Here is a 72,089-nt window from a genome sequence, read left to right as displayed (position 1 = left end):
AGGGTAGTCTGTGCATTATTAACCAAGACAATGCGACAACACCGTGATGGAGCCAAGGGGATCATGTACAGAAGGATGAGAGACACAATGCTGAATCAGGCAGTGACCAGGGTGATAGAGATATACGTCTTCCCTCACAGTCTGCTGATTAGGATTCAGTGCCGTCACTGCCATGGCGTGTTCATGGTTAAAATTTACAATAATAACTCTGAAATATTGACTGACCATTAGAAGTAGAATTTTGTCACAGGCCAGGCAGTATCGCTTCAATCTATATCCCAGTTCTACATCAGCAATGTCAGCTGCATTTGCCTGACGTTCAATTTGTTTCAGACAAGAACAAGGGGGAGGTTGGGAAAAGTGAAGGGCAACGGTGGTTTGTGAGAGGTGACTGTGGGCCTAATGGAGCCAGGCTCAGTGTGGGTGCTGAAGACTGGCTTTTCCTGTTTACTCTGGTATACAGATCACTCTGGAGCAGCAAAGGTGTGTCAGGATGGCCGAGTGGTCGAAGGCGCCAGACTCAAGGAATAGATTCCTTCCACTGTAAAGCTGGGTGTTCTGGTCTCCACCTGGAGGCGTGGGTTCGAATCCCACTTCTGACCATGACTACCCCTTTGTTTGCCGACCTTTGCAAACATCACTGAGCTTCACTGTCTCGATGGGTTCTATCTGTTCTTAAGCAAAATTTGCTCTGGTCAGTTTTGCAGCTTTGTATTAACATGATGCAGTTTTGGAGGAGAAGGAGACAGCTCAGCCCATGAAATCTGCTCTGCTATTAAATGAGCGGATAATCCTGAACTGCACTTTCTTGGATTTCCCGATAAACATTGATACACTTGCAGCTCAAAATCTTTCGAGCTGAGCCTTAAATGTACTTTGTGGCCCAGCTCTGACAATCCTCTTCTGTAAATGAATCCATTAATTCACAACCATCTGAGAGAATAAACTTCACCTCGACCCTGCCTTAAATGTGTGACCTCCATTCTGATATTAAACACCCCCTTCCCACACGGCCCCAGAAGGGAACGAACCTTTCTTCATCCAATCCGTTACATCGCCAATAACACCTGTATGTTTCAATAAAGAGCATTTTTGTAGTACTGTTTCTGAGCTAATGAAAGTGATGTATTTCAATGTTTCTTCCCATTTAATTCACCTCTGATGTGAAACTCTCACTAATTGAGATAGAGATTATCATTATCACTAAGGAGGCAGTGCTGGGCAAGGTAACGCGGCTAACAGTGGACATGGGGGTCTCTTGGCCCTGATTAACTGCATCCCAGGATACTAAAAGGGGTGATGGGGGACATAGCAAATGCACTATTAATTATTTACCAAAATTCACTGGACTCTGGGATGGATCCCGCAGATTGATAACAGCCAATGTGACGTCACTGTTTAAAAAAGGAAATAGGCAAAAAGCCGGTAACTTTGGTCCAGTTAGCTTAACTTCGGCACTGGGGAAAATGATTGAATCTATGCTCAAGGAAGAGATAGCATGACATCTGGATATAAATTTTCCCACTGGTGTTCATGAGTTCATGAAGGGCAGGTCTTGCTGAATTAATTTGGTGAAATTCTTTGAGGACATTACCTGCAATGTGGACAATGGGGGACCTGTGGATGTGGTGTATCTTGATTTCCAGAAGGCAAGTGACAAGGTGTCACATCAAAGGCTGCTACATCAGATAAAGTTGCACCATATTACAGGTAATGTATTGGCTTGGATAGAGGATTGGTTGACCAGTAGAAAACAAAGAGTAGGGGTAAATGGTGTTTTTCTCATTGGTGTTCAGTGGCTCGTGGCGTGCCTCAGGGATGAGTGCTGGGACCACAATTGTTTACAATTTACACAGATGATTTGGAATTGGGGACTAAGCGCGGTGTGTCGAAATTTGCAGATGGCACTAAGACGAGTAACGGGCAATGTGTGCAGAAGACACGAAACGTCTGCAGAGGAATAAAGATAGTCTAAGTGAGTGAGCGAAGGCATGGCGGATGGAGTTCAATGTTGATAAGTGTGAGGTCATCTACTTTCGTAGGAATAACGCAAAATGGACTATGTTTTAAATGATAAAAAATGCAGCACGCTGCTGTGCAGAGGGACTTTGGTGCCCTTGGGCATGAATCGCTAAAAGTAGGATTGCAGGTGCAGCAGGGAATTAAAAAGGCAAAGGGAATTTTGGTGAAAGGGAGAAACTGATCTGCAGCCAAAATGGTACAAAAGAAAAAGTCAGAAGCAGTGTCAGTGAGAAAAGATACAAGAGTCTGAAGTGCCCTTCCTGGTGGTGCAGTGGTTAGGATTTGGTGCTTTCACCGCCGCAGGCTGGGTTCCGTTTTCGGTCAGGGAATGGGAGTTCTATTCTGCTCGTTTATTGTGATGACTGATTTTCAGGAGCAGGAAAGAAGCTCTGGAGCTGGTAGATGGGCTGATTTGTCCAAGAAATTTTTCAAGTGAACAGAAGTCAATGAACTGCAGATGCTGAAAGTCTGAAAGAGAAACAGGAATTGACCGAGACGTTCAGCAGGCCTGGCAGCATCTGTGGAGCAGAAGAGAGGTAACCTTTCAGGTCCACAGATCGTTAATTGGAACTAGATTAGTTATGCATTTCAATCATGTCATCTTCGGCAAAGTTATCAGGTTTATCTGTCAAATCGGGGTATTTATCAAAATTTCTCTCTCTGAGTGGCTGACAATTGTTAATTGTTACAGTTCACAAAACAGCAACAAACAAAACCGCCAGTTGGGTTAGGCTCAGGTAACTGGAGTGGGAGCAGAGGAATAATAATGCATTGAGTTTAAACACAAGAAGCAAGCCATTTCAGCTTTCAGGAACAAGCAACTGGCACTATTTACAAGACGTTTGGACAAGATACTGTCAGTCTAAGCCATAGGCACCTGTAGGACTCAAACCACAGCTATGCTGATTGTCAGAAAGGCACATTAGCCAACTGAGCCACAGCACCACACAAGCTGCTTCAGCACCACACAAGCTGCTTCAGCTCCAATCCATATGTTCATGAACTTAAACACCCAAACACAGAAATGTTTTTTTCTATCTCACTGTTAATCAGTGAGAATTTAAGTCAAACACCATTTTTTTTTAAAGACAGATAGTTCAAAGCTGAACATTTCCAGTGAAAATGCACAGAAAGATACAGTCTCGTCTTACACTGCTTTAAAACCGATATTTTCACAATTTAAACTGGCGGGATAAAGCGGATGTGTTCATCCTCTCTGCACACATTAACCACGTTAATACACACAGACGAAACCCCGCAAGCTGCATTCAATCCTCTTCTCCCTGCTCAAAGAAAGATGAAAGTGTTTACAGAGAAGTTGCCAGGGTTGGAGCAGATGATCCGGAAGGAGAGGCTGAATAAAATCGGGCTCTTTCAACTGGAGTGTTGGAGGCTGAGGGGTGACCTTATCGAAGTTAATAAAATCATGAGGGGTAGTGATCAGGTCTTTTTCCCAGGGTAAGGGAGTCCAAACTTCAGGTTATAGGTTTACGGTTTGAGGGTAAAGATTTTAAAGGGACATAGGGTGTCATGTTTTGACACGCAGGATGGTGTGTGTATGGAATGAACTCACGCAGGAAATGGTGTAGGCTGGTATAAATACAACATATAAAAGACATCTGCATGGATACATGTACAGGAAGGGTCTAGTGGGATGTGGGCCAAATGTTGGCAATAAGGACGAGATAAATTTTGGAAATCTAGTCGGCATGGACGAGAATGACCAAAGATACTGTTTCTGTGCTGAATATCTCTTGGACTCAATAATTGCTTTAAGTTTAGAAATCGTTCACTCAAACATCCTCGAAAGATCACATTTTAAGTTGCTGTAGAGATTAATCTCGAGTTCTGACTTCTATCTTTCCCAGCAGCTCTCCTTCTTTCTGTCTGCCTCTGATAAATGTCATTTGATGAAAGTTCCAAATCACCTTTACAATTTGCTGGAGATGTCTGATTCCACCCCTTCTGCTCCTTCCTTCTTCCAGTGTTTGAGAGACAGCGACAAAGTGTATACCACCCCCTAGCACTGCCTGCCTGTGGCCAAATGGTTGAATGCATCTCCTGATGGCGAGAGCTCTGTCCCAGCAGAATGGTGACAGAATGAGAAGATGTTCATTGAAGCAATGAGGAAGAGATTTTTTTTTCAGCAACTTGTTCAGATATGTTATTACATACCTCTGGAGCAGATAAAACTTGAACTCTGTCTCCTACATCCGAGGTAGGGACACTGTCACTGCATGACTGACACCTCATTTATTGTTAAGTTGCCCGGCAATGGACAGCATCGTTGGTCTTCTGGTCTGCTTCTCACATCAGCTGGCTGTTAGAAATGAGAGAAGCTGCTGGCTTGAATCCTGCATCAGCCATTATTGCCTCTGATTTTTTTTAATGTTCGGGAGAGCCAGGGGGTGGTTCTTTATGAAATTGATTTCAGTCTATGTTCCCAAAATGTGTTTCCTGCAAATATATCATATGCATCCACTTCACTGATGAAGGTTTAGAATTAGTAATCATCGGAAATTACGTTTCATTGGATTGATTCATAAACTAGCGCAGTAACTGAATAAAATGATGGCAAGCCTTAATGGATAAATAGGTGACAGTGAAGCAGGCATCTGAGGATAAATTTGTTTCTTTTGCAAGTGAAATTTACCGTTTCCCAAAGTGGGGCCCATTGAAGTGAAGCAGTGACAGAGATTGCCTTTGCTGGTGCTCAACTCGTGTATCACATTTCCACCTTGGTCCCTGTAAACATCTCAACTCCACAAGAAGTCAGGTGCCCACTGTGGACCAGTGGCGTAATGGATAACACATCTGAAATCGGATCAGGTTGTAGGTTTGACTCCTGCCTGGCTCGAGCACAGTTGTTCTATTTTCAATACGAGTAAGGTGACACCTTCACCTGAAGTTGGAACGTACAGCAGGTGGTTTTGCAATCAGATTCCCAGAAGCTAAAGCATGAAATTGGAAGTTGCGCATGAGCAGTGTTGGCAACCTTTTTCAGCTCTCTGTTAGTTTCAATTCCGAGCTCACAACAACAGGTTTCATTGCCTGGAGAACTTGCTTGTGTTCCATGTAAATCTGCCTGTTGTCGGTGAAACATGTGTGGGGACAGAGAGTGAACGTGAAGCACCTGCAGTCAATGTCATCCTGAGGGGTGTGTCTGTGTATCTCCCTCTGTGGCTAAACACGAGGATGAGTTCCATAAGTCAGCTGTAACACAGTTTTACTGTCACAAAGCCTCAGTCCCGTTTGTAGATCACAGCATTAATCTCATTGATATTTGTCCCTGATACGTCAGAGGTACATGGGCCAAGTGCTGGAAACTGAGATTAGAATAGATAGATGCCTGATGACACGCACGGATACAATGGCCAGATAATCTCTTTCCACGTGATAAAAACTCGAAGACAGGGAGAAACTGACCTGTCACCAAAAGGATCAAAAATTGAAAGGGAAAAACTGTCGTTGAGAAATGATGCAAGCACCTTCAATGTATTCTCTGGTTGTCTAGTGGTTCGGATTTGGTGCTTTTGGAACCACAGCCCTGGTTTGAAATGTTGAGTAGAAGATCTTCCCTCCTAGCTTTTATTGATGACAGCTTTGCTGATTAATTGTACTTTTATTCATTAACTGACACCACTGCCTCGGCAGCATTAATTCAATCAACCACATTGCTGTGGGCCTGGAGTCACATGTAAGCCAGACCAGGTAAGGGTGGCAGTTTCCTTCCCAAAAGGACATTAGTGAACCAGATGAGTTCTTCCGACAATTGATTTTATGGATTGTATCGCCTCCCCAGTGAGGAGAAGGAAAGGGGCTGTGAGGTAACTAACTGTGTCCCAAACGATATTCAAGCTAACATGAAACAAAGAACTGCAGATGCTGGGAATTGACAGAAACAGGAATTGACAGAGAAACCCAGCAGGCCTGGCAGCATCTGTGGAGAGACACAGGGTTAACGTTTCAGATCCATTGAATGTACGTCAGAACCAAGTCAGTTATGCCCTTCTATATTATAATGCAGGGAAGTTACCACTTTTATTTGTCGAATCAGTATATTTATCAGAATATCGCATTAGTTTCCCGTCGTCAACTTTACAACTTTAACCGGTTGTAATGCTGCTTCCTTCACCCTCAGGTGGTAAAAGGCTCTGCTTAAATGGTTCTTTTTGCCTTTTCCTTTCAGTTAGTTAGCAGCGGTGTCGAATGGAGAATTGGCCCTTTCAGGCTCTACCTCAATATGTGTCTCTGTTTGTCTCTCTGTGTTTCTGGGTATTCACCTCACCCCCTTTTATTTTCTCCTACTCTCTGTCCGTCCGTATCCCTCATTTCCCATTGCTGCTCTTTGAAAAGTCTGAAAATCGGGGAGTGTTTGAGAGTGGAGCTGCTGAGAGGCTTCCTCACCACAAGCACCACTCCCACCCCGAGTGGAAAGCCTGGAACTGGGCTCACGTTCTCCAAATAGTGTTTCTGTCACTTAGGGACTGAGGCAAGGAGACATTTATTCCCTCAAAACATGATGAGTGTTTCGACTTTGAAATCGAATTCCTAATCCACCATAAAGAAACAAAATGCCACAATTATAAAATGACAGTGATGTTTTTACTGTTGGTGTAAAATGAATGAATGGTGACAGCAGAGAATGAGGGTGATCATTTCGTGGTGTCCGTCTCACTACCACAATATTCCGCAGTAAGTCTGTAGATTATTCTGCCTTACCTTGTTATTCCTACCAAACATCAGGATGAATTATTTGTTAGCAGGAAACCATTCCCTGGTGGGGAGAAAATAGGCGACAGGAATACCAGCACCGAATGTCAACTGTCTGCATTCAAGCAGAGGAACCATGCTCAGTTCTCTCCACCAACATGGGAACTAACGGCCCAGTGGTATTATCGCTGGACTGTTTATTCAGAAAGCCAGGTAGTGTCTGGAGACCTAGGTACAAATATCACCCTCAGAAGAGGATGGCATTTGAATTCAACAAATATCTGGAATTAAGAATGTAATGATGACCATAAATCCATCATCAGGGAAACCAAAACCCATTTGGTTCCCTTATGTCCTTTTCACATCTTTTATCCTTCCCTGATCGTGCCTACATCTGACTCCAGACCCACAGAAGTCATGGTGGGTAATTAGCAATGGCTGATTGGCTAATTGCCTGAGCCAGTGCCACCCTTATTCAATGAACGAATAAAGGGGCAAAAATAACTTTACGGTTTAGATGAACAGTATGGCATTTCAGAGAAGTTGAAATGAGGAATCTTCAGTGTAAAGCTCAGGCACCGCTGGGATTTTAACTCAAGTTCGCCTGTTTACTACACACTGTTTTTTACCCATCCATTCAGGCATTTCCTTAACCACGCAATCACAGTAACTTGGGGAACTTTCCTGTATCAGTGTTACTCAGTGAGAATTTCAATCTAGCTCACTTTTCAAACATGGAACATTCACAGCTGAATATTCTCCTGTGCAAATACACGGAAAGAGGCAATCTCCTCCTGCTTTGGTTTAAAACCGACATTTTCACCTGTTTAAGATGACTGGATAAAGAGCATGGGCTCATCCTCCCGGGGCCCATTAACAACGGTAACACATGCTGAGGGAAACTAACAAGAGGAATAAGTTCATTTTGGTTAATTGACCAGTTGGCAAGCCTGACCCATTGGAAGCAACATTGAGCCTTGCATCAATAGCTCCACACTCACTTCCTGCCTCATGCCCCCGCACCCCCAGCCATCACTGCCTTTCACTTTTGCATTACTCCCACACTTTGCTTCTGAGCGTGTTGCTGACCGAATACAGGTGCTCAGTTAGAAGCTGCAATTGGAACACGGATGCCTGGGATAGGACTTCATTCAATGGGATTGGATTTATTGCCCATCCCTAATTACCCCACAGATGGAGGTGACGAGTTACTTTCTTGAACACTCAAACTCCTTGGCATGTAGGTATAGCTTTGATTCCATGAAGAAGGGAGTTCCAGGGTTTAGAAGCAGTGACAGTAAGGGAACAGCGGCATATTTCAAACTCCGAACGGTGAGAAACTTGGAGGGGAGTTTGTGGTGGCCGTATTCCCATGCAACTGCTGCCATTATCCTTCAACGTGAGGGCAAACTCTCATTGCACTGACTCTGGTAGAGTCAGGGTGTGTGTTCTCTGCATAGCCAGGAATTCATTTTTATTCCGAGAGTTAACAGGAAGAGATATAAATCTTCATTTCCTGACTGGGAATTGCACCCACGCCTGAGTGATGCAAACCCTGAAAGCCAACCAGTTTACTGACACTAATCCGTGCGACCTGACTTGTACACACTCCGGCGCCTGTTCTTACACCAGTAGCACCTTCACCAGCGAAGTGTCTCTCTCCAAGTTTCGAAATGATTAATATTATCACCCTGGGTTTCAAAGTGGAGAACGCAGGGCTATGACAATCTGATGTTGTTCAGGAGATGTATTGCAGAAAAGTTGCTGTTGACAGGAGATAGCATGAACTGCAGATCCTTTATTCGTACACAGGATGAGGGCAATGTTTGGCGAGACCAGCAATTTTCACCCATTGCAAATTGCCAGAGAGGGCAGTAAAGAGTCAACCACATTGCTGTGGGTCCGGAGTCACATATAAGCCATGGATGGCTGTTTCCTTCTCTCAAAAATATTAGTGAACCAGGTAGGTTTTTCCCCACAGTCGACTTGACTCCTGAAATGACTAATGGCCTGTCTGTCTCAGCCTTGAATATCCCTCGCATTGACAGCCTCTGTTTTCATGAAATCCACAGATTTGCTTCTCCCTGAACATGAGAACATCCACTTTATCTCTGATTTAAATGGGCAACTCGTTTCCCTGAGATAACACACCCGGTATAAATCAGAGCAAAACAAGCCTCCAAAGTTTGGTGCAAGCTCACCGATGTCTCCAGTGTCAGCTGTAAGTGCTGAAAACATTTTGTTTTGAGACCTCGAGTTAAACCAACTGTCCGGATTTGCACGTTAGATTTGCCAAAGAGGAATCTTATCCAAATATAGGGCATTGGCTATGATTTAGGTGGTGAAAGGCGCGAGAAAAATTCAAGTACATAATTCTTTCTCGACGCGCTGCTCTGATAATTAAACTTTCTGCTCATGGAAGTTAATCATTTCCATTCACACTATCTTACAATGCGTTTAGTTCAATTCACTCCCCCAACAGCCCGTTCTGTTCTGATCAAGTGCAGGGTGATGTTAAATATTCGGGTAGTAGCACAGACATCTCAAATCGAGTACTCGCCTTTCCTGCCAGAACATTCCATAAGGCATGTAAAAGGTTGGGGTGTTGCCTGCAGTTGTGGTTGATTTGTTAAAGCAATAGATTTGAAATTCACTGGGGTTTCCCCGTGTAGTTTTGAATCCTGCCAAGTGCATTTCTGCAACTCATTTTAAATGACTTCTTGATGCCAACAATCTCACGTTTTCTCAGGTCTGCCAGTGTGTTGACATTCAGGAAAGACGTATTCTGAACAAGAATCTAACTGTACTCAAAACCTTAGCTCTGTTTCTCTTCCCACCGATACAGCTGGGCTTGTTGAGTTTCTGCAGTATTCTGTGCAATTATTCTGAATAACTGCTATTTTCATGAAATATCTTCAATCCCAGTCATCTGGCAAATAAATCTTGTCATTGACACAGTTTCTCCCGATGATCAACCGGCCCATCCCCACACCCACCCAAACACCTCATTACATACAGCCCCAGGAAATCTCCTGTTTTGCTCCAAAGGGAACATTCTCGGTCTTGGGATTCTGTCCCCCGAACGGGAATTCCTCATCTCTGAACATGGTGCAAGAGATTTTGGGAAAATATTGTCAGCTGGCGGGTTAAGCTATTCAGGAAGCAAAACCTGGTTACAGCGGCAGCAGCGTGAGCCAGAGCACCGACGGGAAGGTAAGGCCATTTTTTTGGTGGCCGTGCTATAAAAACGCACCTCATGCAGCAGCCACCCTCTTGTTTTCAGCAGCAGCAGCACGAACCAGAGCGCCAACAGGAAGCTAAGTGAGATAATATATTTGGGTGGTTGCTTTACCCAAAACACTACTTCAGTAGTGTCTCCCACCCATCCTCCGCCTCACATCAAAAAAAGGACCTGAGCACTGATTTGGTAGGATTGCTTCTTTTTTTAACTTTTTCAATCATCTGTGTGTGAATTTGGAACCGAGGAATGGGTGCCAGGGCAGTTGCATGCTCCTCCAGTAAGATGGGAGAGGTAAGAGTCACGACTAGTGACCCCACTGACTTCATCTGCAGGCAGTGCATCCAACTCCCGTCCTCAGGAACTGCATTAGGGAACTGGAGCTGGAGCTGGATGAACTTCGAAGCGTTTGGGAGGCTGAAGGGGTAATTGAGAGTTACAGGGAGGTAGTTACACCGCAGGTACAGGACAAAGGTAGATGGGTTACAGTCAGGGGACAGAAAGGGAACAGGCAGACAGTGCAGGGATCCCCCTTGGCCATCCCCCTCAATAACAAGTATACTGTTTTGGATACTGTTGGGGGGGATGACTGACCAGGAGTAAGCCATAGGGTACAGGTCTCTGGTGCAGAGTCTGCCCCTGGTGCTCAGAATGGAAGAAGGGAGAAGAGGAAAGCAATAGTCATTGGGGACTCCGTAGTTAGGGGAGAAGACAGGAGATGCTGTGGGGACGAGAGGTACTCGCGTTTGGTGTGTTGCCTCCCAGGTGCCAGGGTCCATGATGACTCGGATTCTATTTTCGGGATCCTTAAGGGGTGGTGGGGGGGAGAATCCCCAAGTCGTGGTCCACAGAGGTACCTATGTCATGGGTAGGAAAGGGGATGGGGATGTGAGGCAGAAATTCAGGGAGTTAGAGTGGAAACTTAGAGCTAAAACAAACAGAGCACTTATCTCTGATTTGATATCCATGCCACGTGGTAGCGAGGTGAGGAATAGGGAGCAAGAGCAGTTAGAACATAGAACATAGAACATAGAACAGTACAGCACAGAACAGGCCCTTCAGCCCACAATGTTGTGCCGAACATTGATCCTCATGTATGCACCCTCAAATTTCTGTGACCATATACATGTCCAGCAGTCTCTTAAATGACCCCAATGACCTTGCTTCCACAACTGCTGCTGGCAACGCATTCCATGCTCTCACAACTCTCTGCGTAAAGAACCTGCCTCTGACATCCCCTCTATACTTTCCACCAACCAGCTTAAAACTATAACCCCTCGTGCTAGCCATTTCTGCCCTGGGAAATAGTCTCTGGCTATCAACTCTATCTATGCCTCTCATTATCTTGTATACCTCAATTAGGTCCCCTCTCCTCCTCCTTTTCTCCAATGAAAAGAGACCGAGCTCAGTCAACCTCTCTTCATAAGATAAGCCCTCCAGTCCAGGCAGCATCCTGGTAAACCTCCTCTGAACCCTCTCCAAAGCATCCACATCTTTCCTATAATAGGGCGCCCAGAACTGGACGCAGTATTCCAAGTGCGGTCTAACCAAAGTTTTATAGAGCTGCAACAAGATCTCACGACTCTTAAACTCAATCCCCCTGTTAATGAAAGCCAAAACACCATATGCTTTCTTAACAACCCTGTCCACTTGGGTGGCCATTTTAAGGGATCTATGTATCTGCACACCAAGATCCCTCTGTTCCTCCACGCTGCCAAGAATCCTACCCTTAATCCTGTACTCAGCTTTCAAATTCGACCTTCCAAAATGCATCACCTCGCATTTATCCAGGTTGAACTCCATCTGCCACCTCTCAACCCATCTCTGCATCCTGTCAATGTCCCGCTGCAGCCTACCCGTGGCTGCAGGAATGGTGCAGGAGGGAGGGATTAAGATACCTGGATAATTGGGACTCATTCTGGAGTAGACAGGACCGCTACAAACAGGATGGTCTACACCTGAACCAGAGGGGTACCAATGCCCTGGGGAGGAAATTTACTGTTGCTCTTCGGGAGGGTTTAAACTAATCCAACAGCGGGGTGGGAACCTGAATTATAGACCCAGTGTACAGGAGGTTGGGAGCAGCGAAGTCATAAGTAAGGTTTCAAGGTCACTGGAGTGTGCTGGCAGGCAGGAAGCTGGCTTGAAGTGTGTCTACTTCGACGCCAGGACCACCCGGAATAAGGTGGGTGAACTTGCAACATGGCTTGGTACCTGGGACTTTGATATTGTGGCCAATTCAGTGACTTGGATCGAGCAAGGACGGGAATGGTTGTCGCAAGTCTGTGGTTTAGATGTTTCAGTAAGATCAGGGAAGGTGGGAAATGAGGGGGAGGTGTGGCATTGTTAGTCAAGGGCAGTATTAGGGTGGCAGGAAGGATGTTTGGTGAGGACTCATCTACTGAGGTAGTATGGGCTGAGGTTAGAAACAGGGAAGGAGCGGTCACCCTGTTGGGAGTTTTCTATAGGCTTCAGAAGTTGCAGAGGTGTAGAGGAAAGGATTGCCAAGGTAATTCTGGATAGGAGCAATGGTAACAGGTTTGTTGATAGGGGGACTTTAACTTTCCAAATATTTACTGGAAACACAACAGGTAAAATACTTTAGATGGGTCAGTTTTTGTCCAACCTGTGCAGGATGGATACACCAACAAGAGGTGAGGCCACTTCGGATTTGGTTCTGGTTAATGAACCAGGCCAGGTGGTAGATTTGGAGGTAGATGAGCACTTTGGTGATAGTGACCAGTTTGGTTACGTTTACTTCAGCAATGGAAAGAAATAGGTATATACCGCAGGGCAAGAGTTATCGCTGGGGAAAGGGAATAATGAGGTGATGGGGCAAGATTTTGGATGCATGGGATGGAGAAGGCAACTGAAGAGGTTGGGCACAATTGAAATGTGGAGCTTTTTCAAAGAACAGCTACTGCGTGTCCTTGATCAGCATGTACCTTTCAGGCAGAGAAGTTGAATCTCTTGTCAAGTGGAAGAGGGAGGTTTACGTAAAGGTGAGGCATGAAGGCTCAGTTCGGGCACTTGAGAATTACAAGTTAGCCAGGAAGGGCCTGAAGAGAGAGCTAAGAAGAGCCAGGAGGGGACATGTGAAGTCTTTGGCAGGTAGGATCAAGGAAAACCCTAAAGCTTTCTATCGGTGTTTCAGGAATAAAAGAATGACTGGAGTAAGATTAGGGCCAGTCAAGGACAGCAGTGGGATGTTGTGCGTGGAGTGCGAAGAGAAAGGAGAGGGGCTAAGTAAATATTTTTCATCAGTATTCACACAGGAAAAGGACAATGTTGTCGGGAGAATACTGAGATACAGGCTAATAGACGAGACAGCATTGAGGTTCACAAGGAGATGTTAGCAACTCTGGAAGGTGTGAAAATAGATAAGTCCCCTGGGACAGATGGGATGTATCCTAGGATTCTCTGGGAAGCTAGGGAGGAGATTGCAGAACCTTTGGCTTTGATTTTCATGTCGTAATTATCTTCAGAAATAGTGCCAGAAGACTGGAGGATAGCAAATGTTGTTCAAGAAGGGGAGTAGAGACAACCCTGGTAATTATAGACCAGTGAGCCTTACTTTGGTTGTGGGTAAAGTGTTGGAAAGGATTGTCAGAGATAGGGTTTATAATCATCCAGAAAGGAATAATTTGATTAGGGGTAGTCAAAATCGTTGTGTGAAGGGTCGGTCGTGCCTCAAAACCTTATTGAGTTCCTTGAGAAGGTGACCAAACAGGTGGATGAGGATAAAGCAGTTGATACGGCGTATATGGGTTTCGGTGAAGCGTTTGATCAGGTTACCCATGGTAGGCTGTTGCAGAAAATACTGAGGCACGGGATTGAGGGTGATTTATTGGTTTAGATCAGAAATTGGATAGCTTTAAGAAGACAGAGGGTGGTGGTTGATGGGAAATGTACATCCTGGAGTTCAGCTACTAGTGGAGTGCTGCGAGCATCTGTTTTAGGGCCAATGATGTTTGTCATTTTTATAAATGAGCTGGATGAGGGCATAGACAGATGGGGTAAATTTGCGGTTAACACTAAAGTCAGTGGAGTTGTGGATAGTGCAGAAAGATGTTGCAGGTTACAGAGGGACATAGACAAGCTGCAAAGATGGGCTGAGAGGTGGCAAATCTAGTTCAATGCAGAGAAGTGTGACATGATTCACTTTGGAAGGAGTAACAGGAATACAGAGTACTGGGCTAATGGTAAGATTCTTGGCAGTGTGAATGAGCAGAGAGATCTCGGTGTCCATGTACATAGATCGCAGGAAGTTGCCACCCAGCTTGATAGGGTTGTGAAGTACCGGGTGTTAGGTTTTATTGGTAGTAGTTTGAGTTTTGGAGCCATGAGGTCATGCCGCAGCTGTACAAAGCTCTGGTGTGGCCGCTCTTGGAGTATTGTACACAATTCTGGTTGCCACATTATAGGAAGGATGTGGAAGCATTGGAAAGTGTGCAGAGGAGATTTACCGGGGTGTTGCCTGGTATGGAGGGAAGGCCTTACGACAAAAGGCTGAGGGACTTGAGGCTGTTTGCATGAGAGAAAAGAAGGTTAAGAGGTGACCTAATAGAGACATACAAGATAATCAGGGTATTAGATAGGGTGGACAGTGAGAGCCTTTTTCCTCGCATGGAGATGGTTAGCATGAGGGGACATAGTTTTAAACTGAGGGGTGATAGATAGACGACAGATGTCAGAGGTAGGTTCTTTACTCAGAGAGTAATAAGGAGGTGGAATTTTCGGCCTGCAACAGCAGTAGACTCGCCAAGTTTAAGGACATTGAAATCGTAATTGGATAAACATATGGATGATAATGCAATAGTACAGGTTAGATGGGCTTCAGTTTGGTTTTACAGGTCGGCACAACATCGAGGGCCAAAGGACCTGTGCTGCACTATAGTGTTGTATGATCTATGTTCTAGAGCACCAGGATAAATGGGATCTTCTCTGCATGGTGCTCTGAAGCGAGCAAGATGCTGCAATTTTCAGTTCTTGGGAACCAGAAACAGAATGTAATATAGCAAAATTCCCAAATGACATTTAAACAGTTGGTAATGCAGGCTGTGATGGGGAGCTACAGAGTGTCCAGATGAATATTAAGTAAAAAGAAGCAAAAGAACTGTGGATGCTGTAAATCAGGAGACAAAACAAAGTTGCTGGAAAAACTCAGGGGGCCTGGCAGCACCTATGGAGGAGAAAACAGAGTTCACCTTTCGGTTCCGGTGACTCTTCCTCAGAATGGCTCCGAGGAAGGGTCAGCAGACACAAAATGTTAACTGTGTTTTCTCCTCCCTTGATGCTGCCAGACCTGCTTAGCTTTTCCAGCAGCTTTGTTTTTGTTACAGATGGATATTGAGAGTTTAGGAGAATGGGCCAGAATTTGGCAGATGGAGTTTAATGTGGATAAGTGCAAGGTGTTCTATTTTGGACAGAAAATTAAAGGATAAATTCCTCTTTATTTGGAAGCAGATTCAAAGTGTGTGAATGATGAAGAATTTAGGTGTCTCTGTGTATGAAAATCAAAGGAGGTGTGCAGGTGCAGGATACAGTAAGAAAGGCAAATGAATCCCTTGCATTTATTGCAAAAGAACTGCATTATAAAACAAAAAAAAGGTTGTTACAATCAGGCTTTGTCGAGGCCACGCCTGGAGTATTGTGTCCTGTTTTGGTCTCCTTACTTATGAAGGATGTGGTTGGCACTGGGGTCTGTTCAGAAGAGGTTTAGCACTTTGATTCCAGGGATGAAAGGATTGTCATATGATGAGAGGTTGAATAGCTTGGGCTTCTACATCGCTGGAGTACAAAAGAATAAGGGAGGATCTGATTAAGGTGTATGAAATGCTGAAGGATGTTGATAATGTGGAGATTGGCAACATGTCCTCTTATGGGACCAACTCGCCTTGAACAATTTGTCAGAGATACAGAATTAGAAGAGGCAGGTTCAAAATTGACATAAGATGAAACTACTTCTCTCAGAGTGTTGTGAATGTGGAACTTACTGCCCCAGAGTGCAGTGGAGGCAAAGTCAATCAACAGTTTCAACAAATAAAGAAATGGGTTTCTAACGAAAAGTGGGACAAAGGGCTGTGGGGAACAGGCAGGAAAGTTAAATTGAGGCAGGATAAGATTAGCTATGATCATATTAAGAATCACAGTGGATTCCAAGGGTTGAATTGCTACTTCTGCTCTTAACTCCTGTGTTCCAATGTTGTTCCATCTGAAGTTCTTTGGCATTCAGACTTCAGTGAAGGTTGGGGTGGCGGGAGTCGAGGGGTTCAGTTAATGCAGGCTTGTTGGTGTGTGTGGAGCAAGACAGTAATGTGAATACAAAAACGGAATCAGGTCTTGCTGATTGCCAGAGCAGGTCTGTGAACCAGGCGGCCTATTCTCGTTCCTCATTCCTGATGTCTAATTGCCTTGAGTAAACAAAATCGAAATGCCACAGTCAGACAGAAAAGTCCTTAATTAATATGCCAATTTCATAATAAAAAGGCAAATAACCATTTACATCAGAAGTAAAGAGAGGGGACCATTGTTTTGAGTTTTAAAAATTATTTTCTGCACTGTAGAGGGGGAATTGGGTGATGGGACTGCACAACACGTCAACATTGTCACAAATTGGCAGTGTGGATATGGAGTAATAGTATTATATTGTCAATTCCAAAGGAGCTTTGTTTTATTTTTGTTCATTCAAAGGATGACAGTGTTACTTGTTAGGCCGTGATTTATTGCACATTCCTAATTGCCCAGAGGGCAGTTGAGAGTTGGTCTGGAGTCACACGTAGGCAGAACAAGTAAGAATGGCAGTTTCTTACCCAAAAGGGGATTAGTAAAAAAAATGGGCTTTCCCAGCAATCGGTAATGGGTTTGTGGTCATCATTAGACTCTTAATTCCAGATATTTGTTGTATTCAAATTCAACTACCTGCCATAGTGGGATTCTTACACAGGTCTCTAGAACATTACCTGGATCCCTGCACTAACAATCCAGTGATAATACCAAGAGGCCATTGTCACCCCCGAAAGCAGGCAATTTATATATTCTGATTGTATTATGGAAGAAGGTAAACATTGAAAATCTTAGAAGGGGGAAATACGAAGAACACATGAGTTGAGAAAGAGATGTTGCTGTGTCAAGTGAACATTAAAAAATTGGTGTATGAAGCACAGTAGGAAAAATGTGTCTGTGTTCGAACATGTTGAAGGTTTGAATGGAAAATCTGTGTATTATTTCAAATGAGAGATTGCAAACATGAGGTAGAGAGGAACCAGAAACCTGTGTGAGAAAATAAAACTTTGCATGTACATCAGGTTTTTAGGGAGGCAATGCAAATGCTGAAACATTCCAAAACAGAATGCTTTCAGAAATAGGGCAGTTTTTGGACAGTTTTCCGGAGTAATGGTGAAACTGCATTGAGAGAGCTGTGGGTATGATGAAATCGGAAGCCACACAGAGATGATTGATTGAATTGATTCCTGTGAGAAGTATTTGTCTTCGGAGGAAATCATGACCAGACTGGCTCTGGATTTATTGGACTTTAGACAAATGACACAAGGTCTTGTTTAATCCCAAAATATTCCGAGCAGTCTTTTCAAGTTGAATGCTGAAACAATATTTCAATTTGTGCAAGACATTACTACCAGTGGATGGAATGTAAAACTGGAGAATATCTCAGACATTGGTGATTTATTTTCTTGACTGTTTCAAAGGATTGTGTGTTTACAGAAGTCTTTCCAGAGGGAGATGGAAAACGTTGAATATTCTTAAGGGAGAGGCAGACAGATTCTTGACTAAGAATGGCACACTAATGTTATAAGGGGTGGAGAGGAATGTTTATTTGAGGCCATAACCAGATCATTCAAGAGCACATCACACGGAGGATTTGGTTTGACTTTTTTAATCACTTACTCCTGTTCGAAGTTTCTACATTTCTCTTGTCTTTAGATACCGGAAAATAGTGAGAAAATTCACATGGCCACGAAGGCTCTCTCTTTCAGAATGATGGGGACAACTTCCAAATACAATTTTTAAATGGCACTATGAAAATACTCAGGAAAGTTTCATGGTTTTGCAGAAAGGTCAGAGATATAGAACAAAGTTAAAATCTCATTAAAACTACTTTATTAACCAGATTGGGCTGAATATATGTCTTTAATAGCACACATTACTTTTATTTGTTCTGGTGAGATGAGTTTCATTGGCAAAACCAGCATTTATTGCTTCTGTCTAATTTCCATTCAGAATATGATGATGAAACCCAGGAACACTAACAGATACGTTTTGTGGAGTGGTTCAGGATTTTGAGCAAGTGATAGCGAAAGGAAAATGATATATATCCAAGTCAGGATGCTGTGTGGTCTTGGAGATTGTAATGCTCAACACTTGATGCTCACATTCTGTGAAAATTGTGCGACTGCATTTTCTGTTTTCAAAACTTAAGGTCAGAGAGTCATTCAGCATGAAAACGGGACCTTCAGCTCAACATGTGTATTCCGGTCAAAAAACAAAACTACATTAATCACACTTACCTTGAAGTCCACAGCCACTAGGCCCTGGCATTTTGAGTGCTCTTCCAGATGCTTCTTAAATGCTGCGTTATCTTTTATTATCTGTGACCTATGCTGTGATTTGGCTTTTTCTTTCAATTTATGCATGAACAGGTTCGCAAATATATCCCACAATATCAAAGACAGTGATTAGTTTAATCGATCAATAGAAAATCAGACGTACATTTTCATTCATATGGGATTTTAACGTTGCTAGACCGGCATTAATTGACCTTGAAAACTTCCAGCTAGAAGTTCACCAAATTGGAAATGTAGGGGACACTACTTCAGAGTACAATGGGATCTTGATCAGATGGGCCAGTGGGCCAAGGAGTGGCAGACAGAGTTTAATTTGAATAAATGTGGGGTGCTGCATTTTGGAAATCAAATTAGGGCAGGGCTTATACTCTAAATGTTAAGGCCCTGGGGATTATTGCTGAACAATTGGTCCTAGCATGGAGTTGCATTGTTCCTTGAAAGTGGAGTCAGAGATAGACAGGACAGTAAAGAAAGCGTTTGGTAAACTTGTTTTTATTGGTCAGTGCATTGTATGTAGTAGTTGGGAGGTCATGTTGCGGCTGTACACTGGTTAAGCCACTTTAGGAATATTGTAGGCAATTCTCATCTCCCTGTTATTGAGAGGGTTCAGTAAAGATTTATAAGAATGCTGCCAGGGTTGGAAGGTTTGAGCTTTAGGGAGAAACTGATTAGGCTTTTGCCTGGAGATTTGAAGGCTGAGGGATGACCTTACTGAGGTTTATAAAGCCAGGAGGGAAATAGATGGGGTAACTAGAAAAGGTGTTTTCATCAGGGTGGGGGAGCCCAAAATTAGATGGTGTGGGTTTAAGGTGAGCTAGAAAAGATTTAGAAGGGACGTCAGGGTAAACCTTTTCACCCAGATGGTGGTGTGTGTGTGTGGAATGAGCTGCATGGGTAAGTGATAGAGTTTGGTACAATTACAATATATGAAAGGATGGGTCTGTGATTAGGAAGAGTTTAGAGGGATATGGGTCAGATATTGGCAAATGGTGCTAGATTTATTTGAGATATGTAGTTGGCATGGGCGAGGTGAAATGAAGGGTCTGTTTCCATTCTTCACAACTTTATGACTCAATGATTTGGTGAATTTCTGATGAATAGTTACATACAGGATATTTGTCACTGGAAGTTGATTATCCCATTGAATATCAAGGTGGGCCTTTTGGATTGCCTCCTGTTGGAGATAATTCCTGCCCCCGCAATATTGAAGGACTGTTATTGTTTGCCATTCATCGGTTAAACCTGAGTGGTGCCCACATATTTCGAAATAAAAACACAGATGACTGCAGTAACTGAGGACTGTGAAACTCTGCTGAGGAATCAGTTTCAGTACAGTTGGGTCACTGATGTTTTCATTCCCTGTCAATATGGCCTGTTTTTGAGCATTGCAATCTTGGGTCAAACAGAAACATTCTTTTCGGAAATGCACATTCGAGTGGCACGAACATGGAACCAGATCAAGGAAACAGCAGTGGAGGGGAGTGGGGATTAAGAACTGGCAGGAAACAAATGCATTCTCAAAATGTGTACATGGGAAGGAGTTGATTCTTCTTTTGAGGAATGACACTGTCACAGCGAAAATACTTTATTCTAATGAAGGAAAAACTGTATTCAGGTTATTGGTTTCATTAAAATAATGGCGACAAACTGCTGGAATAATCTGGCACTGACCATTGAAAAATCCTGGATGTTTTCAGAGATGGCTGGACTTTCCTCGGCTGAGAAAGTGCTGATACTTTGAGAGACGTGGTTTTGAAAAGAACTTTCTGAGCACAGTTGATCAAACAGATAAACAAGAGCCATTGGCTACTACTTCGGAATATATCAGACCTTTCATGGTTGCTACCACATGGAATCATACAACTGATGAAAGGCCCATTGAGGCTGCACCACCAGGTGCTGATACAAGTGCTTTCTAAAGTTTGGGATGTTGCCTGCCTCAGCCTCCCTCCTGAGCAGAGCATTCCAGACACCAAATAGTCTCATCATAAATAGGACAAACGTCTCCTGACAGAATCCGAAGCCCATACCGAAAATTTCTTTGGGATATTATGTGTTCTGTACTTTCACTCTTTATTGTTTCAGCCAATGTTCCAACATCATTTGAAGTGAGATCAGAGTAACTTCCCATGCCACCCGTGTTGCTTCTGTCATTGCGGCATCAAGGACTCTGAACAAAAATGTGCCCGATGCGAATTGGGGAGAATCCTGCACGAGTAATGTCCTCGATTGAACAAAGGGAAAATCAATCTCTGAAAGTTGTCATTCAAGACACATGTCATCCTGGATAGGCATTAAATTGCTGCTCCTTGACTATGAGGTATTGAAAAAAAAAATCACTGAACCCCTTATAAACAACTTTGTGTCTACTTCTGCAGCACTTGGATTAGAAGTGTTTCACGAAGGCAGCTCTATGTTACTTTCTCCAGAGATATTGGTGATGTCAAATAAACTTAGCCTTTGCTCATGCCCACTAAAACCCATGGAGAAGTGTGTCCTATTAGAAAGATCAAGATATTTGATATTTTCACAGTTTAGTCTAAAGTCTCAGAAAGGTAACACTTTGCTAGATGAGTGTAACCCCAACAACATCATAAGTGCATCATGACATTGAGGTAAGGGGCTGCATCGTTTTCAATGAGAGGACTGGTCGTGCAATATCAGTGCCACTGAGTTCAAACTTTTCATGGCTATTTATCTCAATGCAACACGCCATCAATTTTACGGGTGTTTATGAAAAAAATGCCTCAATTAATGGCCATTCACAAATACTTGAGGGTCAACTCAAATGGCAGTTTCACTGTTCTGGTTCAGATCAGACAGTCCAATTGTGGCAGTGCAAAAGAAAGAAAAGAAATGCTGGAATAAAAAAAAATCAAGTCTAGCAGCATCTGCAATGTGATTTTTTCAGAACAGGTTCATAACAGACTAGAAATGTTAACTCAAAACCTGTCTCCAGATGTTGCCTCATCTATTGCATTTCTCCACCAATTTCTGTTCCCATTTCAGATTTCCGTAATCTCCAGTATTTTGCATTTCTTGATGCGCCCAGATGCTTGACATGGTTATATTTGGACATATCATCCATTCCTGTTTCCGTTAGAGCTATTGTGCGGATTACACTTGTATTACATCAGGGTCTGTCTCTTATTTAAGTTCCAAAACAAAATTGCGAATACCCTCCTAAATGCATGAATTTCAGGAAATCGATTTTGATTAAAAATAAATTTTAGAGGCAGCTGCACTCCATGAGACAACAGAAATGGGTTACTCATGGTGGCACAACTTGTGCCTTTCCTGAAAGTGTTTCCCCTCAGGCTCTGAAAACTTTTCATACATATCTCAGAATAATTACAGTGGTCACTCAGCCCATCATCTCTGCACCAGCTGGGGGTGAATGATATCCTGACTATTATGATCCTGTAATCTCCCTATACACCTCACATTCTGAAATCTTTGTCTGCTTCTAATTCTGAATATACTGTGCACATATGAACAATTTTATCATTCTGCACACCGCACGATTAAACAGTGTTTACCTGATATTTCATCTCCTGCATCACATTTAAAATTATCATGGTGTGTTCACATCATTCATTGGCATTCCATCTCCCAAATATAACCTGTTTTCTTACTCTGCATGACATTTCATTCTGTCTGTTAGCATAAGTGTGAGTCATATACTGGCGACATTGGGATCTCACTGTCCTCTTCAGTCTCTACTGCCACTGCCCCCATTCCTCTCTGTCTCCGAACCAATGTCACATTCATTCTGTCCCTGGCTGTCAGTTTAGATTGTGCTCTGAGCTGCTGCCCTCCCACTCTCCCTCACAGACTGAAAGAATCCCTTTTCACCTTCAGTTGCCCTTGGCGCATTTTGGTGTCGAGGCCAGCATAGGGAAACATTGCGTCACATTACACACCGCAGAGTCTGCCAGCCCCACCGCCCCCACAGACACACTCACTCACACACACACACACACGGAAATACACGCACAGCCAAAGACACACAGGCACTAAAAGAGAAACACAGATATACAAACTAATGCACTGACATTTATACGGATAAGGGGTGTCTGCTACCATTTATTTTGTTCTGTGATGATTTTCTCAATATTTCACTCAATCTGTCCGGTGTGTGTCAATATGTCTGTTGCTCTGAGGGGACTGTGTTACAAATTCAATGCCTGAAGACACCAAACCTAGAAGGATTGTAAAGTGTGTGAAGGACAGTGCGGAAAACCAACAGGACAGAGACAAGTTGCTATCGTGTTCAAGTGTGTGGTAGATGAGGACCAATATAGAACAGAGTGATGTGATGCAGTTGGTGGAAAGACAATATAAAATAGGCTGTACTGTTACAAAGTGGGTTCAGGAGCAGAGGGTCCTCGATGTATATGAGCGCAGGTTGTTGAAAAGTTGAAAACAAGTCACCTTGAAGAGGGCAGCAGAGTGATGACGCTGATTGGCCGATGTGGGAAGATCTGCATCAGCGCATTCACTTCTTCCAGAAGATGGTTTGTGGAGGGGCTGTCGTAAAGTGATAGCAAAGGCAAAGAGGGGGATGGGGTTTGCAGCCTGGGAAGGTGAGTGAGGGAAGACCTACCTTGGATGTTTGCAGCAATGAGTAAGGTTAAGTGTTAAATAAACTTTCTGGTTTGGGAATAGAAGTATCATTCAGTGGGGTTAAGTACTGCACTTTTGAGATGTGGGAGATTGGTGATGCTTACATCTGCAGGAAGTGCACCCAATTGCAGCTCCATGCGGACTGTATTGAAAGGTTGGAGCATTAATCGGATGCACTTAGGAGCACAAGGATGGCAGAAAGTGCCATAGACCATAGTTTGAGAGATGTGTTGACCCAAGGTGCAGGCAGAGGGATGGGTGTCTGCCAGAAGGAGGTGGCAGCCAGTACAGGAATCCCCTTTGTAACAAGCACACTGTTTTGGATACTGTTGGGGGGAATGACCTATCAGAGGGTAACAGCAGCAGCAGGCACACATGGCTGGCTCTGTTCTCAAGAAGGGAAGGACAAAGAGCACTAGAGCAGTAGTTATAGGGGAATTTATACTAAGGGGTACAGATAGGCCCTTCTGTGGATGTAAAAGAGACTCCAGGATGGTATGTTGCCCACCTGGTGCCAGGGTCCAGGATGTCTTTGAAAGGTCAGAAAGTATTCTGAAGGGAGAGGGTGAACAGGCAGAGATTGTGATACATATTGGTACTAACAGCACAGGTAGGCTGAGTGACGAGGTCCTGCAGCAGCAGTTCAGGGAGTTAGGTAGACAGTTAAAAAAGCAGCACCTCCAAGGTTGTAATCTCGGGATTACTCCCTGTGCCACGTGCCAGTGAGGCTGGAAATAGGAAGATAGTACAGCTCAACATGTCTCTAATCAGATGGTGTGGGAGGGAGTGTTTCAGATATCTGGACCATTAGGATCTCTTCCAGGGCAGGTGGACCTGTACAAGGAGGACGGGTTACATCTAAACTGGAAGGGCACACATATTCTGGCTGGGAGGTTTGCTGGTGTCACTCGGGAGGATTTAAATTAGCTTAGCAGGGGTGTGGAAATCAATGCAAAGTGAATGGACTGAAAGGGAACTGGAGAATAGGGCCAGTAAGGCTCAGAGAAAGAACAGACTGGGTGTAGTTGCTGTTCCAAGCAGATCTAGTAGACTGAAGTTCACCCATTTCAATGCAAGAAGTGTAACAGGTAGGGCAAAAAAAACTTGGAGCTTGGATTAGTACATAGAACTATGATGTTGTTGCTATTACAGAGATGTGGTTAATGGAGGGACAGGATTGATAGCTTAATGTTCCAGGAAACAAATGTTTCAGGCGGGATTGAGGGAGTAGAGAAGTTGTGGGGACGTTGAACTAATTGCAAAAGGGAATATCACAGCTGTACTGCGGGGGAGCACCTCGGATGGCTCATACAGTGACGGAATATGGGTAAAGCTCAGGAACAGGAAGGGTGCAATCACAATGTTTGGGGTTTACTATAACCCTCCCAACAGCCAGCAGGAGATAGAAGAACAGACATGTAGCCAGAACTTGGCAAGCTCTGAAAGTAACAGGGTTGTTGTTGTGGATGACTTTAACTTCCCGTATATTGACTGGGATTCACTTAGGGCTTGGGGCTCAGATGGGGTGGAGTTTGTAAGGAGCATCCAGGACGGCTTCTTCAAAAACAATGTAGATAGTCCAACTAGGAAAGGGGCCGTACTGGACCTAGTATTGGGGAATGAACTTGGCCAAGTGGTCGATGTCTCGCGAGGGGAATAGCTCAGAAACAGAAATAACAACTCAGTAAGCTAAAGGGTACTGATGGATACTGACAGTTGTATTTATCAAGTAAAAGTGTTAAATTGGGGAAAGGCTAATTATAACAATATTAGGCAGGAACTGAAGAATGTAGATTGGGACAGATGTTTGAGGGAAAATTAACATTTGGTATTGAGAGGCTTTCAATTGTAAGCTGCTGGGAATTCCAGGCAAGCACATTACTGAAAGGATGAAGGAAAAGTACGGCAAGTTTAGGGAACCTTGGATAACGAGAGATATTGTCAGCCTAATCAAAAAGAAAAAGGAAGCATTTATTAATGCCAGGAGGTTGGGAAGTTATGAAGCGAGTGTGGAATACAAGGAAAGATTAACGAAATTTAAGCGATGAGTCAGGAAGGCTAAAAAGGGGTCATGAAAAGTCATTGACCAACAAGATGAAGGAAAATCCCATATATGCATATAAAGAGCAAGAGGGTAGCAAGGGAGGGGGTTGGCCCAAACAAGGACAGGGAAGGGAGTTTATGTGTGGAGCCAGAGGAATATGGCGAGGTATTAACTGAGTACTTTGCATCAGTATGCTCCAAAGAGAAGGACTTGGCAGATGATGAGTCTGGGGAAGGGTGTACAGATCGTTTGGCTCATTTTGAGATCAAAAAGGAGGAGGGATTGGGGACCTTGAGAAACATTAATGTAGACAAGTCCCCAAGGCCTGATGGGATAGACCCCAGAATACTGAGAGAGGCAAGGGAGGAAATTTCTCTGGCCTTGAGACAAATCTTCATATCCTCCCTGGCTACAGGGGAGGTCCCAGAGGAATGGACAATAGCCAATGTTGCTCCTTTGTCTAAGCAGGGTGGCAAGGATAATCCAGCTATTTACAGGCTGATGAACCTTATGTCAGTGGGAGGGAAATTCTTGGAGAGGATTCTTTGAGACAGGATTTACTTCCACCTGGAAATCAATGGGCGTATTAGCGAGAGGCAACATGGTTTTGTGAAGGGGAGGTTGTGTCTCACTAACTTCGTTGAGTTTTTTGAGGAAGCGACTAAGATAATCGATGAGGGTAGAGCAGTGGATGTTGTTTACATGGACTTCAGTAAAGCCATTAACACGGTCCCTGATGGCAGACTGATAGAGATGGTAAAGTTGCACCGGGTTAGATGTGAGCTTGAAAAATGGATAGAAAAAGAAAACAAACTGGATCAGTCATAGAAGACAGAGGGTAGCAGTGGAAGGCTGTGTTTCTGAGTGGAGGGCAGTGACTCGTGGTGTTTCTCAAGAATCAGTGTTGGGACCATTGCTATTTGTAATGTATGTAAATGATTTGGAGGAGAATATGACTGGTCTGATCAGTAAGTTTGCCGATGACACAAGGGTTGGTGGAATTGCGGACAGCGATGAGGGCCGTCAAAGGATACAGCTGAATATAGATTAGATGGTGACTTGGACAGAGAGATGGCAGATGGAGTTCATTCCAGAAACATGTGAGGTAATGCATTTTGGAAGTTCTAATCCGGATGGAAAATACACAGTAAATGGCAGAACCCTAAAGATTTCTGATAGGCAGTGGGATCTGTGTGTCCAGGTACACAGGTCACTGCAAGTGGCTACACAGATGGAAAAGGTAGTCAGCAAGGTAGATGGCATGCTTGCCTATCTCAGCCTAGGCATTGAGGGTGAAAATTGGCAGGGAATGCCGCAGCTTCATAGAACCTTAGTTAGGCCGCATTTGGAATATTGTGTTCAGTTCTGGTTGCCACACTACCAGAAGGGTGTGGTGGCTTTGGAAAGAGTAGAGAAAAAGATTTACCAGGATGTTTCCTGGTATAGAGGGCATTATCTACGAGGAGAGGTTGGAGAAACTTGGGTTTATCTCACAGGCAGATCACAGAAAGCAAAGGATGGACAGATCAAATAGACTTAGACAGAGGCAGACAGGTTGCAATGCACCGGTGTGTATTTGGCAAGACCAACATTTGCAAGAACAGCATCATTTGAGATGAAAAAATACATTCATCAGTCCAACGATGGTCAGGATAAAGCTGCTCCTGAGCCTACACGTGCGTGCGCGTGTTCAGGCTTCATTATCTACTGCCTGATGGAAGAGGTTGTTGAAGATCATCACCGGGGTGCAATTGGTCTTTGATGATATTGGCAGCCTTTCCACGGCAGCGAGCTTTCCATTGCATTTTTTTTTCCATTGCCCCTGCCCAGCCAGGCTGCAGCAAACTGAGTATGGCAGCACTGAAATGAGAAAGCTCAACCATGTACCCATTGGCATTTTAAAGATGGCACCTGTGCCAGGGATAATTGAATATCCAGCAGCACCCGGCAATAGGAAGTAGCTTCAGCCGTGATGGGTGGGAGAATGGGGCTGGCATTGACTGAAATGGATGTCATGGTGTGAGGTAGGTATATCATGAAGGGAGGTCAATAAGATAGCACCAGAAAACCAGCCTGGCCTCGCAGAGAGAAACCCTCCGTCAAACACAATGAAAATGACACCACCATATTAATGTAAGATTTAGCCAAAAGGAGTCAAATGCTCTGATTCCACTCCCAGTTACAACGCCACAGAAGAAAACCTCATTCAATAATTTCTATCATCCGAACACAGACTAAATCTTAGATAACACGGTGTGAGGCGAGATGAACACAGCAGGCTCCTCTGATGCTGCTTGGCCTGCTGTGTTCATCCAGCTCGACACCTTATCTCAGATCTCCACCATCGGCAGCTCCTGCTATCTCTGTAACACACTAAATCTTGTTCATCAATCATCCTTGGATTCGAGAGGCTGAATGGCCACCTCAGGTTCACCTGTAAAAGGCTCAAGATGCTCAATGGCCTATTACACTGTGACAGGTTTGGGAGGTCTAACGAACTCTTCCTGTTCATGTGTAACAGGCTCAAGAGGCTGAGTGGCTTCTTGTTGCTCTGTAAGAGTCTCGAAAGGCTGAATGGCCTCCTCTTATTTCTGTGTCACATGTCAATTTTGTTTTCGGAGACCCTCACAGACTTGCTGCAATAACAAGACAGTGACCTGTTTAGAAAAAAACACAAATCCCTTTGTTACCAAGCAAGTACAAGCTGTGGAGAATCACTGTAGTTACCCAGCACAGAGTGCAGAGTCTCGCAAGCAATTCTCCCCGAGCAGCGGACAGTCCCCGCTTTTTATACTTTACAAAAGACATGATACAGAAAACGATTTCACAATTTACCATGACACGATACATAAAACAATTACTACAAACAGACAAAAACAGGATACCAAGCAATTATTACATCAACAACATAAAAGACCAGGATACAGTAGCGATTGCTTGTGAAGTAGCTGCTAATGGCAAGAGGCGATTTCAAGTTGCTGTCCGGGACAGATTCTGATTTCAAGTTGCCAGTGTGTCTGGCTAGAACCAAATCAGTGCCCTGGCCCCGTTGCCAGCGACAGGAGTTACATGCTTCAGAGGTTTCATACCTTTACAAATTTTCCCCACCTAACCCTATTTGAAACAGTTTGGTTCTAATTTTAATTCAGTCAGGAAGCTTAAGACAGTGTCTGCATACCGATGTGTGAGAAGAAAAGGAGTTACAAAAGCTTTACACTGAATTCCTAGCTGGGCAGGAAGCTTCAGGGCAGTGCATGCATACCTATGTTTCGGTAGATAAGAGTTTACTTCTATAGATTAAAGTTTCTTATCTGCATTTGATTCCTATACAAAGACTTTAATTTATAGAAGTATAGAAATCAATGAGATGTTATCACATTAACAGCTCATTCCCTCCTTCTATCATTTCATGATAACTTATAACAGGGCCGAGAGGAGAGCTGCTAACCTGTCAAACACAAATCTGCAGCAAGGGCTCATGCATGCCATAAATGTACAGCAGGCAGCTATGTCAACCACTAGAACAACTGACCCATGCAGCAAATATGAACCCCAAGAACCACCCAGAAGCCATCCCAACAAACCCTGTCCAGGCTGGACTCCCTCACTGTACTGTTCCAACTGCCCCTGTATGGCTTGGATAGCCTGGGTAATGTTATAGGACTCGTTGGTGACGTGGGTAATGCACTTGTCCCCATTAATAGTGCATACACCTCCTTGCTGAGCCAGCTGATAGTCCACTGCATATTGGGTTTGCTGATCATAGAGCCAAAGTTCGGCTAATTCTTGGTTGACTGCCTCCAATGCCGTCATTGTGCTGTTTCCCAGGGCGGTGAGTCAACATACAAGGTAATTTCGAATTTTCCTTTGTGGCCACCACCCCAGGAGAGCATCCCAAGCCGACAGTCCCAGGAAACCATATCCTAAGGAAGAGCCCAACACAACTGGATTCTGCCATGCAGCGCAAAACCCCCAGCTCAGGAATCGTGTGACAATTCGCCATTGAATTTGTACTTGTTGGGGACAAGGGACAGTGAGGGGCTCAATGGTCCCAACAGCAAACAGCACTGGCAGAGTTGGAGTGGTAGCAGTGAAGGTCTCGTTAAGAAGGCAAACAGACTCACGTATTTCTTGATAGCTGTGCCAGGAGGACTGATCCTTACGTGGATGGAAACTTGCGGAGTTAAATGGAAATGACCCATAGTCTGTTTCTACATGAGTGCCATTGCAATCCCCACAACTCTACTGTATGCCCGGGGTCACAGATATGGGCTTAGATTCTAAGCAGGGGCAATTCAACAATTCTCCTATAGTGGTGCAATTTCTCTTTATGCACCGATGGGGCCAGGAAGTATTTTGGGGGTGATGAGTAACGAGAGCAGGCACGCAACAAGTTCCAGTTCCATTAAAGCAAAACAGATAGCTGTTGGGATTTGTACAGCTAGCCCCTTCCTTCCCATGCCCAGGTCGAGTGTCCACACAACCAGAGAGACCACTAACTACCAGTTTCACACATGTACCCTGCACACCTGTGTCCAAGATCCCCTCTCCCTTCAGCAAGGCTTACCGGAATACTCTATTTCATAAAGCTGACTAGGGTTCCAGGCAGATGTTGCCACAAATAATGCTTCTACAGATCGTGCCAACGGGTAACATGCTGTCCGATTCCCGTGCAGCCGTATGTGTGTTTTATAAAACAAAATTGTCCTGCTGGCCATGCATGGTCAGACTAATACTCAGTCCAATGGTTAACTGCATGCCGATGAGGAAATCCATCATTTAGAGTCACTTAAGTGGATCCAGCGATTCTGTCCTTTAACTTTAAGAGCTGTCGGAGTCTGAAGAAACACTTGGTACGGTCCTTTCCACCTTGGGGCGACCCCAGTCCCGGACAAGTACAAAATCTCCAATCTGCGGCCATGATGATCGATCCTGAATCTCGAGGCCTTGTTCCGGTGTCTGCGGAGGTGGTCCGAAGGCGCACTTCACCGGCAAATGGAGAAACTTTCAAGATGATGTTAGTTGTCAGAAGTGTCTTCGCATTTCTTCTCCCATCACATTTAGGTCTGTTTTGCTGGGTGGGCTGGTATTGGCATCCCATGTTGTTCTGCTGGGTCAGTCATAGACTATTCCCGCTGCTGAGAGCCCAGTAGTAGAGTGGGGTGTTATTCGCATGTGATACAAGGCTCGTGGCAAAACCTTTAACCAATTAAGGCCGGTTTCGGGTGTCAACTTGGTGAGTTTGGTTTTAAGTGTTGCATTAGCTCTCTCTACTATCCCTGCTGCCCGAGGGTGGTAGGCACAGTGGAATCGTTGTTGGATGTGTAATGTACCACACAGTTCCTTATTAATTTTCCCCACAATGTGAGAGCCGTCTTCCGAACTAATTTGTCGCGGTACTCCAAACCTTGGTACTATTTCAGTTAATAACAGTTTTACTAGTGTTGAGGCTTTGTTGTTTGTCTTTGGGAAAGCCTCTATCCACCTACTGAATACATCTACGATGACAAGACAATATTCGTCACAGTTTACGCGTGGCAGTTCAATAAAATCTAGCTGAATGCATTCAAACGGCCCACCTGGCAAGGGTGCTTTTCCTGGTGAGCGTCTCACCCCCTGACCCACATTGTTTTGCTGGCATGTGGGACAAGATGCTATACGAGACTGGGCTGCCTCAGTCATTCAGGGTTGCCACCAGGTACGTAGCATAATACCACTCATTCCCTCCTTGTCAATGTGGGTGTCAGAAGCACACAGTCACCAAGCATAGGTAATAAAGTATCAGGTACGCACACTTGGCCGATTGGTGTAACCCAAAGGCCTGAGGACGCAGAATGAAAACATCCATGCGTCTTCCAAATATTCTTTTCAGAAGCAGGGGCGTCCCCCTGTAAGTGCCGAACAGTGACCATGTCTGGCATGCCCGTCTTGTCTGAAGGCGTGCGATTTACCGCCTGCTTGTTCATAGAGGGTATCATAAAAATTTGGTCTGCAGCAGCCTGTTTAGCAGCCAGAGCAGCCCAAGCGCTGCCCCGAGTAACTACTGAATCAACAGAGGCATGGGCAGCGCATTTGAGAATAGCCAATTGTTTAGATTTAAGTGTGAAATTGTTTAGGGAGGAGGAATGCCTGGAGGTTTTCAACAGACAGGGAATCCTGGGTGGGTGTACCTGAGGACGTTAAAAATCCACACCGGATCCGGAGAAGGAAGTGGGGCATCAGTAAGGGCCAGGCAGGGAGAGGTTAGAAATTGGTTCCTCAGCAGGCAGTCATGCGGGGGTTCGCTCAGAAATGTGGCTGGGTCAATACTGGAGCAGGAAGAGATAAGGAACAAATCGCAGGGAGAACCTGGGAACAAGGGGGTAATCCCTGAGATACAGTGTCCAGATGAGTGGAGTAGGAGGCAACTGGTCGTTATAATTCAAGTTTAAAGGGCCTATTGTAAACCTGTCAGTTTCGGTATGATGTCTGTGCGTGTGTAAGTGATGTAGTACCACACGGGGTAGGGCAGTTTCAATACCCACTCCGCATGACGATTGCTATCAGTCAGGAGGAAGGGCAACAGGGTGAGCACACAGGAGGAATCTCTGCCCCGTGTCATGTCTCATTTGCACAGTGTCACCATATCCCATTTACCAAACTGAACCAGGGAGGCAGTGTGGGCACTAACATTACAATGGTGTCCTGAACTTAGAGAGTGGCAGGAGGGGAAGGAAACTAAAGTTCGTTCAAAAATTTTCAAGCTAGAGTTGGATTTATACAGGCTAAAAAAAACCCCAAAAATTTACCAGACACAAAAATCAGAAATTCTTGGGAAAAAAAGAATTAATGTTGCAGGTGGGCCCTCAGACCCAGCGGAGCCACAGCTATGGGAGAAACTGCAAGTTTCAAGAGGTATCCATTACCTGGAGAAATGGGCGTGAGTTTCAAAACAGTGGCGTGTGCCATTGATGGAAAGGCGCTCTCCTGCCTTAAAGCGACGGGGTGGGGTGGAATTTCACAGTGCTGGATATCTCGAATGGTTTCTGGTCTATCCCGGTTCAGCAGGACCAGTGCAAATTTGCATTTACTTTTACAGGACAACAGTACACGTGGAGCTGTCTGCCACAGGGTTTCCATTATAGCCCCAGCATTCTCCACCAGTGTATGGCAGACTGTTTAAAAGATTTCAGTGAGCCACACAGGCTTGTACAGTACGTGGATGACATCCTGTTGTTCACAGACAAGAGTGAGGAACATGGCCCCCTACTGAGGGAGTTGCTACATTTCCTGCGCAACAGCGAGTTGAAGGTAAACCCGAAGGCGGCACAGATAGGGTTGAGGGAGGTCAAGTTCCTGGGACTGACCCCTCGGGCTGGAGAGCGCAGCATAGATGCAGCACAGGCTCGATCAGGAGCCCTTGACATAATTAAACACATCTTTTGTGGCTTCCAAGGCGCATCGATTTGCATTGCATTTTGACCCCCTTGTTCTGGGCTCGGGTGAGAGTCTGAGATTAGGGAATTGCCGGGTTTATTTTCTGACAGGGGTCCTTCTTTAGGCGAGGGCTATTCGAGGATCTCTTCCAAACTCTGTCCTCACATTCACTATCCTCTGCATGTGAGTTGGGACGATCATATTCTTCGCTACTTGTGGAATCCCCAGGAAACAGTAAACAGTCGTTAGAGGGTCAAGGAGGCTGCACCCAGGACTTATGTCTTCCTGGGCTTCTCATGGGTTTTAAAAGGATCCTGTCGTCCCTCCTTTTGCTCACTGACCGTCTGGCCTGCGCCCTGTTTCCTGTTTCCCTGTTTTGTTTTAGATCTGGTATGACAGGAGGTTTGGGTCTGTACAAGCCGTGGGCTTGCCAGGGGATTCATGTGGGCTGCCTACTGAAGCGCTTGGAGATTCTATGGGAGGTTTAGTTTGGGCAGCGTACGGTGGCGGTTGCTGGGACTGATGGCGGTGTTGGGCTGCCTGCAGATGTAGATTGGCCAAGGACGGGTAGGGTTCTGGAGGGGGAAGCAGTCCCGATGAGGCACAGGGATGCCTTCCCCAGTCCTCCTCGGTCTTGCTCATCCATGTCATTAATTTGGAACATCGGCATGCCAGATACGTTAGGAGGTACCTTCGATTTTTTTTTGTTTTCTGTCAATGCGGCCTGCCGCTCTAGCCCCCATTCCTTGTCTCGTTGTTCTCTCTCCTGTCTTTCTTGGTTAACTCTTTCCCTTTCATCGTCTCATGATCCTCACACTGCAGTTTTAAAACTTCCCAAGTTTTTGGTTTCCCCTCGTTATCACAGGCACTGATCCCTCTGCTACGTGCATTATCCACCCAACTGGCCAGTTTTGATTTTTCAGTCAGCTCCTCAGCTCTCTTTCTCTAGAATGACATTAACCCTTTCCAGTGCCTCTCCTGCTTTAGTGCATAGATCGATATCCCGCGTTCTCCCCAATGGCCAATTCTCATTTCCCAATCTTTTGTTTAAGCATGCTGACAGGCGTCTGTACTGTACTTCATTTTCGGGATTATCCCAGCATAATCGATGTAAAGGAGTGCCAACACCTCATTTATCCAGTGTTTGTCCCATTTTTTCCTTTGCTTTTTTTTTATTAGCGCTTTCACTTTTTACTATCCCTGTATACTACCGCAGTGCACTTAGTCTCAACACCCACTTCAGGGTCCTGACCTTCGCGTGGGGGATTTCCCCTCTTAACAACCGGTCGAACGCAGGGTGGTGGAAACAGACAGACACGGTAACTACACTGTACCTAGGTCTTACAAGAAACGCCCTACCTTTTCCCTATTGCCCGACACAGGATTTCACCCCCCGGTCACCGGGTGAAATCTATCCTCCTGGATTTATAAAATTACCCGTTATCTGACCTGGGGACTCCAACCCCGGCCACCAGGGGACTCGAACCTCCAGGCATCAGGATTTAGCAGTGTTCAAGGCCGTGAGTTATCCTGGGTTCCGTCAGTACAGAGACACGCAGGGATGAGGGGGTCGCACAGATGGCAGGTTAGTAAGAGAGACCAAGGTGAATCGTACCTTGCGGGCCCATCTGTCTGACTCCACTGACACTCGAACGATCACTTATTCAGCTCTACACGTGAGACTGCTGTACATGTTGGAACCCTGCTCTTGCGCCAAATGTCAAGTTCGTTTTTGGAGACCCTCACGGACTTGCTGCAATAACAACAAGACACTGACCTGTTTAAAAAACACAAATCCCTTTATTACCAAGCAAGCACAAGCTGTGGAGAATCACTGTACTCAGAGTGCGGAGTCTCGCAAGTAATTTTCCCCGAGCAGCGGACAGTCCCCGCTTTTTATACTTACAAAAGACATGATACATAAAACGATTTCACAACTTACAATGACATGATACAGAAAACGATTACTACAACAGACAAAATCAGGATACCAAACAATTATTACATCAACAACATAAAAGACCAGGATACAGTATCGATTGCTAGTAAAGTGGCTGCTAATGGCAGGAGGCAATTTCGAGTTGTTGACTGTGACAGATTGAGATTTCAAGTGGCCAGTTTGTCTGGCTAGAACCAAATCAGTGCCCTGGCCCCTTTGCCAGTGACAGAAGTTACATGCTTCAGAGGTTTCACACCTTTACAAAATTTCCCCACCGAACCCTATTTGAAACAGTTTGATTCTAGTTTTAATTTAGTCAGGAAGCTTAAGACAGTGTCTGCATACCGATGTGTGAGAAGATAAGGAGTTACAAAAGCATTACACTGAATTCCTAGCTGGGCAGGAAGTTTCAGGGCAGTGTCTGCATACCGATGTGTCGGTAGATAAGAGTTTACTTCTATAAATTAAAGCCTCTGCGTAGGAATCAAATGAAGACAAAAGACTTTAATTTATAGAAGTATGTAAATGAATGAGATGATTTCACATTAACATCTCTCAGACAGTTTAACTGCAGGTCCATAACAGCGAAACATCAACAGTTACTTAGGGCTCTGAAACTATCTGTATAGCTTCTGATAGTCATGTAAGTATTACTCACCCAGCTGTGAGCTGACGGTGGGGTAGAGAAGCTCTGAAGATAGTATGGAAGTGGCAGTCCTGTTGAAATTCGAGGACTCAGAACGTTGACAGAAACTGAACAGCATCCTGTTTTGTAGTAAGTAACTGACATTGAAATTTATTTTATATCAATGTTACATGCAACCATTCTGATGTGAAAATGCCTTAATATGCCGTTTCCGAGTAGCTGGAAATGGAAGAGTGTCTCCGAGCTAGGCTTATAGACCTCTTCCGCATGCATGCGGCACAAGTTTGAATAAATTCACCTTATAAAATACAATACACCCTATATCCTGGCTCACGTCAGCTTCCTGTTTTAATCAGCAGCTCCTGACAAACACTTTTCCCTCTTTCCTGCCCAATCCATCTTCCTCAGACAACCCACTGATTCCAGGTTTCAATCTTGTAAACCTCCTCTGAGCCACTTTGAATAAAACAACAGAAGACCAAAACCTGCATATGGTATTCGAGATTTGGTCTGACCCCTTCCTTGTACAAATGAAGGAGAACATCATTTCACTGATTATTATTTGTTGTCAAAGTAAGGGAGATGGCCTCGTAGCTTTCTGGGTTTCAGAGAGATCTTGATCAATTGGGGCAATGGGCTGAGGAATGGCAGATTGAATTTTGTTTGGATAAATGTTTGTTTTACCACAACGCAATACTTCAAAAGGCAGGACTGACACAATTAATGGTTGGGCTCTGGGTAGTGTTGCAGATCAGAAAAAACCGAGGGTTTCAGGCACATAATTATTTGAAATTTGCATCACAGGTAGACACGGTATGTGGAAGGCATTTAGCACACTTATCTTCATTGCTCAGGCCTGAGTACAGGAGCTGGGAAGTGATGATGGAGAGTCCTCTTCTGGAGAACTGTGTGCTGCTCTGGTTGTCCTGTTCTGGGAAGAATATTGTTAAACTGGAGTGGGTTTGGAAAAACACTTACCAGGATATTGCCGGGAATGGAGGCGTTGAGTTATAAAAATACGCTGGATTGGTGGGAACTTCTTTCACGGGAAGGTAAGAGGTTGAGGGATGACCTTATGTAGGTTAATAAAATAATGAGACACAGATAAGGAATAACAAAGGTTTTATCCCTCAGGTGGGGGATTTCAAAACCAGGGGCATATTTTTAAAATGAGAGGAGAAAGATTTTAAAAAAGACATGACGGGCATCTTTTTGTTTTATATAGAGTGCTCAGTGTGTGGAATGAACTGCCAGAGGAAGTGAAGGATGTGGGTGGTTACGATGTTTGAAAAACATTCAGGTAAGTACATGAATTTGAATGGTTTGGAGCGAATATGGGCTAATTGCAGGAATTTTTTTTAAATAAGGAAAACATTGCTGCTATCACTAGAAGAGATGTTTCTGAAAAATCATCCCATGAAAACATATGCTGAAATTAGAAATAAGAAATAAGAAATAAGAAAGGAACAATCATCTGATGGGATTGTACCATAGGCTTCCTCATAGTCAGAGGGAAACTGAGGAACAAATATGCAGAGGGATCTCAGATATGTGTAAGAATAACAAGGTCATAATCGGTGATTTTCAGTTTCCAAACATTTAATGGGACTGCCATAGTGTTAAAGGTTTAGATGGGGAGTATTTTCTGAAATGTGTTCAAGAATTTTTTCTTTATCAATAAATCGATGCTCCTATGGAAAAAAAAAATAAGGCGTAGCAAGTGACTGAAGTGACAGTACAGGGAAACTTTGAGTCTTGTGACAGAATTACTGTCAGTTTTAAAACAATTATGGAACAGGATATGCCTTCCAGAAAAAGAAAAAGCTTTAACTGGAGTAAGGCAAATTTTAATGCTGTAAGAAAAGAACTTTCAACACTTCTGAGGAAGGATTAACAGACCCACAACATTAACTCTGATTTGTCCTTCACAGATGCTGCCAGACCTGCTAAGCTTTTCCAGCAGCTTCTGTTTTGATAACTTTCAAACGTTGACATGAGTAGACGGCAGGGATAAGGATGTCTGATAAGTGTGGGGGGGCTTTCAAAAATGTGACAATTCAGAGTCATTATGTCCCCGTAAGAGTGAAAGGTAAGGCTGGTACGATTAGAGAACAATGGGTGAAAAAAGATACTCAGGTTTTAGTCAAGAATAAAAAAAAATAAATTAGTAGATATAAATAAAAACTCGGCTCAAATAAATCTCTTGAAAGTGTAAACAGTGTTAGGGGCATTCTTAAACAGGAGATCAGGATGGCAAAAAGGTAACATGAAACTGCCTTGGTTGATAAGCTTAAGAATAATTCCAAGAGTTTCTGCAAGTGCACTAAGAGCAAGAGAGCACCGAGAGAGCAAGCAGGGCTCCATAAAGATGAAAGAGATCAACTCTGTGTTGAGCATCTGGAGAGGAGAGAGATTTGAAAGGAATATATTGCATCAAGTTTTACTGTTGAGAAAGAAATGGAGGGGGGACAAGTCAGGGGTCGAAATATTTTGGTTTGAAAACAGCTCACGGAGATGGGGGAGATTTTTAACGAGTATTTCTCCTCAGTGTTTACTAAGCAGAGAATCATGGATGCTAAGGAAACAAGGGAAGCAAGTGGGGATGTTTCGGACCATCAAGGTGGCGTTTGCAACCTTAAAGCACATTAAGGTTGTTAATTCCACTGGACCTGATGAAGTCCATCTTTGGACACTGTGGGAGGCAGGGGAAGAAACTGCAGAGGCCCTTGCAGAGATTTTTCCCTTCATCTTTTCTCACTACTGAAATTCCAGAAGACTGGAGGTTGGCTAATGTTGTCCCATTGGTTAAGAAAGGTAGCAAAGACCAGCCAGGGAACTACAGGCCAGTGAACCAGTGGTAGACAAGGTATTGAAGATGATATTTAGGGAGTCGATCAACCAAAGCTGGGATATTCAAGATACGATGAGGGATTGTCAGCATGATTTTGTGCACAGGAATCATGTCTGACAATCTATTCAAGTTTTTTGAGGAGGTAAGCAAGAGAATTGATGAGATTAGGGCAGCGAATGCTGTCTATATGGACTTTAGTAAGGCCTTTAACAAGGTCCCATACAGCAGCCTGGTCATGAAGGTTCGGTTGTGTGGGATCCAGGACAGCTAGCTTATGGGATTCGAAATTGGGTCGACGGTAGGAAGCATAGCGTGATGGCTGAATGTTGGTTCTCGGACTGGAGGCCTGTGGCTAATGGTGTGCCACGGGGGCCGATACTGGGACCTTTGTTATTTGTCCCTTACATAAATAATCTGGATGTGAATGTATATGGCACGATTAGTAATTTTGTATCATCTGCAAACTTAAGAGGTATCGCTGAGGTATCAAAAATTACAGGGGGATTGTGATCAGATGGGGAAGTGGGCTGAGGATTGCCAAATTAAATTCAACACAGCTAAGCGTGAGGTGTTGGCCTTTGGAAAGTTCAGCCAAGGTAGGAGTTATACAGTGAATGGTAAGGTTCTGAGGAATATTGTGGAGCAGAGAGACCAAGAAGCACAAGCGCATAGTTGGTGGAAAGCAGCATCACAGGTAGACAGGGTGGTGAAGAAAGCATTTAGCATGCTGGCCTTTTTCGGTTGATGCATTGCATTTAAGAGTTGGGACGTTATGTTAAAGATATACAAGTCATTGGTGAGGCCACACCTGCAGTGTGGTGTACAGTTTTGGTCACCCTGTTACAGGAAAGGCACAGTTAAACTGGAAAACGTGCAAAGAAGAGTTACAAGGATGTTGCTAGGAATAGTAGGCCTGAGTTCTGAGGAGAGGTTGTCCAGAATTGGGCTTTATTCCTTGGAATGTAAGAGAACGAGCGGTGACCTTACTGAGGTGGATAAAATCATGAGGGGCTTAGACAGGAAGAATGCACGGCGTCTTTTTCCCAGGGATGGGGAATGGAAAAGAGTGTACAGATTTAAAGTGAGAGGGGGCAGATTTAAGAAGGATGTGCGGATGTCCAAGATTACAAAGAGATCTTGATTTATAGGGTTAAGAGGCTGAGGAATGGCAGGTGGTGTTTAATTTGGATAAAGGCGAGGTATTTCATTTTGGTAAAACAAACAAGATCAGTATTTGTACAATTAAATGTAGGGCCTTGGGGTTAGTGTTGTCGAAAAGAGAGACCTCAAGGTTCAGGCCCTGAATTCTGTGAGGTTGGCGTCACATGTAGAAAGGGTGGTTAGGTCGGAGTTTAGCCTACTTGCCTTCACTGCTCAGGCCTTTAGAGTATAGGAGGTGGGACGTTATGTTGAAATTGTGCAGAACATCAGTGAGGCCTCTTCTGGAGTAATGTGTCCACTTCAGATCTCCTGTTCTTCGAAGGATATCATCAACCTGGGGAGGATTCAGCAAAGACTTAGCAGGAAGTTGCCAGGAATGGAGGTTGAGAATCACAAGGAGAGGCTTGATCGGTTGAGGCATTTTTCCACTGCAGTCTAAGAATGGAGGGGTGATTTATATGTATATAAAATCATGAAGAGTACAGATAAGGTGAATGGAAGATCCCTTTTCATTTGGGAGGGGAATTTCAAGACTCGGGGGCTGCAGAAAGCAAGCTGAAATGTTCCCTGTTCATGCCTGAATCTGGACAGTGCTTATTGCCATACTATTTGACGAAGGGCCAAAGAGATGGAGGTTAGGTGATGCTTCTCGTGGCTGGATTAACTTTCTACTCCTGGTGGCTTCATGCTACACTTACAGTCTATAGGTTACCAGTACTGGAGGGTATGAGTTATGAGGAGAGACTGGGACTTCACTGGAAAATAGGAGGTTGAGCATTGACTTGAGAGGTTTATAAAATCGTGAGGGGTATAATGTGAACAGCAAGGGTCTTCTCCCTTGGATCGGGGAGTCTAAACAACAGCGTAATTTTTAACGGAAGAGGAGAAAGATTTGAAGGGCAGCCATGAGGAGCTGTTTCAAACAGAGGGTTGTTTCTATGTGGAATGAACTGCCAAAGGAAGTGGCAGATGCAGGTACACTTCCAATATTTAAAAGACATTTGGACAGCTGCATGAACAGGAAAGATTGAGAGGGATATGGACTCAACTCAAGCAAGTGGGACTCGTTCAGTTTGGGAAGCCTGGTCGGCATGGACAAGTTGTAACGAAGGAGGCTAGAGAACTCAAATAATTTTTGATATTTTGAAAATAGTTCACATTACAGGAGACAAAGTGCTAAATGTCTTCGAAAATACAAAGGTGGATAAATCATCAGGACCTGATCGAGTGTATTCCAGGACATTGTGGGAAGTAAGGGAGGAAATTGCAGGAATTTTTATCAGCTGTAAATATTTGGTGGGTGCCAGATGACTGGAGAGTGGCTGATATTAATCCTTTGGTTTAGAAGGGATGTGGGAGAAGCCTGAGAACTATAAACCTTAAACTTAACACTGGAAAACAGTGACAGAATTAAAGTCAGTATGGATTTATGAAAGGGAAATCATGCTGGACAAATCTGCTGGAATGTTTCAAGAGTGCAACATTTAGAGTTGAAAAGGCAGTGGACATAGCTTACGTGGGCTTTGTGAAAGTGTTCAAAAGGTCCCACAGAAGAGATAAGCACGTAAATTTAAAGCATGGGAGATTGAGTATTCACAGGGATACAGAACTGTTTCGCACACAGAAACAGTCAGAATAAACAGTCATTTCTTGTGTGCCAGTCAGTAACCAGTGTTGTACGGTGGTCAGTGGTGGATCCCAGGTATTCATACAATCAATTAGTTATTTAAATGAGAAATGCGTCTCAGTTCGAGATTATCCAGTTGGATTACAAAACTAGGAAAACACAAGTCACTGACAGTAAGCATGCAGGTGTAGCAGGGGGTGAAGAAGGCAAATGGTATTTTGACCTGCAGAGTTAGAGCGTTTGAGTACAGGAGCAGGGATGTCTTACTGAAATTCTACAGGATCTTAGTGAGACCACACCTGGGATGGTATGTGTAAATTTGGAATTTTTATCTGATGAAGGAGCTTCTGGCTATGGAGGCTATTCGCAACAGTTGATCAGACTGATTCCTGGGATGGCAAGACTTACATATAAGAATAGGATGGATTGGTTAGGATGAAATTCACTGGAGTTTAGAAGAACGAGGAAAGATTTCACAGAAACCAATAAAATTCTAGGTAAATACAGGAAGGATGTTGTCAATGACCAGGGAGTCGGAGCTTCGGGGCATGGGCTCCGCTGTTCAGGATTAAAATGAGGAAATTTTTAAAAATACAGAGACTGGTGACCCTGTGAAATTTGCTGCCACAGAAAGCAGTCAAGGGCGAACACTGGATGTTAACAAGAATAAGATGATATGTATAGTTGTCGGGGCTTAAGGGATCAAAGGGTCTGGCACTAAAGTGGGAAGAAGCTGAGTAGAATGATCAGCCATGATCAAAAGTGACCAGCAGAGAAGGATCGAAAGCTACAATGGCCTGCGCCTGCTCCTATTTTCTATGTTTCTATTCTGTTGAAGGTGGAACATAAGAACAAAATGACAACAACTGACACAAAAAAACAGCACGACCTTATCACCACTGGATGAAAATCCTACAACTCCTTACCAATTTGCAACATGGGAGCTACATCACCACGTGGATTGCAGCAGTTCAAGAAAGTGCAGAGTGATTTTGGAAGCTTCTGCAGTGGCTGCTCTGTCTCTCATTTTCAATCCAGTTTTCAAGTTGTTGAATGTTCTGAGAAAAGTAACAGAGTATGTCAGAAATATCTTTGGAAGTTTGCTGATACTGGGGGAAGCAAGGGGTGGGATAGGGGCTGGAGGTACAGAAGTGGGTAGTGTTGGGGAAGAGGGACAATGAGAGAAACAACTGGCTGGATTTTGTGGTGGGGTGATGGGCAAAGAATAACCCCAATATCCAAACCACACAGCCCGACCCTGTTCAGCTCTCTCCCTCCATTATGTGGTCTTTCTCTGAGGCTCTGTCACACCAGCAGCCAGCTCAGCATCAAAGATGTGAATTTGGCCCAGTTTTGAAGTCCTTCTGTTTGACCACATTGTCTCCCAGACTTGCTGGCACCAGTTCTCAGATGCTGAAATTATTAATGGCCAAAAGCGTCTACACAGTTTTCAAATAAGAAACAACCTGCAATTAACTTCCAGGCCTGGCCTCAGAAACCAATAATTGATTTTGTATTTTTTTGGAGCACAACTGCTGCTCACAGCCCAGACGTCGCCGTTCAACTCTCAGATTCAAGCCAAACATTATTTAAAAACTCAGTGAGGGTGCTGACACAGGACACAGTGGAAAGACCTCTAACCAGTGAGTGCACATTGGAGTTCTGCTTTACTGAGAACACCTCTCATTGCTGTAATCACATTCTGAAGTGGCTTGACAGGGTAAAAGCTGACAGGACCTTCCCTCTCACAGGACAGTCTAGGCCTGTTTCAGGGAGGAAGCCTGAGGCTCTCTGCAAACTAAAAGCGGCATCGGAAGACCCCTGTTTGGGACCTGAGACCTAAACTGAGCAATCACGCAGCCCTCTTGCTGGAATACAGCACCGAAGCTGCCCTCCCCTTTAACCTGTCCTCACCGCTTGTGGCTCTCATGGAGAACCATTTCATTCCGGATATCCCTCTCAGTACGCATGCTCACAGTCACAATGAGCTGTGCGCATGCACCATAGCTGAATACGCCGGTTTGACATCGAACGACCAATAGCAAGCAAGAGGCTGGACAGAAAAGGCAGCGGAAATGCTTCTCCTCCAACCAATCAGAGGACAAGGGCAGGGCCCAGTTCTAAGTAGGGGTTACCAGACCGGAAACGTAAACTCTGTTCTGAGCAAGGATCACCAGACCCGAAACGTCAACTGTGTTTACTCCGTCACAGAAGCTGCCGGACCCGCGGGGCTTTGTTTTTGTTCACGTCATTCGCGCAGCGGGTGGGCGGGGTTATTCTTCCACCAACCAGGGGGAGACAATGGGAACTGCGGAAGCTGGAGAGTGTGAGATAACAAGCTGTGGAGCTGGATGGACACAGCAGGACAAGCAGCATCTCAGGGGCACAAAAGCTGGTGTTTCGGGCCTAGACCATCCTTCAGAAAAGGGGGATGGGGAGAGGGTTCTGGAATAAATAGGGAGAGAGGGGGAGGCGGACCGAAGATGGATAGAGGAGAAGATAGTTGGCTGTTGGTTTGTTCCCCGAGTTTGGCAAATGAATTACAAACGTTTCGTCTCCAGTCGAGAAGCCATCATCAGTGCGTAGCTGCTGCTGCGGAGGAGAAGATAGGTGGAGAGGAGGCAGGCAGGTCAAAGAGGCAGGGATGGAGCCAGTAAAGGTGAGTGTAGTTGGGGAGGTAGGTAGGGGATCGGTCAGTCCGGGAAGGACGAACTGGTCAAGGGGTCGGGATGAGGTTTGTTGGTATGAGATGGAGGTGTGGCTTGAGGTAGAAGGAGGGGGCAGGTGAGAGGAAGAACAGGTTAGGGAGGCGGGGACGAGCTGGGCTGGTTTTGGGGTGCAGTGGGGGAGGGGAGATTTTGAAGCTTGTGAAATCCACATTGATACCATTGGGCTGCAGGGTTCCCAAGCGGAATATGAGTTGCTGTTCCTGCAACCTTCAGGTGGCATCGTTGTGGCACTGCAGGAGGCCCAGGATGGACATGTCATTTGCAGAATGGAAGGGGGAGGTGTTTAGTGCGAACCGAGCATGGGTGATCTGCAAAGTTGTCCCCAAGCCTCCGCTTGGTTTCTCCGATGTAGCGGAGCCACAATGGGAACATCGGATGCAGTCTACCACATTAGCAGATGTGCGGCCTGGGATCGAGGTGAGGGGCGAGGGTTAGGGGCAGCTGGCCACGAAGGCTCTCCCTTTCAGAATGATGGGTATAACTTCCAAATACGATTTTGAAACGACACTCTGAAAATACTCAAGAAAGCCTCATGGATTTTCAGAAAGATCAGAGACATAGAACAAAGTTAAAATCTCAATAAAACCGCTTTAATAAACAGATTGGGCTGAATATATGTCTTTAATAGTACAGATTACTTTTATTTGTTCTGGTGAGATGACTTTTGTTGGCAAGACCAGCATTTATTGCCTCTGTCTAATTTCCGTTCAGAATATGATGGTGAAACCCCGGGACACTAACATATGTTTCATGCAGATGTTCAGGATTTTGAAGAAGTGTCAATGAATGGACAATGATATAGACTCAAGCCAGGATGCTGTGTGGTCTTGGAGATTGCAATCCTCATCACTTGATGCTCGCAACATATGGAAATTGTGATCAGAGATAATGGGAACTGCAGATGCTGGAGAATCCACGATAAGAAAGTGTGAAGCTGGATGAACACAGCTGGCCAAACAGCATCTCAGGAGCACAAAAGCTGACATATTATGGAAATTGTGAGACTGCTTTTTCTGTTTTCAAAAATTAAGGTCAGAGATCCATTCAGCATAAAAACAGGACCTTCAGCTCAACATGTCTATTCCAATCAAAAAAACAAAACTACATTAATCACACTTATCTTGAAGTCGACACCCACTCGGCATGGCATTTTGAGTGCTCCTCCAGCTGCTTCAAAAATGCTGCATTATCTTTAATTATCTGTGACCTGAGCTGTGATTTATCTTTTTCCTTCACATTATGCATGAACTGCATTTTGCAAATATGTCCCACAACATTTTAGCAATTAGCTCTATAGATCAATATTTTTTCTGGAAAATCAAACTTTCTTTTTAATTCATTTGGGATTTTAGTGGAGCTAGACCAGCATCAATTGACCTTGAAAACTTCCAGCTGGAAGTTCACCAAATTGGAAATGTAGTGGACACTGAAAAAGGTTACTTCAGCGTACAATGGGATCTTGATCAGATGGGACAATGGACCAAGGAATGGTAGGTAGATTTAATTTGAATAAATCTGACATGTTGCGTTTTGGAAATCAACTTAGGTCAGAACTTGTACTCTAAATGGTAAGGCCCTGGGGAGTATTGCTGAGCAATGAGTCCTGGTGTGCAGGCGCTTGGTTCCTTGAAAGTGGATTCAGAGATAGATAGGATAGTAAAGAAAGCATTTAACATATAACAGAATATTACAGTGCAGTGCCGGCCCTTCGGCCCTCGATTTTGTGCCGAAATGTGAACAATCTGAAGTCCATCTAAACTACACTATTCCATTATCATCCATATGTTTATCCAATGACCATTTAAATGCCCTTAAAGTTGGGAGTCTACTCCTGTTGCATTTGGTACAACTTGCCTTTATTGGTCAGTGCATTGCGTGTAGTTGTTGGGAGGTCGTGTTGCGACTGTACACTGGTTAGGCCACTTTTGGAATATTGCATGCAATTCTCGTCTCCCTGCTATCGGAAGGATGTTGTAAAAATTGAAAAGGTTCAGAAAAGATTCATAAGAATTTGCCCGGTTTGGAAGGTTTGAGCTGCAGGGAGAAACCGAATAGCTTTTGCCTGGAGATTCGGAAGCTGAGGGGTGACCTTACTGAGATTTATAAAGTCAGGAGGGGAATAGATAGGGTATCTAGACAAGGTGTTTTCAGCGGGGTGGGGGAGTCCAAAATTGGAGGGTGCGAGTTTAAGGTGAGCTGGAAAAGATTCAGAAGGAACCTCAGGGGTAACTTTTTCACACAGAGAGGGAGGTGAGTGTGTGGAATGAGCTGCAAGGGGAAGTAATGGAGTTTGGTACAATTACAACATTTGAAAAGATGGGTATGTGACTTGGAAAGGTTTAGAAGGATATGGGTCAAAAGCTAGCAAATGGGACAAGATTTACTGGGTATATGTAATTGGTATGGATGAAGTGAACTGAAGCCTCTGTTTCCATTCTTCACAACTTTCTGACTCTATGATTTGCTGAATTTCTGATGAATAGTTACACACTGGATATTTGTCACTAGAAGTTGATTATATCATTGAATATCAAGGTGGTGCTTTTGGATTGCCTCCTGTTGGAGATAATTCCTGCCCAGCAACACTGAAGAACTGTTCTTGTTAGCCATTCATCAGTTAAACCTGAATGATGCCACATAATTTGGAATAACGACATAGACTGCTGCAAGAACTGAGGACTGTGAAACGGTGCTGAGGAATATGATCTGTTAGTTTGTGAGCATTCACGATCTTGGCTCAAACAGAAACATTCTCTTTGGAAATGCATATTTGTGTGGCATGAACATGGAACCAAATCATGGAAACAGCACTGGAGGGGAGTGGGGATTAAGAACCGGCAGGAAAACAAATACATTCTCAAAGTGTGTGCATGGGAAGAAGGAGTCTGTTCTTCTTTTGAGGAATGACGCCATAACAGATAAAATATTTTATTCTAATGAAGGGAAAGCTGTATCCATTTTATTGGTTTCGTTAAAATAATGGTGATAAATAGCTGGAATAACCTTGCACTGACCATTTGAAAAATCCTGCATGTCTTCAGAGATAGCTGGGCTGTCCTCGGCTGAGTAAGTGCTGATACTGTCTGAGTGATGCTGTTTTGAAAAACTTTCTGAACAGAGTTGATGGAACAGACAAACAAGTGCCATTGGCCAGTACTTCAGAATACATCAGACCTTTCATGGCTGCTCCCACACAGAACCATACAATTGAGAAAAGGCCCATTGAGACTACACCAAAAGGTGCTGATCCAAATGCTTTTAAAGTTTGGGATGTTCCCTGCCTCAACCACCCTCCTAAGCAGTGCAATCCAGACACCAACTAGCCTCATCACAAATAGGACAAACATCTGCTGACAGAATCGGAAGTCCGTACCGAAAAAAAGCTTTGGAATATTGTGAGAACAATGAGCACAGTGTTCTGCACTTTCACTCTTTAGTGTTTTAGCTCATGTTCCAACATCATTTGAAGTGAGATCAGAGTAACTTCCCATGCCACCCATGTTACTTCACTCATTGTGGCATTATGGGCCCTGAACAAAAATGTGATCAATGCAAATTGGAGACACTCCTGCACTGGTAATGTCCTCGACTGGACAATGGGGAAATCAATCTCTGAAAGTAGTCATTCAAGTCACTTGTCATCCTGGATAGGTACTAAATTGCTGTTCCTTGACTATAATGTATTGAAAAAAAATCCTGGAATCCCTAACAAACAGCTCTGTGTGCATGTCTGCAGCATTTGGATTGGAAGTGTTTCAGGAAGGTAGCTCGCTGTTACTTTCTCCAGAGCTATTGGTGATGACAAATAAACTCAGCCATTGCGAGAGCCTGCTAAAACCCATGGTTGAGTGCGTCCTATTAAAAATATCAGGAAATTTTATGTTTTCAAAGTTGAGCCCAAAGTCTCAGAAAGGTAAGACTTTGCTGGATGAGTGTAACCCCAGCGACATCAGGAGCATGGTATGACATTGAGGTAAGGACCCACATCATTTTCAATAAGAGGACTGATCGTGCGATATCAGTGCCACTGAGTTCAAACTTTTCATGGCAGTTTATCTCAATGTAACATGCCATCGATACTTGGGATCTTTATTAAAGAAACTTTGCAATGTCTCCTTTAATGACCATTCACAAATACTTGAAGGTCAACTCAAATGGCAGCTTCACTGTACTGATTCAGATCAGACAAATTGTGACAGTCCAAAAGAAAGAAAAGAAATGCTGGAATAAAAATGATCATGTCTAGCAGCATCTGCAACATGACTTTTTCAGAACAGATTCATAACAGACCAGATCTGTTAACTTTAAATCTGTCTCTGGATGTTGCCTCATATTTTGCATTTCTCCACTAACTTCTATTTCAGGTTTCGTTAATCTCCAGAATTTTGCTTTTCTTGATAGGTCCAGATGTTGAACTTGGTTATATTTGGACAATATCGTCCATTCCTGATTCTGTGAGAGCCATTGGGCTGGTTACACGTGTATTACACCAGCGTCTGCTTCTTTATTAAAAACATTTTGCGAATATCTTCCTCAATGCAGGAATTTCAGGAAATCGATTTTGATTGAAGATAAATTTCCAAGGCAGCTGCACTTCATGAGACAACAGAAATAGATTACTCATGACGGCACAATCTGTGCCCTTCTCTGAAACATTTTCATACAAATCTCAGAATAATTACAGCAAAGATGGAGGTCACTCAGCCCATCATCTCTGCAGCAGCAGGGGGTGAACTATATCCCTACTATTATTATCCTGTAAAGTCCCTATACACCTAACATTTTGAAATCCCGTGCTCCGAAGATGCTGCTTGGCCTGTTGTGTTCATCCAGCTCTAAACCTTGTTATTTTGAAATCTTTGTCTGCTTTTATTTCTGAATACCCTGTGCGTATATGAACAATTTTATCATTCTGCATACCCCATGATTAAACAGTGTTTACATAAAATATAATTTCCTATTACATTTTAAATTATCATGGTGTGTTCATATTGTTGTTTGGTATTCCATCTCCCAAATATAACCTGTTTCCTTGCTCTGCATTACATTTCATTCCATCTGTTAGAATAAGTGCTTGCTAAATACTGGTGACATTGGGATATCACTGCGCTCCTCTCCAGTCTCTACAGACATTGCCCCCATTCCTCTCTGTCTCCGAACCAATGTCACATTCATTCTGTCCCAGGCTCTTTAGTCCCATGGGCTTTAATGAACAACATCCTTGTATACACCACATTTGATTTTAGTTTTGGTCAGTTGAATCAAGAAATGTAAATGTTACTGCTTTAAAGTTCATAAACTGCAATGAAGAACTTTGTATCTTCAACATACAATGTTGTTTTATTACAGCAGTGAGAAATCCACACTTTCTCTGCAAGGCCAACCCAATTTTGGTCAGCATATTTTTTTGTGTAGGAGCAATCAACACAGTAATGACATTTAGCTTGTCTTTTTTTGGGGGGGGTGGGTAGTGTATTGATGCAGGTGGTTACAGCATTGCATGTGGACAACAAGGCTGAGCCTCTTAACCTGCAGAATGAAAACATCCATCATTGTCCCTCACCACATACAACTTTAGAGTAATTGGTGATGGAATATATGACAAATAGCCAACGATGTTAACATCCAATCCAGCCCAGTTTCAATTGTGAACCGAAGGTTCACTGTAGGTGTATTGAAAGGGGTTAAATGGAACTGTTTGTTCAGTGACTGTGATTGATGTCAGTCTCTATGGATTCTAACTGCGTCACAGGAAGCTTTGCCTCTCCTATAACTAAGGCGCTCTGTTCAATCTCTTATCCCATAGTATAAGCGGGAGCATCAGCGACAGCCCTGACAGGGTTCGGCAGCTGCAGAGAGAGGGGGTGGAGAGATCAGAATCTGAGAACAATAGACTGGAATGTGACAACAATGGATCAGAATCTGAGAACAATAGACTGGAATGTGACAACAACGGATCAGAATCTGACAACAATAGACTGGAATGTTACAACAATGGATCAGAATCTGACAACAATAGACTGGAATGTTACAACAATGGATCAGAATCTGCGAACAATAGACTGGAATGTTACAACAATGGGCAGGAGTTTATCCTCGGGTCTTTATTTTCTTACCGCATCTTGGCCAACGTTGCCACTTCGAATAGAAGGTGTACTGATGATTATTCAGGCTGGTTACTATCCCTTTCTCGCTGTTGTTGGTGTTCCTGGTAAGCCTTTCTATCTCTGTCCAGTCACTACTTCCGCAAGGCATATACAACTTTGTTGCCGTTTCTGTGACCTGTATTTGGAAAAGATGGAAACAATTACCTTCAGTTTCAATTAAAACCTCGCTTTATTGTCCATGCATTTCAGACTCATCCTTCACAAGCATCTGAAAACAAGGCTTGTTCACAACATTGAGGACCTTTTTTGATTTATGTCTTATGATTGTCTCCATCACCAAATTTGTCCAACACCAGCTCCATAATATCTGCACTCTCCCCCTCTGCCTCTGTGCTGTGGCTGGATAAACCATTGTCTATGCCTTGGTAAAATTAAGACTTTATGGTTCCAGCTGTCTTCTGACCATTCTTCCAAGTTACACATAATTTGATCACACCCTTGTTCTTGTTTTCAAAGTAACTAGCGATAGGGACACCATATTAGAGTAGTTAAGTCACTCAGCAGGTAATACAGAGACACTGGTTATTACATGATAGATACTGTTTCAAATCTTACCACAATTGGTGGTAGGACTTTCATTCAAATGATAAAAATTGTAACCAAGGCCAATTTCACCAATAGCAACCATAAAACCAGCAGCAATTTGGCAAAAAACCTGTCTCATTTCACTGATCTCCTCTGGTAAAGAAATCTGAAGTTATTACCCGGGCTGGATTAAGTGTGAATTCAGACCCACAAAATATGTTTGGCTTCAAACTGCCTTGTAGAATGGTCACAGCTAAAGGCAATTAATGAAGGTCATCAAATGCTTCTTTTGCCAATGATTTCATCATCCCGTGAAATTTATTTTAAAGAAACGGTAAAACCAAAGAAATATGTCAGAGATCTGAAACAAAAATAAAACAAAGTGCTGAGGAAAGTAAACAGCTTGGCAGGCTCTGATGAAATAAAAGCGGAGTTAATATTTCAAGTCGACTGAACAAACATCAGAACTGAAATCTGCTGGCAAATATTGTGATTTATGCTGGTGACAGGGATGTCTGTTTTGAAGGGGGAAGGAATGAGTTGAATAAATTGACAAAGAGACAGCGAGCGAAAAATATAAGCAAAGGGATTGTTGATGATCAGGTGAGACGGAAATAAAATGTGAAATTAATTACATTTTTTTGCCTTTTCCCATATTCCTGAATATCATGCCCATGTAGATATACTTCTAAGTCCCTGCTTAAAGTAAGCTGTGTCACCTCAGCCTGTCTTTCCTGAATGTGGTCATCTTCTTTATGGATTAATGGTTTGTGGGTGTGACTGGCTGGGCCAGCATTTATTTCCCTTTCCTCGTTGCCCTTGAGAAGGTGTTTATGAGTTTTTTTCTTGCATCTCTACCATACACATGCTGTGTATTGCTGGTAAATAGGTCTGTGTTGTGTCATTTCTGTGAGACTTTGTGGTGATTGATATAACTGAGTGGATGGTTTGGTCATTTCAAATGGCAGTTGAGAGTCAACCACATTGCTGTTGGTTTGGAGTCACATGCAGGCCAGGCCAGATAAGGATGGCAGATTCCTTCCCTGAAGGCCATTAGTGAGCCAGGTGTTTTTTATTCCCAATGATCAATGATGGCGTAATAGTTTCATCATTCCAGGTATTTCAGTGAAGTCAAATTCCACAATCTGCCATGGCAGGATTTGAATTGGGGTGTGGTCCATTACCTGGATCCTTGGATTAATAGTCTAGAAATAATACCACAAGGCCACCTCATCCCCAACATCCCCAGTCACCTCCAGCAGCAATAGTGGTGCTGCTGTTACTGTCACTGTGGTACAGAAAATTGTGCAATTACATTGTCAACTGCTTCTATTCAGTGTGGGCACATTAAAATTTCAGTTCATTGTGACCGCACAGAGATATAATGATTTATCAGCCAGGAAAATAAACTAAGGAGAGGAAGGCATTTTCAACACTGAGAGAGTGTGCCATGTATGCACCAGGGAGAGGGCAGTACTGACAATGGTCATCAAGTGAACTGGTTTCATTCCAGAACTTCCTCAGAGATAGTAGGAACGGCCGATGCTGGAATCTGAGATAACAAGGTGTAGAGTTGGATGATCACAACAGGCCAGGCAGTATCAGAGGTTCAGGAAAGTTGATGTTTTGGGATTTGAAAATGTTGGGTGTATATTCTGGCTGGAAAGTTTGCTGGTGTCACTCAGGAGGATTGAAATTAGCTTGGCAGGGGTGTGGGAATCAATGCAAAGTGAATGGACTGAAATGGAACTAGAGAATAGGGCCAGTAAGACTCAGAGAAAGAACAGTCTGGGAGTGGTTGCAAAGCAGATCTCATAGACTGAAGTTCACCTGTTTCAATGCAAGAAGTGTAGGGCAGGTAGGGCAGAAGAACTTGGAGCTTGGATTAGTACTTAGAACTATGATGTTGTTGGTATTATAGAGACTTGGTTAAGGGAGGGACAGGATTGATCGCTCAACGTTCCAGGATACAGGTGTTTCAGGCAGGATTGAGGCAGGTAGATAATGGGTGGGGGAGTTGCACTACTTGCTAAGGGGAATATCACAGCTGTACCATGGGAGGACACCTCGGATGGCTCACACAGCGAGGCAATATGGGTAGAACTCAGGAACAGGAAGGGTGCAATCACAATGTTTGGGTGTACTATAGGCCTCCATACAGTCAGCAGGAGATAGAAGAACAGGTTTGTAGCCAGACTTTGGCAAGATGTAAAAGTACAAGGTTATTGTTGTGGGTAATTTTAACTTCCCATACATTGACTGGGACTCACTTAGTGCTTGGGGCTCAGATGGGGCAGAGATTGTAAAGAGCATCCAGGAGGGCTTTTTGAAACACGATGTAGACAGTCCATCTTGGAAAGGGGCTGTACTGGACCTAGTATTGGGGAAGGAACCTGCCCAGGTGGTCAGTGTCTCAATAAGGGAATAGCTCAAAGACTGTGATCACAATTCAGTAAGTTTAAGGGTCCTGATGGACATTGATAGTTGTAGTTATCGAGTGAAGGTGTTAAATTGGGAAAGGCTAATTATAACAATATTAGGCCGAAACTGAAGAATGTAGATTGGGACAAATGTTTGAGGGCAAATTCACATCTGGTATGTGGGAGTCTTTCAAGTGTAAGTTGCTGGGAACTCAGGACAAGTACATTACTATAAGGATGAGGGAATGTACGGCAAGTTTAGGGAACCTTGGATAATGGGAGATATTGTGAGCCTAATTAAACAGAAAAAGGAAGCATTTATTAAGGCCAGGAGGCTGGGAATATACGAAGCGAGGGTGGAATATAAGGAAAGATGAAAGAAATTTAAACGTGGAGTCAGGGCGGCTATAAAGGGGTCATTGTCCAACAACATTAAGGAAAATCCCATATATACATACAAAGAGCAAGAGGACAGCCAGGCAGAGGGATGGCCCACTCAAGGACAGGGAAGGGAATTTACATGTGGAGCCAGAGGAGTATGGCGAGGTATTAAATGAGCACTTTGTGTCAGTATTTACCATGGAGAAGGACGTGGTGGATGATGAGTCTGGGGAAGGGTGTGCAGATAGTTTGGGTCATATTGAGATCAAAACTGTGGCGTTCCTCAGGAATCAGTGTTAGGACCTTTGCTATCTGTCATATATATAAATAATTTGGAGGAGAATGTAACTGGTCTGATTAGTAAGTTTGCTGATGACACAAACGTTGTTGGAATTGCGGACAGCAATGACGACCGTCAAAGGACAAAGCTGAATATCGATAGGTTGGTGACTTGGGCAGAGAGATGGCAGATGGAGTTCAATCTGGAAACATGTGAGGTAATGCATTTTGGAAGGTCTAATCCAGATGGAAAATATCCAGTAAATGGCAGAACCCTGAAGAACACTCATAGGCAGTGGGATCTGGGTGTCCAGGTACACAGATCACTGAAAGTGGCTACGCAGTTGGAAAAGGTAGTCAACAAGGCATATGGCATGCCTACCTTCATCGGCCTGGGCATTGAGTATAAAAATTGGCAGGTAATGATGCAGCCTGTCCTGTCTCAGAGACCATTGAAGAGTTCAACACGGGTCTGGAGTCACTTTTAGGGCATACCAGGAAAGCACAGTAGATTTGCATCCTGAACGTACATTGTTGAAGCACATTGGTTTTTACAATTGATATTGGTTTCAAGGCCCACTTTTACTGACATCAGATTTGACGTTTTGGTATTTTGTTAATTGTCCTTAACATTCCTTGGCTGCCAAAGCATTAGCCTTGTCTGGATTAGTAATCTAATGATATTTCCACAGCAGCACCATCTCCACATGGGGACCCATCAGAAACCACACCGAGCAGGTTATTTCTGTGCTGCCTGACAGCTCTGTCAAAAACAACTTCCAACAATTCGACCACCCTGATGAGACTGAGGGTGTGGCAGTTGGTCACATTGTAACTATTCTCCTCTTAGGGGACTGGGCTCAGCTGAGTGATTTTCCACATTGCCAGGTAGGTGTCCGAGTTGTGGCTGGAATGAAACAGCTTCCCCAGGGGCACGGCTTGTTGTGCAGCACAAGCCTTCAGTTCCATTGCAGGAATGGCGACAGGGCCAGTTATCTTCTTCGTATCTTTAGTTTATCATCTTTTTCTTGGTATCATGTGGAGTGAATTGAATTGGTTGAAGACTGGTATCTGTGATTTTGTAGGGGGTCATGATGAGGGCGAGCTAAGTCATCCACTCAATACTTCTGGCTGAGGATGGTGCAGATACTACATCCTTGACTTTTGTACTGGTGTGGGGGGCTGTTCCATTGTTTAGGATGGGGATATTTGTGGAGCCCTCTCCTCCAGGGAGTTGTTTAACTGTCAATCACCATTTATGACTGGTTATGGCCGGACTTCTGGTCTGTTGCTGTTGCAATCACTTTGCCCTGTCTGTAATGTGTTGGCTCTGCTGTTTGTAATGCAACCAGCCAAATCTGGCATTTATAATGGGCTGGCATCAGTTTTTGGTTCAGATGGTTCTGACCCCGGCGTGTTTGCCTACACTCGTCACTGAACCATTGCTCAGCTTGATGGTAATCATAGACTGAGGGATTCTCTGGGACAAAAAGTTACAGATTGTGGTTGAACACAATTCTGCTTCTGCTGCTGCTGTGGTTTACATCACCACATGAATGCCCAGTTTTGAGCTGCAATATGTGCAATGTCATTGTACTGCCTGTCCCCAGTTCAGACCCAGTCTCCATCGCTCCTGTACTCAGTGACCTACTCTGGGTTCTGATATGGTAACACTTCTACTTTATTGTTCTTTTTCTTCTGAGAGTCTCTCCATGATTTCAGGCTACCAATTTTTCACATTCCTCAAGACACATTTAACATCTTCATCTGAATCTTTTCCCTTCCCCCAGTGAAATCTTCTGTTTTTAAAGTGAATGTGCTTCTCCCTGTTTCTCTGCCTGACCATGATTAAGTGCTCTGTAGTGCCAGTGATGCCAGCCTGAAGCAATGAATGAGTGCACCTCGCTGTGCCATTCACTTCCCAGTGTATGGTGCTCCATGTTGGACAGGGCGTTTGTGCAGCTTTGACACACACTGTTGGAATTTATTTGAAAATAGAAATTGCCGAAGAAACTAAGCAGGTCTAGCAGCATCTGTGGAGTCACAGCAAAGTTCATCTGTCGGATCCGGTGACACTTCTTCAAAGCTCTCAGTTTCATCAGCAACTTTTGTCTTTGTTTCAGATTTCCAGCGTCCACAGTTCTTTGTTTTGTTGAAAATTTATTTTGTGCCGATTCATTTCTGGAGAAACTCAGCAGTTCTGGACGCATCTGTGGAGACAGAGAAACAGAGTTAAGGTTTCAAGTCCAGCGTGAGCCTTCTTCAGAACTGAAAAGGATTGGAAAATACCTTGACAGAGGTGGAGGAGGAGTGACAGAAAACAGAGGGCGTGTTGTACAGTGCAAAAGACAAATGGACGTTTAGTTGTGGTGAAAGAAAAACAGATGTAGAATGGGAGTAAATACAGGTGTGAATGGGAGAGATGGGTTCCTTCCATTCAGTGCAAGATAAACAAGACACAAACATGACATGGTCACAGGGAGACCAGGAGGGAGAATGTACGAAAAATGGAGAACATTCCCAATGGTATCAGGCTGTGAAGTTATGGAATTGAATATTAAGGCCTACAAGCTATAAAGCACAAAGCATAAAATGAGGTGTAACTTGAGCTTGGGATGCCCTTCATTGAAGCATTGCAGGAACCCAGGAGCAAAATGTTAGCATGAGAACAAGGTATATTATTGAAATTGGAAGCAATGAGGAGGTTAGGGTTATTCCTACAGACAGAGTGGAAGTGTTTGGCAAAGCAGCCTCTCTTTGGTCTCGCCAGTGTAAAGCAGGCAGCATTGTGAGCAGCAATGACAGTCGACTGGATTGAAAGAGTACAAGTGAAATGCTGCTTCTCCTGGAAGGTGTGTTTTGGGTTGCAGAGAACGGAGGAATGAGTCTGCGATCTTTTCAAATATCCGGCTTTATTTCATCTTCAGTATTGACGACATTGTTGTACATTGGGAACTCTGCAGCAACAGCTTTCATTGTGCTTTTTAGACTTTTTAAAACTCAATTTACTCACAGGCTGTTCCCGACATCCTTAACTACAGGGTCTAGGCAACAATTTGTCATGTGCGCTCCTGTATGCTTTAAACCGATTTCCTTCATTTCAACTGCACTTTCAAGTCTTCTGTTTGTGATATAATTTGTAAATTTAACCCTTGTTATGCTGCAGCTTAATCAAATATCGTTTCAATATACTCCACCACTTCCCAGCTTTTATACTCTGGACCTCTACTCATAAAACTAAGGATCCACTGAGCCTTGTTCAAAATATTTTTCATTGCCCCATCACCTATAATTTCCTGATTTCTGTGTCTCTCTCTCCTTAAACAGCGGGGTGATATTTGCCAGTCTTCTGTGACCCTCTCTGACTCCAGCGATTCCTGAAAGATCACCAGCAAAGCGAAACAAACTTGTCCGCTATCTCCTTAGAACTATGGCGCGCAGTCCATCTGATCTGGTTAATTTATCGACCTTCAGATCTTTCAGCTTCCCCAGCACCTTCTCCTTACTGATGGTCACCTCACTTACCTCTGCCTCTGATTCGCTTTATGTTCTGGCTGGCTGCTGGTGTCTTCCACCGTGAAGACTGATGCAAAGTCCCTAATCAGATACTCTACCATTTCTATGTTTCCCATAAGTACTCCAGCCTCATTTCCAGCAGTCCCGTGTTTGGTCATGCTTCCCCCTCTTCCTTGTTATATATCTAAAGACTTCTTGCAATCTTCTTTTATATTATTAACAAGCTTGCCATCATATTTCATCTTCTCCTCCCTATTGCTTTTATCATTTACCCTAAGTTGGAATTTCAAGTCTTACTAATCCTTTGGATTTCCAATAGCCTTCACCACTTTGAACGCTTTCTCTTTTGCTCTTATGCTGTCTCCGACCTCCTGTATTACCGACAGCTGCCTTGTCCTCCCTGAGTATGCTTCTTCTCCCTTGGGAGGGATTTAAAATGTGCCTTCGAATTATCCCAAGAAAGTCCTGCCATTGCCGCTCCACTGTTTTCCCTGCTCGGCTTCCCTTCCCATCAACTCTGGCAACATCCTTCCTCCTTTATAGTGATGTTCCTCCATTATTATCACATCACATCCACAAATGAGCAATAGATCTAACTGAAAGAGGGAGGTTTGAGAGATTGACTGGGGACTTTTGAAGGGTTTATTAACAAGATATAAATAGAGAGGGAGTCTGAAACAGAGAGAGAATATGGATTAAGAGGTGTAAAAATAGATTCTTGACAGAAGTAAATGTACTTCGCTATTTTGGCAATTTCTGTGTGCTGTGTTCCTCAGTACAATGAAGGTACAACAGAGTAACATGTTCGCATTGTCTGTCTGATGCCAGAACTTTTATCTACCCTAATATGACAGACGCCAGCCGTTGACAGAACCCAGCAGGTCAGTATATTTATTTCCTTGCAGTGTGTTAATTAATTGAAATAAGGTGCGACACACAAAGCAGAAATTTACAACACACAAACTGATAAGAATGAGAGAGGAGAGCATGGAAACCCAGAGAGGGGAAATTCTTGAGAGAATGGGAACAGAACACATCAGCTGAGAATCAAACAATGTTTAAATGTTTTATAAATTTTGTACATCGTCTGCATCATATTTTGTGAACTATGTCTCAGTTGTTAACTCTGTATGTCTTGTGCATACATGAACAGTCTTTTCTATCAGCACACACTGGCAGAGTACGTATCAAATCATTTTTCCTCTATTCCAAACTATTGTGTTTTGTTTACATTGTCACTTGCCATTCCTTCGGACAAGGATATTCTTTTTCCTTCTCTGTATTTTATTTTATTCTGACTATAAGATGATATTGGTGTCTGGGGGATATTGCTTTACTCCTGCCCAGTCTGCATTTCCTATTCTCCTATTCCTTTCTGTTTGCTAACCAATCACATAGATGCTGTCTCTGACTCTTCATTCACAATAAACACGGCAATTGGAAATGTAATGCTTACTTTTCAGCTCAGGCCAAAGGAAACGGGAAAGAAAATGTGTATAAACTGTGAAAAAATGATTGCAAATTTAGAGGCAAATTATTGGATGTATTCTGTTAAGGATAAAACGTTGCCTTGTTCGGGCAATGAGAGGAAAGTTCAGCATTTCCTGTCTTTCTTCAGGGCAGTTGTGTCCAGAGACAGGGCTTACATTGGCAGTTATAGTGGAGGAGGCTTCAGAGCATGGACAACCTTTTGAATGGCTCTTTGGAATGTGGTTACACCGAACGCCTCATGTGGATAACACAATAGAGTCATCGAGCCTGTGAAAAGAAATCATCACCTTTCTCCTTTATGTCTAACAGTGTGAGAGTAATTGGAGATGAGCACAAAGACCAATAGCAGGCAATGTCAGCTTCCCACCCAGAACAGGTATTTATGTTACATTTAAAGTGTTGTAGTGAAAGGGGTTAACTGGAGCTGTTTGTTCAGTAAATCAAATTAATGTCTGTCCCCATGGATACTGACTGTGTCACTGGAGGGTTTCCCGCTTCTATTAATAAGGGGTTTCTTCCAATGTGTTATCCCATAGTATCAGTGGCTGTGTCATCCTCAATACGATTGGGATCAGCAGCTCCAGAGAGGGGGGAGATCAGAGTCTGTGACCAGCAGATTGGGATGTTCCAACAATGGCTCAGAATGTGAGAACAATGGAGTGGAATGTTACGACAACGCACCAGAATCTGAGAGGAATAGATTGGAATATTCCAACAATGGACAGGAGTTTATCCGATGGCCTTGACTGGCTTACTTTCAATTGGATACCATTAACTTTGCGAATAGAAGGTGTCCTGATAATTATTCAAGCAGGTTACTATCCCATTCTCGCTTTTGTTGGTGTTCCCGGTAAGTTTCTCTGTGTCTTTCCATTTATTAATTCCGTAAGTCTTTGTGAACAGCATCTCGATTTCTATTTTCTGTATTTGACAAAGATGGAAACTATTATATTCACTTTCAGTAACAAACTCAATTCTTGTGCCATGGCTTCACTTACAAACATCTGAGGATGAAGAAAAGTGTTCATAACCACCATTGGCCCATTTTGCCCAGAGCTGATCTATACCATAATATTCACTTTATCACCAATAATATCCCCAGTCTTCACTTCTGCCTCAGTGCTGTTTATGAATAAATCATAATCTGCTCCTTTCCAGTTGCAGTTCTCTTCTGGCCATACTTGCAGTTACTAAAATTTTGACTGGAGACTGATTCTTGTCTCTACCTGGACCTATACCAATTGCAAAGTGTGAAGACAGTTTGATTCTAAAATGAGGTTGTCACGGCTTTGTGTCACTGGTTTCAGCATAACCTGTCAATGGTCGTAAAATGACAGTTTCATTGAACTGTTTAGATTCTAGAACTCTCCGAGCAGGAGTGGGTGCCATGTCCATCATCTCCTAAGTGCAGTGCTCCAATGTATTCACTTGGTGACGTAGCATCTCTTTTCACCCCACCCCCACTGACCCATTGCTGGATGGGATACATTACTCTGTCTCCATAGAAGATTATACAGAAAATCTTCCAGAAATTCCACAGGGCAGAGTGAATGTGAAAATGAGGAACTGTGGGAGATTAGAATTAATAAAGAAGAATTGCTCAAAACTAATTGAACTGAAGTTTGATACGTTGCTCTGGTACATCCCAGAGGAGACACGGAGGTGGTAATAGAGCTCGTGAAAGAGTTACAGGGTCAGACAGCTCTTCAGCCCAACCAGTCCATTTCAACCATAATCCCAAACTATCCTAGTCCCACCTGCCTGGGCTTGACCAGGCTTGGAGGGCCAAATTTTCTTTGTTTTTTGAGCTTTGTAAATTCCCTTCTTAGTTGTTCCCCTCTCAGCTTTGAACTTAGCACTTGACTTTTGGCCTCCCCCCCCGACCCCCCCCCCCCCCCCCGCCCCGGGCAGAGAAATGAACTTTGGTTATTCAGAATATTCATGGAATTGAAGTTTTATAAACCTCTGTCATGTCACCCCTCAGCCTCTGACACTCCAGGGGAAAACCTTTCAAACTATTCGGCCTCTCCATACAGTTCAAACCCTCCAGTCGAGGAACATCCTTGTAAATCATTTTTTCTGCACCCTCTCAAAAATAACAACTTCCTTCCTTGAGCCGAGCCAACTGAAATGTGCGCAGTATTCTTAAAGTGCCCTCATCAATGTCCTGTACAGGAGCAACATGCCATCACAACCCCTGTACCCAATGCTCTGACTGATTAGGGCAATCATGACAAATGTGTCCTTCCCTACCCTGTCTCACATACTACTCCACCTTCAAGGAACGAAGTGAATGCACTAAAGGTCTCTTTATTCAGCAACAGTCCCCAGGGCCCCAGCATTGACTGTATAAGACCATAAGATGATAAGACATAGGAGTGGAAGTAAGGCCATTTGGCCCATAAAGTCCACTCTGCCTTTTAAATCATGGCTGATGGGCATTTCAACTCCACTTCCATGCACTCTCCCTGTAGCCCTTGATTCCTTGTGTAATCAAGAACTTGTCGATCTCTGCTTTGAAGGCATCCAACGTCCTGGCCTCCACGGCACTCCGTGGCATTGAATTCCACAAGCCCACCACTCTCTGGCTGAAGAAATGTAGTCTCATTTCAGTTTTAAATTTATCGCCTCTCATTTTAAGGCTGTGCCCACGTGTCAAAGAACAAAGAACAAAGAAAATTACAGCACAGGAACAGGCCCTTCGGCCCTCCAAGCCTACGCCAATCAAGATCCTCTGTTAGCCAGTTTTGAGAAGATTTGTAGCTCAAGTTGAGTTTCTGGATGTGAGCTTGCTCACTGAGCTGGAAGGTTAGTTTTCAGACGTTTTGTCACCATTCTAAGTAACATCATCAGTGAGCCTCCGATGAAGCGCTGGTGTTATGTCCCGCTTTCTGTTTACCTGTTTAGGTTTCCTTGGGTTGATGATGTCATTTCCTGTTCTTTTTTCTCAGAGAATGGTAGATGGGCTCCAAATCAATGTGTTTGTTGATGGAATTCCGGTTGGAATGCCATGCTTCTCGGAATTCTCACACGTGTCTCTGTTTGACTTGTCCTAGGATGGATGTGTTGTCCCAATCAAAGTGGTGTCCTTCCTCATCTGTATGGAAGGATACTAGTGATAGTGGGTCATGTCGTTTTGTGGCAAGTTGATGTTCATATATCCTGGTGGCTAGCTTTCTGCCTGTTTGTCCATTTGATTGCCCATTTGTCCTGTTTGATTGGGATAACACATCCATCCGAGGGCAAGCCAAACAGAGACACGCTCGAGAATTCCTAGAAGCATGGCATTCCAACTGGAACCCCATCAACAAACACATTGATTTGGAGCCAATCTACCATCCTCTGAGAAAAAGAACAGGAAATGACATCACCAACACAGGAAATGACATCACCAACCCAAGGAAACCAAAACAGATAAATAGAAAGCGGGACATAACACCAGTGCTTCATCGGAGGCTCGCTGATGATGTTACCTAGAATGGTGATGAAACGTCTGAAAACTAACCTTCCAGCTGAGCGAGCAAACTCACATCCAGAAGATCCTCTGTCGAACCTGTCATCTATTTTCTAATGGTCTGGGGCCATTTTCCCCCTGCCCATCCATACACCTGTCCAAATATATCTTAAAAGACGCTAACGTGTCTGTGTCTACCACCTCCACTGGCAACGCATTCCAAGCACCCACCACCCTCTGTGTAAAGAACTTTCCACGCATATCTCCCTGAAACATTCCTCCTCTCACTTTGAACTCATGACCCCTCGTAATTGAATCCCCCACTCTGGGAAAAAAACTTTTTGCTATCCACCCTGTCTATACTCCTCATGATTTTGTAGACCTCAATCAGGCCCCCCCTCAATCTCTGTCTTTCTAATGAAAATAATCCTAATCTACTCAGCCTCTCTTCGTAGCTAGCACCTTCCATACCAGGCAACATCCTGGTGAACCTCCTCTGCACCCTCTCCAAAGCATTTATATCCTTTTGGTAATATGGCGAACAGAGCTATACACAGTACTCCAAATGTGGCCGAACCAAAGTCCTATACAACTGCAACATGACCTGCCAACTCTTGTACTCAATACCCTGCCCAATGAAGGAAAGCATGCCATATGCCTTCCTGACAACCCTATTGACCTGTGTTGTCACCTTCAGGGAGCAATGGACCGAAACACCCAGATCTCTCTGTTCATCAATTTTCCCTCGGACTTTTCCATTTACTGTATAGTTCGCCCATGAATTTGATCTTCGAAAATGCATCACCTTGCATTTGCCCGGATTGAACTCCATCTGCCATTTATCTGCCCAACTCTCCAGTCTATCTATATTCTGCTGTAATCTCTGACAGTTCCCTTCACTATCTGCTACTCCACCAATCTTAGTGTCATCTGAAAACTTGCTGATCAGACCACCTACACCATCCTCCAAATCATTTACATATGTCACAAACAACAATGGTCCCAGCACAGATCCCTGTGGAACACCACTGGTCATAGGTCTCCAATTTGAGAAACTCCCTTCCACTACAACTCTCTGTCTCCTGTTGCCTAGCCAGTTTTTTATCCACCTTGCTAGCACACCCTGGACCCCATGTGACTTCACGTTCTCCATCAGCCTGCCATGGGAAATCTTATCAAACGTCTCACTGAAGTCCACGTATATGATATCTACAGCCTTTCCCTCATCAATCAACTTTGTCACGTCCTCAAAGAATACTATTCAGTTGGTAAGACATGGCCTTCACTGCACAAAACCATGTTGCCTATCACTGATATGCCCATTTTCTTCCAAATGGGAATAGATCCTATCCCTCAGTATCTTCTCCAGTAGCTTCCCTAGCACTGAAGTCAGGCTCACCGGTCGATAATTACCTGGATTATCCTTGCTGCCCTTCTTAAACAAGGGTAAAACATTAGCAAGTCTCCAGACCTCTGGGACCTCACCCATGTCGAAGGATGCTGCAAAGATATCTGTTAAGGCCCCGGCTATGCCCTCTCTCACTTCCCTCAGTAACCTGGGATAGATACCATCCAGACCAGGGGACTTGTCCATCTTAATGACTTTTAGGATACCCAACACTTCTTCTTTCCTTATGTCAACTTGACCTAGAGTTAGCAAAAATCTATCCCTAACCTCAACATCTGTCATGTCCCTCTCCTTGGAGAATACCGATGCAAAATACTCGGTAAGAATGTCACCCATTTTCTCTGAATCAGCACATAACTTTCCTTCTTTGTCCTTAAGCTGGCTAATCCTCTCTCTAGTTACCCTCTTGCTCTTTTCATATGAATAAAAGGCTTTGGGATTTTCCTTAACCATGTTTGCCAGCAATATCTCATGACCTTTCTTAGCCCACTTAATCCTTCGTTTCAGATTCGCTATGCATTCCCGATATTCTTGCAAAGCGTCGCCAGTCTTCAGTTGCCTAGACCTCATGTATGCTTCCTTTTTTACTCTTGGCTAGTAAAACAATTTCAACTGTCATCCATGGTTCCTTCATCTTGCCATTTCTATTCCTCATTTTCACAGGAACATGTCTCTCCTGCATGCTAATCAATCTCTCCTTAAAAGCCTCCCACACACCAAATGTGGATTTACCTTCAAACAGTTTCTCCCAATCTACATTCCTCACATCCTCCGGAAACTTGGTATAGTCAGCCTTCTCCCAGTTTAGTACTCTTCATTTAGGACCACTCCCATCCTTGTCCATGAGTATTGTAAAACTTACGGAATTGTGGTCGCTATTTCCAAAGTAGTCCCCTACTGTAATATCAACCACCTAGCCAGGTTCATTCCCCAGCACCAGGTCCAGTATGGCACCTTCCCGAGTTGGACTACATACATACTGCTCTAGAAAACCCCCCTGGACACTCCTTACAAATTCTGCTCCATCTTGACCCCTAACACTGAGTGAATCCCAGTCAATGTTGGGAAAATTAAAATCTCCCATCACCACCAGCCTGTTTCTCCTCCAACTTTCCATTATCTGTTTACATATTTGTACCTCTATCTCACGCTCGCTGTTGGGAGGCCTGTAGTACAGCCCCAACATTGTTACTGCATCCTTCCTATTTCTGAGTTCTCCCCATATTGCTTCATTGCTTGAGTCCTCCATGGGGCCCTCCTTCAGTACGGCTGTGTTATCGTCTTTGACATGACAAGTACTGCAACTCGTCCACCCCTTTTACCTCCCTCTCTAACCCCACTGAAGCATCGATATCCTGGGACAACTAGTTGCCAATCATACTCTTCCCTCAACCAAGCCTCAGTAATAGCAATAACATCATACTCCCAGGTACTGATCCAAGCCCAAAGCTCATCTGCCTTATCAACTACACCTTTCGCATTAAAACAAATGCACCTCAGACCACCTGTCACTTTGTGTTCATCATCTGCTCCCCGACTACTGTTCCCTTTAGTCACACTGACTCCATTAACTAGTTCCTTACAGGCTTTCGTTCCTACCTCTTTTCTGTCCAATATTTGGTTCCCATCCCACTGCCACATTAGTTTAAACCCTCCCCCACAGCATTAGCAAAAGTATCCCCAAAGACATTGGTTCCAGTCTGGCTCAGCTGTAGACCATCCAATTTGTAATAGTTCAACGTTTTCCGGAACCGGTTCCAAAGTCCCAAAGATCTGAACCCCTCCCTCCTACACCATCTCTCAAGCCACGCATCCATCCTAGCTGTTCTTTCGTTTCTGCACTGACTAGCACGTGGCACGGGTAGCAATCCTGAGATTACTACCTTTGAGGTCCTACTTTTTAACTTGGCTCTTAACTCCCTGAATTCTGCTTGGATGACCTCATCCCATTTTCTGCCTATATCGTTGGTGCCTATATGCAACACGACAACTGGCTGTTCACCCTCCCCCTTCAGAATGTTCTGCAGCCGACCGGAGACATCCCTGACCCGTGCACCTGGGAGGCAACATACCATTCGGGAGTCCCGTTTTCCACCGGAGAACCGCCTATCTATTTCCATTACAATTGAATCCCCAATGACTATCGCCCTTCCACTCTTTTTCCTGCCCAAGGACATGAAGACGGCCCCCGCTCGAGGTAAGCTTTTTAAAGTGGGAATAAAAAACATTACATTCCCGACAGCCTCCTGGCGCTCTCTCTGTCTGGCCCTCGCTCTCCTCCCGCCTAACAGAAACAACTTAGTCTCCCCTAGTCTCCTGCCTAACAGAAACAACTTCCTAGCGTGCACCCCTTCTAAGCCATCCATTATTTTGTAAGTTTCTATTGGGTCTCCCCTCAACCTTCTAAACTCTGATGAGTACAATCCCAGGATCCTTAGCTGTTCATCATACGTTAAACGTACCATTCCAGGGATCATCCGTGTGAATCTCCGCTGGAGATGCTCCAGAGCTAGTATGTCATTCCTGAGTTGTGGGGCCCAAAGTCCTGCCCTGCTTTACTCTACCAAACGCAAAACCTCTCATTTATCTAAATTAAACTCCATCAGCCACACCTTGGCCCATTGGCCCATCTGATCAATGTTCCATTGCACACTGAGATAAACTTCACCACTGTCCACGGCACCACTTTTTAATGTCACCTGTAAACTTACTAACCATGTCTCTGATATTCACATCCAAATCCTTTATATTAATGATGGAAAGCAGTGAACTCAGCACTGATACTTGCGGTACACCGCAGGTCAATGGTCTCCAGTCTGTAAAACAATCCTCCACCTTCAAGCCAATTTTGAATTCAATTGACTAGCTCCCCCTGGATCCCATGTGATTACCCATTGCTAATCTGTCTACCGTTTGGAACGTTATGGAGCACCTTCCTGATGCCGATTTGGAAAATGTCTGCCACACTGCCTTCATCAACCTTCTTTATCACCTCTTCAAAATAATCAAGTTAGGGAGATGTGATTTACACTGCACAAAGCAATGTTTACTATCCCTATTCACTTCTACCCTTTCCAAATGCATGTCATTCCTATCCCTCAGAATCGCCTCCAACAACTTACCCAGCTCTCATGTCAAGCTCAATGGTCTCTGGCGTACTGGCTTGCCGGCACAGTGTTTCCTTTTCCAGTCCCACCTCTCCCCTGATCACTACAAATTTTAAACGTAGCCAGGTTGGAGATGTGGCTGATAATATAGGTCTCAGACTGGGTCAGGGTCAGTGTAAGGAAAGAGTCAGACAGTTTTCTTTAATCTGCTAAAATGACATATTTATGACCAAACCAATTTTACTCAAACTATGATGCAAAGAAGAAAGACACACATACACACACACACACACACACACATGCACACACACACACACGCACACACGCACACACACACACACACACACACACACACGTATATTTGATGACAAACTGAAATATTAATTTAAAAGAACTTTGTCCACGTAACAGTTGAACTCATGATAAAAGGAAAAATGTGAGAGATTGTCCCAAATTATTCTGCTTCCAAATTTATTCTGCTCGCACAAATTGTTGGCAATGGGATTATTTCCTCGAACTGTTAGATTTGGCTGAATTCCCTTTGCTACAGGCAGTGGGAGATTCCAATTAATCCTCATCATGAATCCTCCATGAGTGGTAATGATGATCGGTGCATTTTGAGCTCTCATACATTGATGCGATGAGGAACAAGGAAATAGAGAGGAAGCGATAGGCTGTTGCTTTTCAGGTAGGTTGCGTTTCTTTTCTCCTCTCTGAGTTGAATCGCGCAATCATGCTATGCAACCCCCAACATGAACATGTGAGGTCCTCTTGAACATTGTCGGAGCTATTAGTTTCCATCACATTCCCTGCTCCATGTTGGTGCATCATTGCTGCTGTCATACACAGCGTCATTTCCTGAGCAACAAAAGGGCCGACTTGATTTAAAGACATGTTTATATGTGCCTGTATAATTTAAAAATAACAAGTCTAGATGTCTTCACAACATCTATATTAAAATGAATGTGTCTTATTCCGAACGAAATACAGAAATTAGTGGAAAAGGTCAGCAGCCTGGCAGCATCTATGAAGAGAAATTAGAATTAATGCTTCAGGTCAAGTGTACCTTCTTTAGAATCTGTTTTATTTTTTAAATTATTTCCCCAGTTGTATTCTCCCAATCAAGACAAATTATCCGTCAGGTATTCACCATTTACACTCTCCTCAAGTTCCTATATAGTCAAGAATATTTCTGGTTCTCAGAATTAAACTATTAATTCTCCATAATATAATGCCTTCATCACAGGACAGTGTGTAGAGAACCATCTTTGAAAAGTTTCAAAGGCCATTGTGATTTTTTTTTTAGTTTCAGGCATCATGACTGCAGACAGAGCATGAGATGGATTCTCAGCAATGCTCTGTACAGAAGCAGAGAAACATGCCTCACATCATACCCAGCACCCTTTTCAAGAAACAGCACTATTCCATTTACTTTGCAAATCGCTTGCGACATCTTCAAACTAACTTTATATGATTTCTGTCCCAGGACACACAAATCACTCAGTAGCACCAATCTCTGTTGTTACTTCTCCAGTCGTATAATTTACTGCTGTTTTATCCTTTCCCCAAAACACAAATGTCCCACAACCCACACTCTACTGTTTTATTTGCATTGCTGGAAGTTTGCTCCCAAACACCCCCTGTCTACACACCAGTGTAGATCACCTCCCTCCACTTGTCATCTTATTGGGTGACTATAATGCTGTACTAGCACATTGAGCTCCAATCCTATCAGCCCTTCATCAACATCATTAATCTGGATTGTAAACTGTTGATGAACTCACAACATTTCTTGAGGAATTCCATTAATCGCTGCTTTCCAACCTGAAACTAAATAATTATCTATATTCTGCATTTCTTGTTAGTGAACCAGGACTCGCTGTGTAGCAGCTGGGAAAGGTTGCAGGGCCTCTCCTGTGGTGTGTAGCTGGTTGTCGAGAAGTATCTGAGCTCAGCATTACACCATTAGGGCCATTTGTTGTCAGATCATCAGGCCGAGGTTGTACTGTCAATGATTTTGATCCTTGAGTGTTTAAAAAACAAGCACAGGATATAGACTGACATTTGAGTAGAATGCTGTAAGGTCAGAAATGCTGTCTTTTAGATGCAGCAATACATCTAGTCTGCCCTCTCAATCAGGTGTTCAATTTTCTCCAGAAATATATCGAGGAGAAGGGGAGGTTTCCTATCAGTCTGGTTAACATCTGTCCCTTTAAGAACATCACAAATATAGTTAAGCTTCTGGTTAATTTCATTTTTGGCTGTGGGTGCTGTGTGAAAACGTTGCCACAATTGGTACACAATAAAATAAAAAGTCTTTGATGAGTGACCTTACAGACGTTTGCAAAGTCATAAGGGACACAGGAGTGTAAACAGCCAAGGTCATTTCCCTGGGGTGGGGGAGTCCAAAACGAGAGAGCACAGCTTTAAGGAGAGAGGGGAAAGGTTTAAAAGGGACTTAAGGGGCAACATTTTCATGCAGAGGGTGATGTGTTTATGGAATGAGCTGCCAGAGGAAGTGGTGGAGGCTGGTACAATTACAACATTTAAATGGCATCAGGATGGGTATATGTTTCTGAATGGTTTAGAGAGGAATGGACCAAATGCTGGCAAATGGGCCCAGATTTATTTCGGATATCTGGATGGCGTGGATGAGTTGGAGCGAAAGCTCTGTTTCCATGCTGTATATCTCTGTGTCTCTATGATAGCAACCATGACTGTTTGAATGGGGACATCCTTTTCCTCTGTAACAGCTTTGAAGGGAGGAGTGAGACAACAACAAACAGGATACGAGCTGCAGTTGGCCAATTGGACCCTCGAGCCTGCTGCTTAATTTAGAAAGATCATGGCTGATCTGTTTGTGGCTGAACACACTTTTCCTGTTTATTCCCAATAATGGACTCTCTTGTCCGTTAAAAGTCAGTTGAGCTCCGCCTTGAATATCTTCACTAACCCAGTGTTCACTGTTCCCTGGGGATGAGAACACCACAGACAGCACAATGTTAAAGAGAAAGATATATTCGTACCTCAGTCTTAATTGGGAGGCTCCTTAAAGTGCGTCAGCCACACAGCAAATTACCTCCTCTAAATATTCCCAATACCTTCAGACCAGACAGTTTAAGAAATTGGAGCAGAATTTGCCATCTGGCCCATTGAGTCTGCTCTGCTGTTCAATTATGCTTGACATATTTCTCAAAACAATTCCCTTGCCTTCTCACCATAACCCTTGAACTGCTTATTCATCAGAATGTATCTATCTCCACGGCTGTGTGCATGTGTGCAAGTGCATGCGCGTGTGCGTGTGCGTGTCCATGTGTGTGTGTGTGTGTGTGTGTGTGTGTGTGTGTGTGTGTGTGTGTGTGTGTGTGTGTGTGTTCCTGCTTTATGACAGGAGACAGGGTGGTCATGGAGGATTGTCCTTCAGACGGGAAGCCTGTGGTTAGCGGTGATCCACAGGGGTCAGTGCTAGATTTACTTTTGGTTGTCATTTAAATGAATGATTCAGATGAAAATTATAGAAGGCAAGGTTAGCAAGTTTACGGATGACACTGAGATTATATGAACCATGGACAGACAAGGTTATCCAAGATTACAAAGAGATCCCGAGCAAATGAATGAATCATAAAGATGTACAGTATGGGAACAAATCCCTTGGTCCACATGTCCATGCTGCCCAGGTAGCCGAAATTAATCTCATCCCATTTGCCAGCGTTTGGCCTACATTCCTCTGGACCCTTCCAATACATATACCCATCCTTTGAAATGGTGTTTTCACAAGCCTCCAGCACTTTATCTGGAAGTTCATTCGTATGGTTTTTTAAATCTTTCCCGTTGTTCCATAAACCTGTGCCTTCTAATGTTTGACTCCCCATACTCTAGAAAAAGACCCTGACTATTCACCCTATCTATGCCCTTCATGTTTTTATAAACATATATCAGATGCACATTTTACTCCAATCAACACGAATGGCTGTGCTTTCTGTTATCCCGGGCCTGAATTCTGAAATTCAACACTGGTCCTTCTCAATCAAGCCACAATTCTGGAAAAAATTTCACCAACTTGTTTAGACATTTTATGAAACACTGCTGGGGGATTTGAATTGAGGCCTCTGGTCCAAAGGTGAAGGCCACCACACTGCAATGGCCCCTAAATCTACAATATGACTGTCCCGTATATTTGCTCATCAACCTGTTCTGACAGGCTGTGACACACCTCTGTGGCTGGCAGGAGTTGTATCCAGAACTTCTGGTCCAGAGCCAGTGACATTATCATAGATTCAGAGATTGGAATTGAATCAGACCTCTGGCACAGGCATTGGTGCTACCCATTACACAAGACCAAAGTCATGCCCAGATTTTGAGTCACATTTTACGTGCCAAATTTCAGCTGAATTTGAATTTATCAAATTCTGGTTAAATTTACTGAATTACACAGGGAAGATTTTTCAGTGTTGAACAAATGCAAGGTACTTGCCTCAACGAGAGGATGTTGAGGGAATGTGCTGCGTCATTTAGATAAACTATTAGCATCTTTAATTGCTTGGCTATGATTTCCAGCTTAAATGGTTATTATCTGAAATCCTCCCTCTACTGACCCCTTCTCCCACCGCCAGCACACCCCCTCCTTCTGGACACCATTCCCAGGCCTCCTACCCTCCCTCGAATTCTTCATCTCCAACTGCCATTGAGACATCAATTGCCTCAACCTCTCCACCCCTCTCACCCATTCCAACCTCAGCCCTGCAGAACATACAGCCCTCCGCTCCCTTGTCTCCAACCCTCACCTCACTATAAAACCCACGGACAAGGGAAGCACATTTGTAGAATGGCACACAGACCTCGACATTGCTGAGACCAGATGCCAGCTCTCTGACACCTCCATCTACTGACTCCTTGATCATGACCCCACCCCTGACCACCAATACATCATCTCCCAGACCATCCTCAACCTCATCACCTCAGGTGACCTCCCACTCACAGCCTCCAACCTCATTGTTCCCTAATCCTGCACCGCCCGCTTCTATCTCCTTCCCAAAATCCACAAACCTGTCGGCCCTGGTCAACCCATTGTCTCTGCCTGCTCCTGCCCCACCGAAATTATCTCCAACTATCAGGACTCCATTTTCCCCGCCTTGGTCCAGCTAATCCCCACCAATGTCCATGATACCACCCACGCCCTCCAACTCCTCCAGAACTTCCAATTTCCTGGTCCCCAACACCTCATCGTCACCATGGACCTCCAATCCCTGTATACTTGTAATCCCCAAACAGATGACCTAACGGACCTCTGCTTCTTCCTGTCCCCCAGGCCCGACCAGTCCCCCTTCACTGACACCCTTGTCCGCTTAGCTGAACTCGTCTTCACCATTAATAACTTCTCCTTCAAGTCCTTCCACTTCCTACAGACAAAAGGGTTGGCCGTAGGACCGGCATGGGCCCAAGTTATGCCTGCCTCTTTGTATGTTACATAGAACAATCCCTTTTCCAAAGCTACGCTGGCCTTAAACCCCACCTCTTCCTCCGTTATATTGATAACTGTATCGGTCCCACCTCATGCTCCCACCAGGAGCTCAAACAGTTCATCCACTTCACCAACATCTTCCATCCCAACTTTGAGTTTCCCTGGACCATGTGTGATACATCTCTCTCCTTCCTGGGCCTCTGTGTTTCCATCTCTGGAAACCACCTGGAAAACAATATCCATTTCAAGCCTACCAACTCCCACAGCTACCTTGAATACACGTCTT

General features: G+C 43.9%; 2 long non-coding RNA genes and 1 other non-coding gene across 3 annotated transcripts; 2 read left to right on the top strand and 1 right to left on the bottom strand.

Moving 5' to 3' along the window:
* The first annotated feature begins 487 nt into the window (after positions 1–487).
* trnal-caa (transfer RNA leucine (anticodon CAA)) lies at positions 488–602 on the top strand. The gene is made up of 2 exons: positions 488–525; positions 557–602. It is a non-coding gene; the product is annotated as a tRNA-Leu (tRNA).
* Positions 603–34,321: 33,719 nt separating this feature from the next.
* LOC132209388 (uncharacterized) lies at positions 34,322–42,834 on the bottom strand. Its single transcript, XR_009445480.1, has 4 exons — positions 42,780–42,834; positions 41,792–41,923; positions 35,239–35,345; positions 34,322–34,418 (listed from the first exon to the last, which is right to left on the bottom strand). It is a non-coding gene; the product is annotated as an uncharacterized LOC132209388 (long non-coding RNA).
* LOC132209390 (uncharacterized) lies at positions 35,025–49,999 on the top strand. Its single transcript, XR_009445483.1, has 3 exons — positions 35,025–35,355; positions 36,452–36,526; positions 49,401–49,999. It is a non-coding gene; the product is annotated as an uncharacterized LOC132209390 (long non-coding RNA).
* The last annotated feature ends 22,090 nt before the right edge of the window (positions 50,000–72,089 follow it).

Source organism: Stegostoma tigrinum, unplaced genomic scaffold (genome assembly GCF_030684315.1).
Source record: "Stegostoma tigrinum isolate sSteTig4 unplaced genomic scaffold, sSteTig4.hap1 scaffold_90, whole genome shotgun sequence".
Taxonomy (NCBI): domain Eukaryota; kingdom Metazoa; phylum Chordata; class Chondrichthyes; order Orectolobiformes; family Stegostomatidae; genus Stegostoma; species Stegostoma tigrinum.
This window is presented reverse-complemented; position numbering and strand designations above follow the sequence as displayed.